This window comes from Pezoporus wallicus, unplaced genomic scaffold (genome assembly GCF_028554395.1).
Source record: "Pezoporus wallicus isolate ANWC-B61680 ecotype Strahan unplaced genomic scaffold, APGP_CSIRO_Pwel_v1 scaffold_6445, whole genome shotgun sequence".
Lineage (NCBI taxonomy): Eukaryota > Metazoa > Chordata > Aves > Psittaciformes > Psittacidae > Pezoporus > Pezoporus wallicus.
The window spans coordinates 14,854-86,942 of record NW_026641753.1 but is presented as its reverse complement, the minus strand read 5'-3'; the positions used below and the strand labels follow the sequence as shown (position 1 = coordinate 86,942).

General features: G+C 39.5%; 1 long non-coding RNA gene across 1 annotated transcript; it reads left to right on the top strand.

Annotated features, from left to right (window-relative positions):
* Positions 1-28,229: 28,229 nt before the first annotated feature.
* Positions 28,230-44,354, top strand: LOC130607772 (uncharacterized). Its single transcript, XR_008974349.1, has 3 exons — positions 28,230-28,423; positions 29,198-29,305; positions 44,197-44,354. It is a non-coding gene; the product is annotated as an uncharacterized LOC130607772 (long non-coding RNA).
* Positions 44,355-72,089: the final 27,735 nt, after the last annotated feature.

Sequence of the window (72,089 nt, the reverse complement as noted above, 5' to 3'; positions counted from 1 at the left end):
TGAAAATGGAAACTATCATTAGCGATGATGTTCTGAGCACGAGGAATTTTTCAATGACAACTTCTACAGAGGGAAGTAATCTGGACTAATGTTGAATACAGGGCTTTTTTTTTAACCATAAATCCCATACAGAAATCCAAAGACTGCTACTCAGTGTTCTACTTGCACACCAGAGAAATACATTATCAAAGAGAGATGTTCACCTCATGGTTTTTTTATGACAGTATTTATCCTGAGGAAGCACTTAGGGGCTCAATCACATGTGTATGCGGATATATGTATTTGTATTACATTTACGGATATATGTATCAGGATTACTTTGCACAAGACTAAACTAAAATCATCCCTGAAACTGAACAAAACAAGGTGGATGTTTCAGAGTAAAATTTCACCAGGGTTTTAGGAACTGAGGAATACTACAGCTAATTTAAGTTGCAGCTTGGCTAAAGGTAATTATCCTGGAGGAGACGCATCCTCTGAAAGCAGTTTCTTTCTCTAAAATAATTTTGTTCTGTAATAGTCTCTAAAATATATGTACCTACAAATACAAAAAGACTGTTTAGTAGAACTTCATGTGCTCTGTTCTGATTCTTCATTTATATTGCAAATGGAAAAAAAACAGGGTGTGTTGTGAATTAAATTCAGAACAAATAACAAACACAAAAGGGCTATTGTCAATTTAGAGAACAGGCTACTGTATGAAAAATTTCTAGTGCTTCTTATCCATCTTATATTTTACCTACTTATTCCAATTATGTCTCTCTAAATATGAGTACGTTGAATATCCCATTTCTACAGATCTTTCATGTCACCAAGTGAAAACCAAAATGTTACTAAAAATGGGTTTAAAACCACAGAAAGATCAGTAGACTTAGCAGCAGCCTTTAAAGAACTTACTGTTAAACTCCTATTAAACTAAACTTCCAGTAACTTAGGCCCTGCTTAGGTAAGTGCAGTTCTATTGGAAATATATGTAATAATGCAAAAATATTCCAAGAACCTATTTGAACAGACACATCTCTAAAAAGAAGTACTGTGGTAAAGAGAGCATTTTTTTTTGTGGCAGTTCTTTTCTCTCTTTCTATTTATACAGTTATTACTGGGGTGCAGCAAAATTACAGCTAATGAATAACAATCCACATTATTTCCAGCAGTGCCCATCTGATGGGTCCTCCTATAGCTGAAATGGGGTGTGTGCCCAGCCAGGATTTGACTTACACATAAAAATATCAACTCTGACATATCCTAGTCACTTGTTGATCAGGGTCTGTTGGTATCTTCTCTTTGCTAACCAAGTACACAAAGCTACTGTCTTCTAATATATATGTTTTTTAACTATAGGCCATTGTACTGGTTAACTCTGAATCTAAATATAAGTTTCTTCAGCAAATCTTGTATATCTATCAGCAGGAATAAAATGCACACATGCTTCACACGTGACTTTCCACTCACTTTCCATTTAGTAAGAATAGAATCCTTAAGCGTTTGAATGTACAGTTCCCACTTTGTTTCTAAATTTGGGACATTACTTTAAATTATTGCTGGAAGCATCTCTCACTAAAGGAGACTAGAAGGAATAAGGACAATATCTAGCTATAAAGTCGTGATTGTGAAAGAGTTTTCTTTTACTCAGTGTTCTGCAAAAAAAGCTGTTTGTGGCATTGCAGAATGCTATAATTTTTTGTGTTACTGCAAGGTGAAAGAAAACCTCTTCATCTGATCACCACTGTATCTTTACAAGCCCTGAAGATAAAGTATGGAAAATCTATAGCTGCAATGTTATGTCTGTTGCTGTTGCACTCTTTACTGATCAATCAATGCTTCTCAACAAAGCTCTTTCAGCCTCCTCCTATAGCAGTCAGACCTACAATCAGCTCTACAAAAACAGTTCAGAGATGCATCTTTTGTGCTTCTCCGTAATTTACATATACTAAAAAAATCACTCAGCATGCTATTCATAACATGATCTGTAGTATGGAATGCACCATACTAGTGTGCCATAATCATAGCCATTATTTAAATAGGCTAAACCATTTCTTACATTGTAAATTTCACTCTGAAGACTAAATGGGTTAGATCATTGTTTCCTCATTTCCTTTGCAAGTAAAACACAATTGTAAAATAACTTGCTGACCTTCCTGTGCATGTACAGTAGGAGTAGTGTTCTGTAACATAAATGACTGTTCTAACAATCTGTAAACATTTGTACCTCATACACAGACACCTTCTGGCTGATTTTTAATAATGAAACAGAACTTTCTGTGTTTTCTGAAACTGAACAACAATCATCAGTGGAGCAAAAAGGCATTTCCTGCTGCATCGATACAAGCTTCAGCTGCTGCCATTATCATGCCATTTCAGACACGATGTTATCCCATGGCACATATTGATTTACTCGCCTTCCCTTCCTCACTGGTCCCCAGGGGCCTGCCTCACCTGCATTTAGCCCAGTCATTTTCACCTCCTACTGTTTTAATAAAAATTCACATTAGGATGAGTTAGCATCGCAGCTAGTGACTGTACACAGGATTTTACTTTGCTCTTTTGTAGGTGAATAGTCTAGAGGGGAAGGGGCAATGAGCCTTCATTTCACCAGCTTGTCCACCTTTTGCATTCAACGCAGTTTAGGAGGATCAACAGATTCGTGGTTATCAGAACTCTGGTCAGCTGCTCAAAGGCTCTGTCGTGGTTTAAACCCAGTCAGGTAACTCGTTCGCTCACTCCCCCCCCCCCCCTTTCTTGCCCTCCCCCTGCTCTCGGAGGGACAGAGAGGAGAATCGAAAAGAATGCAACTCCCACGGGTTGAGATAAGAACAGTTTAGTAACTAAGGTATAACACAAATCACTACTGCTACCACCAATGATAATAATGATAAAGGAAATAACAAGGGAAGAGAATACAACACCTCACCACCAGCCGACCGATAACTTGCCCCCCAGCCCCGACCAAGCACCGACCGATACCTCCTCCAACCCTGCAGTCTCCCAGCCCTTCCGGCTAACTCCCAGTTACATCCTGGGCATGACGTGCTGTGGTATGGAATACCTCTTTGGTCAGTTTGGGTCAGGTGTCCTGTCTCTGCTTCCTCCTGGCTTCGCCTCCTCCCTGGCAGAGCATGAGGCTCACAAAGTCCTTGGCCAAACCAAAACATCGCTATCAGCTCTGTTCCCGAGCTGAAAGTCAAAACACTGCACTGCACCAGCTACCAAGAAGGAGAAAAATGACTGCTACTGCTGAACCCACGACAGGCATCTGCTGCATGTGCTCGAGCAAAGATTCATTTAGAGAGCCTTCTATGGGAGGCCAGTGAGGTGAATAGAAAGGGTAAGAGCACTGCTGAAGAGGTCAAGTCCCAGGTGCCCTGCTTGCTTTCAGGGCAGGAGCAAGGCGTACAGGAAGAGCGGTTGCACAGGGCTCAGGAAAAGAAACAAGTAGAAGCTTGGTTGCAGATACGCTGACTTACAGAAGTACTGGGAACCAATGAAGTTTTCCTGTTAGTCAGTAACACATCTTACACTTTAATAAGCTTTTCTCAAGATGCCAGCACAGTAAAAGATTATTTCTGTCCCATATATAACTCAATCAAACTCAGCCTGTTAGAGAAGTTGACAGTACCTCAGTTACTAAAAGATGTTAACACATTACAAGAGATGTATATTTTACACAAACCAAACTATAATATGAAAATATGCTATGGTCACAACATGCATTATGATCTCTACAGAGAGCTGTTGGTGAAGCATTTTGATAACAAAATAACACAAGGACTTTCTTAAAATTTAGATCCCTCTGCGTAAATATCTGGTTCCTGCTAATCTCTACTTTCAACTCCTTAGAACAAGCCTTGATTTAACAAAAAAAAAATCAAAAGAGCTAGAATAGTTCAAAAGTGATGGCAACAGGAGAGAGAGTTTCTCCCTCTGTATTTTCATATCACATCTATCATTATAGTATCTGAGAATATGAATTTGGCTGGTCAGGGGATGATAATCAGGTATTTACTTTCCCTCCAAGAAATTTATGGCGGCACATAATCTTATCTAGAATATGAATTCTTAGAAACCACCACAGATCACAAATGGAATAATACACTTTCATTTTGTTTTTTCCATCCTGATGGTAATGCTGTTAACTAGCTTAGTTCAAATCCATGTATCCCTTGAGCTGATAGTAAAAGCATGAGTCACAAAGCTAGAATCTATTCCTCCAGACAGTTAACTTCCCTGCATCATTTATTAGCGTATACAATAACAAGAAAAACCCCAAACAACTCCAATTCCAGTTTCTAAATGCTACCAATCATCATTTTGACCTTCAGATACAGACTACTTGAAGGCATACCCCACACAACATTACACCTAAGGAGAACAGTCAGAAATTCAGAAAGTGGGCAAACAAGGACAACATTCTCTACATCATTGTTAAACTTTTCTTTCCTACTATAAATCTGAAATCTGAATCCAACTATTATGCAGTTGAAGTTCATTTTTGCTGATATAAATACAGTATTCAAGTTTGATTCAACTTCATCTATATATCAATGTTATCTTCACAATACATCTTGGGATGTATAAAGGGAAGTGTGGCATAAAGACTGTCCCTGAGGGTGAGCTATATTGGATGTAACATGCTCCATATATTTGCATTCAGTAGCATGGCATGGAACACACAACTGTATTAGCAAATCATATTGGACAAGTCTGAAAACCACAACAGATGCTGGCAATCACAGAGACAGCCTTGAAGTGCAGCCTCACGTATTATCCTCACCCTCTGTACTGTTATGCTGAATTCTGACAGGGAACTGACCTTTTACAAGCTTCTTTGGGTAGAAACAGTCAAAAGATATTTTCTGTTTGTCTGTTATCAAACAAATAGGTCTTCATGCTTGTACAGTATTTCAACAAACATCTTTAACTATATAGATCCAATTTTGTGGGGACCTTTGTTAATTCAGAGCTAATAAGTTGGTAGCAGCTTAAACCACCCACTTTTGAAAAGGGTAATAAACTGTTGAGGTATATGGAGGTTTGAAATACGTCTGTGGACCTTTTGTCTCCCACCAGGCAGAAGCAGAACCTTTTCTGCTTAGGCAAAGGTTCTCAAACACTGGCAAGGTCAATTCTCGATATGTCTAAACCATCTCCCCCCAAAAATAAGGTAGCAGAATTAAATGAAGGCCATGTCTCTCAGTTATGTGAATAAAAAAACTGATACTCCCTTTACTGCAGAAAATAAACAGAATGTGCTGCAGGCCTCTGAAGTCTGTGGTCACACATAAGTTAGCTGGCCTTTTTAGATGAAAATCCGTCTATAATCATCTTCTGCAAACTATCAGTACATTTGTGCAGTCAGTTCAGGAATCAGGCTGACTTGATAATATACCTGAATACAGCACCACAAATGTGCCTCTTCACTGCTTTTATTTACTTACCAATTAAATTGCAGTGCATATATTAGGTGTTTCTAGAATACCTACAGCTGGAGAGAGCTGACTGGCTTGGTAGCTTCTGCTAACACTTATAAAGCTGGTCAGGTCTCTCTTCTTGGCTTGATGTTTTTATGAGCAGCTAACATGCTTCCTTTCTTCTTTCTCCACCCTCTTCCAACTCCCTATTTTTTCTCCACCCCCTCCCCAGCTCTCACCTTTCCTTTTTCTCTCAGGAGCAAATGCTAACAGGATTTATATTCAGCAGCTTGTCACATGACAGACATCTATTTTTCACTTGTCAGACTGGCCAAAATTGAAGCAAAAGCCTATTAGTATGACAGTCAACTAATGCAGATTCTCTGGGTCACATCGCCATCAAAAACGGGCGCAACAAACATGAGTGAAAGTTATTTAATTAAAACTCTTCAGACTCAGATAACAAGCGACAAAATTTCTGCATATCCATTAAAGATATATTTAAAAAAAATAGAACAAGGCACAGGATGGGCACAGCTACAGCACGTTGGAAAAATCAGGAGCCACATAACAAAGTATAACTTTTTAAACAAATCTATCTGTAAAAAGAAAACTGGAAGTGCCTAATCCTTTATCCTCCAATAAACAGAAAAAAAATTTACATGTGCTGCCACTTTAAATAGGATCTACCACATTTAATATATTCTGGGTTATATTTTTTCCTATATAAATCAATAACAGGCAGCCATTTTCTAAGGTGAAAATACATGTTAAGAGGCAAAGACACCCAGCCAAACAACCTTTCACTTAATTTAAGAAGTAGTAGTAGAAGTGGTTTTCCCTTTCTTGCAATGAATGCAGGTGGTTTTTATCTCCAATGAAATAGCAGTATGCAATTTAAAAGTGCTAAAAGAAACCAAATGACACTCCTCCCTGTTTGAGAACACAGTACTTACTTTTCTGTGATTGATTCTTCCACATAAGTTGCCTGTACAGAACATAACATGCTGGTTAGATTATGCTCCACAATGCTTGAGACTGAGTGAACTCAGTAAGCATAAGGTTCCCAGCTGCATAAACAACTACACCTTGCTTACTGCCTGATACAAGAACGAAACGGCTCTATTAGCCTTGGCAGACAATTGTTCAGACACAACTGCACTTGATTTATGTAGGGGATCCATGAACGTAAAGCTAGTCTTGAATCTGAGATGGTCAGAGTCACTTTATCTACTGCTGCTGCTACATGAAACCAAGGTAATAGATGGTAAAACAGCAGCAGCCTGGGACTGGATGCTTTTGCACAGTATCCTACAGTATCATAACTTAATTTAAGAGAAGGTGGTTATTTTTCCCTTTCTACCAAAGGCATGGAATACCTTTTCTCAGTGACAAAGAGATCAGAAGGGTCTTTCATACTTTACAATACACAAATCAAAACTACAACTTCATTTTTAATTAGACTGAACCAGATTTGGGATGAGTTCTGACAACCTGCAGCCCTTTGAGCACCCTGTCCTCTCCATATTCTGCTATACCAGTTCTTTGCAACACCCCTCTGCTGTTCTCCTTTCTGTCCCTACAGCTGTACAATCCTCTCGAAACGACATGGCACTCTAATTTCAGATATGGTCGATAACAGACAAAGCCAAACTTTCCAGCATGTTTAGCCATCTCATCAAGTCTTATGAATGCTGATTTTCAGAGTTGACAGTTCTCTTTGTTATTACTTATGTCTCCAGGAGCACAGCGGAAGAAGTGATTAAATTCAGAAAACGTTCTTTACATATCAAGGCATTTAAGAACACTTCTAATGAAGTGGTATTTATGCTCTTATAAGACTATATACTAAAGCTAAAATGACATAAAGCAGTTTACAGGTTGTAATTTTTGTGATGCTTGTAAAGGCTTTAAAAGCAACAGAGCCAGGGATCTTTTAAAATTTAAAAAAAACTATAAAGAGAAGTGTTACAAAGCTCAAAGATTCTAGCAATACAAAGGGATTCCACTTCCACTGCATGCACAAAACATGTTTATATGTCTGAAAACAAAACGCAATTACAAGAGTTAATAATGGGGGGAGAGGTGGTAGTAGCGGTGGGGGAGGAGAAAGAGAATAATTTCAAGAAGTTATTTAATCCCTGTATTCAGAGGACTAAGATAAAATACAGGAATGAATTAACCCACAGAGTGGGTGAAGTGTTTGGAATTACTACCTGCTCCCAGAGAGAGTGTGCTGAACTCAGAAGATCACTAAACATGTACCAAAACTTCTTTGGTCTCTTACACAAAGCACATTTGAGGGCGTTTTTACGCAAGATTCAGGATTTGGTTCCAGTATTTTAAACTGTGTTTACATGTTTAAACTGTGTTTACATCAAATGCCATCTTGAGGGTCAGAAGTCCTAAGTTCTTTTCCCACATTGCACTCCTGGCTACGATCTGGAGCAGGTCACCCAATCTTTCTGCTTATGGCCTGCAATATGGGTATAATAATATTTGTCTCTGTGAATAAGGTATTTTAAGATGGACCGCTTGCAGCATGGTTTGAGAGTCTCACATTAAAAATATTACACAAATCTAAAGGCTTTGATGTTGAGGAAGATGCAACATGAAGAATCCAGTTCTTTTAAACTACTGACCAAACCAGTTTTTTGAACCCATTTTGTCAAATTTGAACATATATCTAGAAAAAAATCTTTTGGAGTAAAGTTTCTAATTCCTTTTTGCTTGCCTGTTTTCATCACGTTTGCTTCATTTGCAAGAATGGGGCAGCAACAGAAATGAAACTGTAAGCCGACAGAAGTCATAGTATATTGTAGACGTGTGCAAAACCCATCAGTTTACAAGCTGCAAAAGCTTCCATTCAGAAAGCAAGGCAACCTGCCACACGCTGCACAAGCAATCCATTTTGATAAAATGCATGCCTTTGTGAATCGTAAGCAGACTTTCTACAAAACTGTCTCTCCTTTTCTCCCAATTCCCTGCAGACGTGTGTAATTTTCACTGCCTGTCAGTTTATCAAAAAAAAACAGAGCATCAAATTTCAGCTCTGGATTGTCAGGTCTGATTCCTATTTCCTTTCAAATTCCCAAATACTGACACATTGATTGGAGTTCACAGTGTCAGACAACAGCACTTAAGCGACATTTTTGCTAAAATATAGCTTCTGACCTATCTTTTGTGTTGTTTCTCTTTTTTCTTCTTGCAGCCTCAAGAGTATTGATCTGGGACTCATTTAGATAAGATTTTCACGAAGTAGAAGGCAATTTGCTCAAACAAAACAGTTCTTTTGTATAACCTTTTAAAAAGGGGCCCATCAAAAGGGATTGATCAGCTTATTTAGTTTGCCAAGACATCCCCCTAGCACTTCCATGAATTGCCTGTATCTTTAAGCTCCCAAAAGCTAGCAAGATCTAAACCAAGCACTCATAGCTACACAGAGGGCTCCGTGTGTTGTACTTTTGCCATGTTAGCATCATATAAAAGTTGTAACTCCATAGCAACAAACATTTTTATGCACACATATACTCTGATAATACTCTTATCAGTAAAACATCTTTAGTAAATACATTATCACAGCATATCTTCTCTATCAGATATTATCTGAGATTAACGTCATCAGCATAGTGGTGTTGATTCTGACAGAGACCTCCCTCTAAATTATAAACCTCAGAGCTACCATGTCAGTCATCCTGTCTCCTCAACAATTGTCCTGCTTCACTGGAGGTTGTGAGACTGTTTTAAACTGCACATGAATGTATTTCAGAAGCAGTAGCTGCGTTTGGGATACTGGAACAGTTCCACAAATTGCATAACAATAGATTTTGAAGCTCCCTAATTTGTAATTTCATTGTAATTTCATGTAAATGGTTAATTTGATTCTCCCTCCCGTGCGGAAGTCAGAGAATGCTACAATATTTCTCCAATTACACTCTAAAGAAGCTGGCTTCCTTTTCAAAAGTGTAAGGTGGTGGGTTTTTACACACACATGGAGTATATTTAGAATGTGTGTAGACTGCATGGATTTAGCTGTGATGTAAAGTGGAAGGTCTGTTGCTACCAGGGAACATTTCTTTTTTAACCATTCCTATTTAAAGGAAGCACCCCTCAAGGGTACCATTTCTACATACAAATATACACACGTGTTTTTTAAAAGAGTGTGTGTAAACACGTATATATGCACAAACACAAACATTTTGACAGCATAATCACCTGCTTCTTGGATGGCCACAGAGGGAGCAGAAAACAAAATATCTGTCTCACCATATTCTCAACTAGGCCTTTTCCTTTCAGAGACAAAAAATCTCAAGGCTGTTTTTAAACTCTGGTCACATGTGGGAGGAGGATGGACAGGGTAAACACCTCCTGCACTAATTGGATAAAAAGCCTTTAGAAGTTTCTCAATAAAATTCGAAAGGACAGAGGAGTAAGAGTAAATAGGAAATTGTAATGTTTGAATTGGGATCAGAGGTCAATGAATAAGCAATCCTTACAACAGCCAAAGAAGAAATAATAAGTGAAATAATATAAAAAATTCCTGATGTTAAAGCAAAAGCTGGTTTATCTAAACCTCTGTACAAGCTACCCACCCCTCTTCAAGCAAGCTGCATGGAAGTCACATAAATATTACCACGTTCACTCTTAAAACTTCTCATCTGAGCAGTGATATGAGAAGCTTTTGTACTGTCCTTATAGTTCATTCTCTATTAGTATTAACTTCAGAGAGCTTCAAAACATATATGCTATTTTTAGAAGGATACTAGGAAGACATTCATGGTACAGAGATAGAGGGGAGAAAATAACAATACAACAATACATCTGTTTTAACTTGCAAAATCATAAATTTCCAAAAGCAGAAATGCCTCTGCCAAACACCTAAACTAAGAATGGAGAAAGATAAGCTATATGCAACTCAAACACATCATAGAGCTAAGGAAAAGGATACACAATTAGCTAACAAGAAGCCTAAGAAGTTGTTGTGCTGGCAACACCTAGAGTCTGTGGGACCCAGGACTGCACACATGGTGTACTGCAGTTGAAAGCACAAATTTCCTTCTGCAGGAATTGACCTATATTTACAGAAAGAATTGAAGCTGCCATTTGCTTGTCTTACTGAAGGGGATACCTGGTTTTAGGCTTCCATATGACACTGGTTATATCCAGAACAGTCATGCACATAACAATGACACCATGAGAAGTTATTATTTAACTACAAGCATATATGAAACCTTTATTTCTAATACACTGTATTTGTATGTGCATTATAACACACACATATAGAGCTACAGCCACATATACTAGCTAAAAGAGCTGGTTTTCATTTTAGGCATGAGGGAAGTTGTGAAATCTATCAGGGGAGAACAAATCCCTTTTGCTATGTTCTTTGTTTTAAAGGATCTAAAATACTTCACTTCTATTTGAATATGGAATAGAAGGATAAACAGATGAGTGACAACACAGGATATGTGTTGTGATGTTCTCTTGTTACAGAACCCTATTTTTATGTAAGTCAGTCAGTACTTTCCCAAATAGGTAAGAATATGTTTGGCTAAATGAAAGATCAGTTATGAAGTTTTCAGCATGGTTACTTTTGATTTATTAGCATCTGAACCCCAAGCCAAGATGAGGGTAGAAGTCTTGTTTCTGAATCATTTACAATTTAGTTAATTAGTAACAAAAGAAAACCAAGTCACAGAGAAGTTCAGAGACTTGATAAGGGTCATAAAGTAGCTCAACAGCAGAGGCAATAAAAGAGCCCTGATTGACTTTCAGCCCATTTTTCTTCCCACTGTGCCTTTACACTGCAACAGACAGGGCTCAATTTTCTCCACATGTTATTCTGTCAGGTAAAAATATAAAAGGGTAAAAAATGGCATATAATTGTTTTTTATTGGAATTATTTTTTATTGGGATTTCATTTGTGAGAGTATTCCATCATGTTTCTTTCACAAAACCTCTCAGACTATGAGTGCTCCAAAATGCAGAGGAATCCTCTGTCAGCATGGATGAACATACACGGGTTGGGATGTGAGATCTTCACAAAGGCATAAACCATAAATCATATACTGGATGTGAGCTGGTCAAGAAGTCAGATAGTTTTACTTCCAGGGAGAAGGGTCAAAGTAAGATTCAAATATTGTGCAGAAACACAAAAAAAAAACCCAACATTAAGTAAAGCATGTCTTGAACTCCCCTGGAATCACCACAGTAACACTGAACTCTTCCTTGCTTCATCAATTTGAAAGAATTGCTGTTTATGTCCAGGCATCTCTGTCATCTATAAAGCACTTACACAGCAAAGTGTTGGACTCAGTAACAGTTGGCAGACTCATTTTTTTAATGTGTCTTCCCTCCAGTGCAGAGAAGACATATTTCATATCTGTTCCCAGTCAGATCATTGGTAACACTGCCGCAGCTTCAATCAGATTAGGATTTTGCCTGTGCGGCTCTAAATAGACCAGGACCATATACACCTATAACACAGGTTTCTACAGTATCAGAAAGAAAAAAGTTGCAAGCAGAAGAGCAGGCAATAATTCTATGTCAGTTGTCCATCCGAACCAATCCTCATTTGGCAGTAATACCTTACTGAAAATGGCCAGTGATCTGGGGAAGTAGGCACAGTGCCATTCAAACAGATGGGCAGGGGTCTTAGGCGGCCAAGAGACTGTGTATGTGTGTCAAGTGAGGGTACTTAAAGCAGGATTCCCAGCTGGGAATATCCACATGGTTATCCAGTCTAAGCTTGCACTTTGACAAAGAAATGCGCCATTGCTAATCCAGCTCAGGGTTGGATTAAGTGGGAAGGAAAAAGAACAGCTTCCATCACCACTTTGGACTCAGGGTGCCTGAGTGGCTGGAACAGAGAAAGGCCTGTTTCTGCATTCTCTTTTTCTTTTGCTGCAATGCCTGCATGGAAAACAGTATTTTGACTGGATATGATAGGAAATAAAGGACCCAGTGTCTTCAGCTGAGGAAGACCTTTACTTACGCTTTTTAATATAGATACATTTAAGTAACATTACTCTTATCGACCCCCATACTTAACTAACTACATGAAGTGTCTAACTGTTTCTCTCTTTCTGCTGAAACTTTGGTTATGCAATACTGGGAATAACTGCTATGCAAAATGTACTCCAGACATTCCACTTAAAACATTAGGTTTTCTGAGTCCCTGAATGGCATTCATATAGAATCATAGAATAATTAGGGTTGGAAAAGACCTTAAGATCATCAAGTTCCAACCCCCCTGCCATAGGCAGGGACACCTCCCACTAAGCCATGCCACCCAAGGCTCTGTCCAACCTGGCCTTGAACACCACCAGGGATGGAGCATTCACAACTTCTGTGAGCATATGAGGTATCACAAGGCAGAAGGTAAGGAACAAAATCTCCATTGATGTCAAAAGCTAAATTACATCAGAAGAGAACATTTTGGGTCCAACTCTACTCTAAACTATAAGTAAATCACGAAAGAGTCAATAGGACTGCAGAGGGGTAAGTGAGGGCTGAATGTGTACCTTTGGTAACTAAAACAGAGAAAGGATTAACTACATGAAATTTGTTGTTAGTGCATGCTTTACCCACCAAAAAGAATACCATAAACAACCAGATATTTACCATTTTACACACAATGCAAAATCCATAATCAGGACTAGTTATACTTAGATGATAATATTTAGTACTTCTAGGTCATTCAGGATCATGGATTTTAAATAATTTCTATTACAGTTCTAAGAGGCAAGAGGAATCATCACCCAACTACATATAAAGAACTGACACTCAAGCAGCTTTGAGGATTTGCTTACTTCGGGTGAAACAAGTGTCTATGGCTACAGAATTACAAGGAAGTTTTTGGTTCCTAATTTTGTGGTGACACCACTTGACCTTAACTAAGATTTTAGGACCAGAAAAAAAATATGATTGCTAGGATTGTAACTAATGTAATTTATGCTATAAAGAAAAAACAGTCAACCTGGAAGATTTAAAATGGCAGGATTTGATTCACAATGACATTTGTAAGGTTCAGAACAAGAGAGCTTGAGTAAGATAGTGGATGCTGCAGAGAGGGGTAGGAAGCAGAAGAGAAAAAGTAACTGCTCATCATTTGCAAACCATAGCAGTCTTTTGGGTCCATGGAACAGATGCAGCTTTGCGACTAAAGTCATCATGAATAGGTCTGAGCTTGAATGCAAGTATATAAAATACCTTTAATATTGATTATCTTCATGAGATTATGCTATATTTTGTATTAGTCTATAAAGGATTCTATAAGGGGTTAGAAAATACTTCATATATTCTTCAAAATATTTCTGTTCTCACCAGTATGTAAATCATCACATTTGTGTGAAGAGTTCCACAAGATTTTTCTGAGCTTTAGCTGCATGCTCTTAAAAAAGCAGTATACATTTCAGTATCAAATTATATCTTTAATTACTAAAAATCATCCTGAATTTGACATGCTGACCTTTCAACTACATCTCCTTCAGACAGAAAAAAATAGACAGAAATTTGCTGTTATTTAATGAAAAAGGAATCCTCAACCTTACGAAGTGAAGCTCAACAATCAGGCTGTATTTTAGCTACAATCTTTTTTTTGTGAGTGATACCATTAGTCCAGTACATGTAAAGCTACACTCCTGTACCTTTGCTCTTGTATTTTGATAGTCTATACATTCACATCATGATGATTAGTTACTATTTTCAATGATATGCCAAATAAGTATTTTATATTTTTAGCACACCTGAATGTTTTCCATCGCACCATTCAGTTTTCAGAAATAGCATTATGCCAGGAGAAGTAACAGAATGCCAGCATTTAAAGCAAGGACAATCCCATTCTCTTTAAGCATGGATTAATGGTCTGGGGAATATGGAATGCTTTTGGTTTTGCCTGTCTATAACTGGTTCTGCATAGAGAACATAAGCTTCGTGAAGCTCCCAAAAATGAGAAAAGCATGTTGTTCTGTGTCTCATTTCTATGTAAAATTAATGAAAATGAAGCAATGCACTTCCCATGCATAATGAATAACCATGCCAAACTGTATCAACTTTTTCAGACTTTTCCTCTAGAGGGCTTTTAAATGAGGTCAACAGCAAACATATCTTTACATTTGATCTGAGTGAGCAGCACAGAGTAGTAGAACTTGTCCATGCAAAGTGCAGTAACAAGCTCTTCTTGATTTTGATGATGAAAAATACACTACCCTTGTATTTGTACCAGATATGGATTTCACAGGTTTGGTTACAGAGTGAAGACAGGACTGTGAGTAGAGATACCGAGTCCCCATTAACAATGCTGAAAAGACCAACGCTAGCTAAGCACAAGAATGACAACCCCATATGTCAGATTCAGTAGGACCAACAGCACATTCCTCCTGAGGGGGAATATTATTCCACAGAGGAGTTTCAAAGAATCAGGTAAGATGCTCACATTCTGCCTTAGAAACTGAAAATTAACATTCCAATTTAAGAGAACACAGCACCAGCATGGCCACAGTAAGGAAAAAGCAGGTAACATTTGAGGGCACTGATAAGTGAAACTACTGTAACAGCTCATGTTGTGTTTTCTAGTTTGGAAGCAGACCAGATCAGCATAGCTCAATTGAATATTATACATTTTTTTCCTGGTCCATTCAAAGACACTATTTCTTCACTATGGGAGACCACACTCTGGAAGTACAATAATACACAGCAAACACACTGCATAACTCAGAGCTTTTTCTTCCTGTGCTTTAAACAAATCAACTATGGTTTTTCTACTTCTATAAACATACTTTTACTGCAGAAATGAAAAAAAATCTATTAAAGAAATTACTAGCATTCTGGAGATCTCCATGGCATCTCCTGCCTGACTTCTCACTGACTCTGCTAATTCCTATTTATGCTCACAGGCCTCACACTGGTATGTCTCCCAATATACATAGGAGTATCAGGGATCCTTCCCAGACAGTACTAGACTGTTTTCCCTGTATTGCTTTACGCTCATAACAAACACAGGCTGGCCTGTTTCATGACCTGCATTTAGGACATCCTGTGGTATATCTTCTCCTTAGGGGCTGCAGTACAATGACATATCCCTAAACTAGCTCGCCGCTCTACAAGCGGCAGGTTTGCTGTGCATGGGTAAGTTTAGAACACGTTGCAATTCACATCCCCGGAGCAAGACAAAACTGGAGCAGGCACTGCTAGAGTCACAGGCTCGGCAGCCCCCTCTCCTGGAAGGATGCTCTCTCTGGTCAAGAAAGAAAATTGCACACGGCCGCTTTGGAGAGGGCATTTTTTATCTTGGGAGTCTCATATTAAAAAAAAATTGTTGTAGACGTTTTATTAACAGAACTAAGCTAATTAAGAATCCGTTTCTACACCAGAGAGGCTAGAATTAAAAGATGGCATATTTACTTACAATGTGCCTCATTAAGGGTCTATTTTTTATTTGTTTTACTTTACTAATTGTACTACTACTATTGAAATTATCATTAAATAAATTTTCAGTAAAACTTACAATATCCAATTTCAATTTAAACCACACTGTGCTGGGCACTGTAAAATACATTCTAAGTCCCTTGTCCTGGAAACCTTGTCATCTGTATAAATCTTTTATTTATTTATATTAATGTAGGACATACACAAAGTGGTCTTACAGGAAGTAAGACCCACTTCTGGTGATATATGTGGGTGCTAGGGATATAGATAGTAGTAGCCTGGGGAACATAAAGAAGGGCTACAGAGCCCTGGGGGAGGTGGTTAGGGGCTCTGGAGGTCAAATAGTCTTTTCATCAATTCTCCAGGATACAGGGGAGGACCTAAAAAAAGCTAGGAGGATTAGCCAGGTTAATAAATGGTTAAAAGGGTGGTGTCATAGTCAGGGGTTTGGGTGTCTTGAACACAGGACCCAAGTTTGTAGGCCAGGTCTACTAGGGGCTGGTGGAGATGTGCAGCAGTTTTGGTAGGAGGTTTGCCAGACTGGTCAAAGAGGCTTTAAACTAGATGTGTTGGGGGAGGGGAGCATCATTCCACCCCAACACACCCAGTCAGTTGCCAGCACCTATAATAAATGCTCAGAGCAATGCAGAGATATTCCATCCGCTCCAGCCAATGAGCTGGCTTCATTTGGAGCTCAGCTCAGATGCCTCTATACAAATGCCCGTAGCATGGGGAACAAACAAGAGGAATAAGAGATGTTTGCACATCTACGGGAGTATGATATAATGGACATCACAGAAACATGGTGGGGTGGCTCCTATGACTGGAGTGTTGGAATGGAAGGTTATAGGCTCTTTAGGAAAGAAGGCCTGGCAGGCAGGGAGGGGGAGTTGCCCTTTAGGTTAGGGATAGGCTGGAGAGTATGGAACTGTCTGGGAACAGGTGAGCAGTCCACAGAGAGTTTGTGGGTCAGGGTTAAAGGGAATATAGCTATGGGAGACATTACTGTGGGGATCTGTTACAGACCGCCTGATCAAGGAGAACCTGCGGATGAAGCACTCCATAGATAGGAAAAGCCTCACGCTCTCAGGCCCTTGTTCTCATGGGTGACTTCAACCACCCTGACATCAGTTGGAAGGATGGTACGGCCCGGCACAAGCAATCCAGGAGGTTCCTTGATTGTGTAGAAGACAACTTCCTTCTGCAAGTAATAGAGGAGCCGACAAGGAGAGGTGCCATGCTTGACCTCGTGGTCACCAACAGGGAAGGGCTCATTGGAAATGTGACGCTCCAGGGCAGCCTTGGATGCAGCAATCATGAGACGCTCAAATTTGAGATCCTCAGGACAGTGAGAAGAGCGTGCAGAAGCTCACTGCCCTGGACTTCAAGGGAGCAGACTTTGGCTTCTTCAGGAACCTGCTCAGTAAGGTTCCATGGGATACAGCCCTAGAGGGCAGAGAGGCCCAAGACTATTGGTTGATATTCAAGGATCACCTGCTACAAGCTCAGGAGTGTTGCATCCCAACCAGAAGGAAGTGCAGCAGGAGGGCCAGGAGACCTCCTTGGTTGGATAAGGAGCACCTGAGGAAAATTCAAATGAAAAAAGAGGCTTATAATAAGTGGAAGCAAGGACAGGCAGCCTGGGAAGAGTACAGGGATGTTGTCCGGGAAGCTAGGGACGAGGTTAGGAAAGCCAAGGCCCAGTTAGAATTAAACTTGGCTAGGGATACTAAGGATAACAGGAAGGGATTCTACAGGTACATAGCAAATAAAAAACAGACTAGGGAGAATGTAGGCCCCCTCAGGAAGCTCTCGGGAGAACTGGCTACACAGGATTTGGAGAAGGCTGAGGTTCTGAATGACTTCTTTGCCTTGGTCTTCACTGCCAAATGCTCTGACCACACCACCCAAGTCTTGGAATGCAGATGCAGGGACTGTGAGAATGAAGACCTTGCGCCCACTGTAGGAGAGGAACTGGTTCGAGACCATCTTAAAAATCTGAACGTGCACAAGTCCATGGGTCCTGATGAAATCCATCCACAGGTCCTGAAGGAGCTGGCAAATGAAGTTGCTAACCCACTGTCCATCATATTTGAGAAATCATGGCAGTCAGGTGAAGTTCCCAACGACTGGAAAAAGGGAAATATAACCCCCATTTTCAAGAAGGGGAAAATGGATGACCCAGGGAGTTACAGACCAGTCAGTCTCACCTCTGTGCCTGGCAAAATCTTGGAGCAGATTCTCCTGGAAGGCATGCTAAGGCACATGAAAAACAACAAGGTGCTTGGTGACAGCCAGCATGGCTTCACTAAGGGGAAATCCTGCCTAACCGATTTGGTGGCTTTCTATGATGGGGCTACAGAACTGATGGACAGGGGTAGAGCAGTTGATGTCATCTACCTGGACTTGTGTAAAGCGTTTGACACTGTCCCACATGACATCCTTGTCTCTAAATTGGAGAGACATCAATTTGATGGATGGACCACTCAGTGGATAAAGAACTGGCTGGATGGCCACACACAAAGAGTTGTGATCAATGGCTCAATGTCCGGCTGGAGAACAGTAACGAGTGGTGTCCCTCAGGGATCGGTGTTGGGATCAGTCTTGTTCGACATCTTTGTTGGTGACATGGACAGTGGGATTGAGTGCGCCCTCAGCAAGTTTGCCCATGACACCAAGCTGTGTGGTTCGGTTGATACCCTGGACGGAAGGAATGCCATCCAGAGGGACCTTGACACGATTGTGAGGTGGGCTGATGCCAACCTCATGAAGTTTAACCATGCCAAGTGCAAGGTCCTACACCTGGGTCGGAGCAATATCAGGCACAGCTACAGGTTGGGCAGAGAAAAGATTCAGAGCAGCCCTGCGGAGAAGGACTTGGGGATATTGGTTGACAAGAAACTTAACGTTGAGCTGGCTTCAGTGTGCACTTGCAGTCCAGAAAGCCAACCGTATCCTGGGCTGCATCAAAAGGAGAGTGACCAGCAGGTCGAAGAAGGTGATCCTGCCCCTCTACTCTGCTCTTCTGAGATCTCGCCTGGAGTATTGTGTGCAGTTCTGGTGTCATCAACATAAAAAGGACATGGAACTGTTGGAACAAGTCCAGAGGAGGCCACGAGGATGATCAGGGGCTGGAGCACCTCCTGTATGAAGACAGGCTGAGAAAGTTGGGGCTGTTCAGCCTGGAGAAGAGAAGGCTGCGTGGAGACCTCATAGCAGCCTTCCAGTATCTGAAGGGGGCCTACAAGGATGCTGGGCAGGGACTCTTCATTAGGGACTGTAGTGACAGGACAAGGGGTAATGGGTTAAAACTTAAACAGGGGAAGTTTAGATTGAATATAAGGAGGAAATTCTTTCCTGTTAGGGTGGTGAGGCACTGGAATGGGTTGCCCAGGGAGGCTGTGAATGTTCCATCCCTGGCAGTGTTCAAGACCAGGCTGGATGAGGCTTTGGGTGATATTGTTTAGTGTGAGGTGTCCCTGCCCGTGGCAGGGAGGTTGGAACTAGATAATCTTAAGGTCCTTTCCAACCCTAACTATTCTATGATTCTATGATTCTAAGTCTTACAGAAAATGTGAAGAGTCAAATCCACATCTTCAAAGTGCTGCTCTAATATTTTAAAACCAGGGCAATTACTTTTATAAATGTATTTAAGCTTTTTAAACTTTCATTTTTTTTTATTTTAAAATGCTTCCCTTTTCAAAATCTTCCCTACTTCTACTACATTCTAAGTCTGTAGTTGGGATGCTTTTAAATTTAACTGGCAATTAACCATGATTTTACATTAATCAGTACATTTTGCAAAGGTAAAATGTCTACACTTACTCTCATTTAATTTCATTATTTCTTTATACCTTCTAAAGAGAGACATTGTTGGAATGTTTCTCTGCAGCATCCTTTTGAGGTCTTATAGGACCACTCAGACTAGGAATCAGAATTATAGAGCCAGGCCACCAAACCTCTGAAGACATCTTGATTACAAACACAGTTATTGTTGTTTGCCACCCAATGTGAGCAACCATAAATCACTTCACAGTTACCTCCTACCGAAGATTAATCTACACTGAAAATAGTAATAAAAAGAAAGAGGCCGCATTCCTCCTCTGTCATGCCAAATCCTGGCAAAATGGCTTACCATGTTTGAAACTCAGGCACTTATTAAAATTCTAAGTAAAAAAAATAGATACAAATATAAAAGAAAGCTTCTTCCTTTATATCCCAGCTTTTGCCATACTGCGTCTATTCAGCCAGACTATTCACAGCTATGATGGTGTGAACACGAAATTTTTATGTTGCTATTCAAAGTGATCACTGAAAATGGATGTTCCAACTTTCACTTTATCATTGAACTGAAAATCTGGAATGTGTCAAAATTCTTTGTTAATATACAACTTGTTAAATACATTTATTTGTAGAGTAAATTTTAATGTATTTGGGCCTGTCATTAAAAGTAAACTGAATCCACAAAACAATTACTGCTTGGGAATGTGAACTGCAATGCCATACCACCCCCAAGCCCAGATATTCTTCTTATCTGTATGTCCGCATTTCTCCCTTTAATAAGTTAATATAGTTGATTTTGTCATTTTCTTTATGCATGGTAAGACAGAAGTTAGCAAATAATGATACTTCAGCAATCTATCTGTATAAACAGTTGCACTAAACAAGCAGAAAGGGATTTGGAAGGCAAAAAGCATCCCGAAATTCTTGGAGAAGAAGCTGCAACTATGCAAACTGTTCACAATCTCAGCAATTGGGATGGAATTTAGGGAATTTGGGTTAAACTACTAAAGTGAGCAGAACCTACTGGGAAGGAGGAATGGCTAGCCTAAGTGATCACTAATTTGGGCTCTCTAAGGTAATTTACATTATAGTAATTAAAGTTGAGATTCCCTTGCTGTTGTATTTATGAACTCTATTAACCTGTGACCTTTCTCTCAAGTTTACACCCAACTGTTTCCAATTTTTTTCCTGAGCAAAAGGAAAGCAGCTCCTGTGGAAGCTACTGCTCATAATAATTAATTGTATTTGGAGCCTGAGAAGTAGATAGATACTTTAAGACAATCTGGCTGTAGTGTGGTGCTGTGTAATTATACTAGATCTGTCTTTGTGATCCTTCAGCTGAGCCACTGCTAATATCCTTGCTTTTGTTTGTATTGATTTTGCTGTAAGTGCAGCCTGCCATATGTTTTTCATTTAGCTGAATAGAACATGATGGGTAAAATTCTGCTGCGAATCATCGTGATGCAAACAAAGAACATGATTTGCACCTACATTAATATTTGGCTTTTATTAACCCAATTTTAATGACATTTTAATACGAAAATACAGTAACTTTTATGCTATTGTCGTTGTTTAAACCCAGTCAGGTAACTCGTTCACTCACTCCCCCCCCTTCTTTCCCTTCCTCTACTCCCGGAGGGACGGAGAGGAGAATCGAAAAGAATGCAACTCCCACGGGTTGAGATAAGAACAGTTTAGTAACTAAGGTATAACACAGATCACTGCTGCTACCACCAATGATAATAATGATAAAGGGAATAACAAGGTGTCGTGGTTTAAACCCAGTCAGGTAACTTGTTCACTCACTCCCAGTGAGTGGTGCCGAGCTGACAACAATCGAGGTCCGTGTCCGTCTCCCCCCCCCCCCCCCCCCCCGCACCGGGGCTCTCCCCTTCCCCGCTCCCGGAGGAACGGGGAGGAGGATCGAGAGAGTGCAACTCCTACGGGTTGAGACAAGAACAGTCCAGCAACAAATCACCACCGCTACTATCAGCTAAAACAATGATAAGGGAAAATAACAAGGGAAGAGAATACGATACCACCGGCCAAGAAACGAGTTCCACCCGGAAGCCCCTGTCCTTCCGGGTAACTCCCAGTTACCCCCCCACCCCGGGCATGACGTGCTGTGGTATGGAATACCTCCCCGGCTAGCCCGGGTCAGGCGCCCCGTCTCTGCTCCCTCACAGCTTCCCCTCCTCCCTGGCAGAGCATGAGCCTCACAGAGTCCTTGGTCAGGGTAAACATCACTTAGCAACAACCGAAAACATCGGCTTCACCAACACCGCTCTCAAACTAGAAGTCAAAACACAGCACTGCACCAGCTAACACAAAGGAAAAAACATGACTGCTACTGCTGAACCCAGGACACAAGGGAAGAGAGTACAACACCTCAGCACCAGCCGACCGATAACTTGCCCCCCTCAGCCCGACCAAGCACTGACCGATACCTCCTCCAACCCTGCAGTCTCCCAGCCCTTCCGGCTAACTCCCAGTTACATCCTGGGCATGACGTGCTGTGGTATGGAATACCTCTTTGGTCAGTTTGGGTCAGGTGTCCTGTCTCTGCTTCCTCCCGGCTTCCCCTCCTCCCTGGCAGAGCATGAGGCTCACAAAGTCCTTGGCCAAACCAAAACATCCTTGTTATTAGCTCTGTTCCCAGGCTGAAAGTCAAAACACAGCACTGCACCAGCTACCAAGAAGGAGAAACATGACTGCTACTGCTGAACCCAGGACAGCTATGCATAGGCACAGTATAAAAGCAAGCAGAAAAAAAATATCTGAAGCTCTCCTTGGTAGCTGAAACACTGTGATATCTGCTTATCTGAACACAAATTAACATACATCCCCACATTTTCTAGTCAGGGAGTCAAAACCAAGTTCGATCCACAGCTGAATGACTCTGGAATAAACATCACTGTTTCTTACTATGTGTTAATATTTGTATCTCACACTATTACAGCATGGTATGATTCAGAGTGTGCAGCTTTTGGAGGACAGATCTTTAGAGTTGAGAGCAATCATTCATATCCAGGATGCTCATCATGTGTAATACCAGTGTCTTAAGAACATAAAGGAGCATAAGTAGTGTACTCAATAGCACGTGTGTGGGGGGAAATCTTTCCAAAGAAAGAGAAGTGAGTTAATCTGAGAGCTTTATGCTTTGGGGAGCTGAAAATGGGCAACGTGGATACTAATTTCTGGAGAAATGGGCAGGCGCTGGGGTACATAAAGGGCACACTGCTTTTCACAACAGGGGGAAACATTGAACAGAGAGAATTAATGAGTATGGTGGGCACCAGGGAATAAAATAGCATCATAAACTTCAGTAAGCAATAAAGCTCCAGAGTTGGTCTTAATTTGTAATAGCCCAAGCCTCAAGAGTCTATTGCCCTTCTGTAGGACTAACCCTTGAGAGATAGCTGCTTTGCATCAGACATTGATACAGCTACCTCTATAGATTAATACATATACATATGCAATTAACACGAAAAGCAGAGAGTTACGTGCTCATTCTGGAAATGTTGGCTTTCTGCTGTGGGATGTATAACAGAGTATCTTATATTTGGCTCCAGAGTTATATTAATGCTCCAGAATAATATTAATCTCATGGATTTTATTCAGAAATAACTTATCCCAAGGTCTCTATAAAAAATATAAAGATTTAATAAAAATGGATTTCCCAGTATCCTTCAGGTTTATATTTTGAGAAACTGGATATGCTTTTTTGAATTTACATCACTAAAAATGAACAGCACATTCATTTGTACTATTGATACAAAGACATGACCATCTGCCATCCTACACCTACATGAGACTGGTGCTTTTCTAACGAATCTTGGGTATGATACATTCATATCAATTTAATGTCACATGGAAAAAAAAGCAGCTGAGACACCAGAATTTGAGACAAAAAGTAGTGTGCACCTATTCCTTTAATAAATTAGGAATGTTGTCTCCTCCAAATTGCAAGTAAATTTGGAGTTAATGCATTTGATATGTTTATGATTAGCTTGTTGTGCTGTTAGTCCAGTCCTACCAGGAATATTTTAAAGGATGTAATGCAATTCAAAAGCAGAGATAGATACATTTTCAACCAAAACCCTGAGTTAATTGAATTCCAACAAAATTTGTCAATCTGAATCCAGTTTCTATTCACAGTTGCTCACCAATATGTAAGACCAGTATGTATGACTGCAAGAATCTTACATAAACACTAATTAAATAGTAATAACTCCCAATAATTTCCCAGGATGTGGATGCCATTGTTTGGGACTGTCTTAAGATTACGACCAGTGAAAGAGTAAAAGTTTGTTAATTTGAAATAACTTTAATGATTATAGCAATTAATTTTGACTACGGTGGAAATATCATATGGCATAATATACGTGGTCATCTGTTTTTTTATTGTATTAAAGGTCTGTATTCACAGAGTAGAAATTTCTTAAGAGTGAGTGATGCTCAGGAAAGATAAAGATAAGATGCACATCCTGAGGTAAGAAGTTAAAGTGATCTTATGTGACATCTGAAGCAGCAGCCTCTCTTCAGAGGAACACTTATGCTGCATGTTGAGAGGTATGGGGGAGAAAATGTATTTCTGACAAATTCAGGAACAAGCTATATCCTAGGCTAACCTTTTCTCTTGACTAAAGCACAAGGCATTGCTTTTAACAGAACATCTCCAAATATGATTTGAAACAACATAAAACTTCCAATTTTCAAATAATCTCTTGCTATTTTTCTCATGCAAAGTCATGAAAAAATTCATTGGTCTAAGAAAACCACACCTATGTAAGTTTTTAACTCGAGTGTCAGTTTTAGGAACATTCCAGCAAAACCCAGAATGGCATAAAACATGACTTCTAGTCTGTCAGGGTTTTGTAAAAACTAACAAGCTAATTACATATTTTGCTGAAGTTTAGAAAAAATATATTCATATTCTGACAATTCTGACATGCAATAAATTCAATTTTATAGTGTTTCATAAACATTTAACTTTTAAACTTTTAACTTTAGAAAACAGGGACCTACAAAGCGATTAGGTAAAGAAATTAATCTTCAAACTATTGAACTAGCTTAGTTAGGTATCTTCCAAACACCTGCACTGCTGAGATAATTTTACCTGAGAGAAAAAGAACACACCAGATTTTTTTACTCATCTTTTTTCCCTACTTTGACCAAAGGAGTAGTCCACAGAAGAATTTATTTTCCTGGCCAAGCAGATGAGAACATGCTACTTGTCACCAGTCCTTTTTCTCTCACATAGGAGCAGTAACTCATATAATACCTATGTATATACAGAATGTATATATTGTATAAAAGTTTAGCATGTAGTACATATGTGTTATCAAGAAATAAAATGGCTAAACTACCAAAGCTTTTCTTAAGACCATTTCCATTAAAATGTGTCTCCTCCTCACGGGCTGTTACGTCACTTTCTTAATAACATAAAATTCCTCAAACACTTGGGGCTGTAGTTTACAAGTAACCACACTTTCAGCAAGAACTGCCATATCCTAGTGTCAGTACTGGCTGATGCTAAGGAAACATCTACAGGAGATTCTGCTGTATTCTAAAATTATTCCAGCATTTGAATCTATTCTTAAAAATGCTTCAGAAATGTGTATAAATCCCATCAGTTCCCTTGGGCAGCAGGAAAGCTATCTTTTTTCTCTGCTTGATTTCAGACGGTGCATACTGTGTGGTATCATTATTAGGTATCAAGAACAAGTGTGATTTTCTTCCTTGGTGTGAAAAGAACATGCAATCACTTAGTCTCCGCACCTATAATATAGGCTGGAGTTGGAACCTTTCTGTTGGGGAGCTTCAAATCTGTAATTTTTATTCATTCCCTGCTGGCATTGTTATTTCTTATCTCTTCTCTGCTCCCCCCATAGCAAAAAGAAAATACATAAATAGACAGATGAATGGAACATTACTCCCTTTAAAAACACATTAACTAAACCCCAAAATTAAACTTCATAGCCCCCAGTATTTTGGCAACCACTTGCTAACAGCCAATACAACAGGGTTGTTCAGCATACTACGAATGAAAAGTATTTGTAGTAACCATACTGTACCTCTGAACAATGTTTTATAAATGACCATTCCCTCATAAAGACTTCAGACAGAAAGCAAATTCACTAATTTCCCTGTTTCTTCATTTGTAGTCTTGTTACATGCAAGAAGAATAATTGTATAAAACATCAGCCTAAATTAATCTCTGGATTTAGCACCACTTTTTTAGCAGAGCTGCAGCTTGATTTGCATACTTTAAGGACAAATCTTGTCTTAAATACCATGTATGAAAACTTTCCCTGCCTCATTTATCTGCTCTCCTAAGGGAGTAGTCCAGATATTTTTATATTAAAAATGAAAGCTTTTAACTGTATCAAGCGATGTGGTTGTTGATATCAAAACAGTTGATGAATCATGAGCAGTGTACCATGTGTATTAAAATCTGTATTACTATCTGAATCTAAAGTACACTATTAACCACACTGGTTCTAGGATGTTTCCCACCTGGCCAACCCAGGTGCATAGTTTTCACCCAGATCTGCAGAGTACTGTGTGGCACCTGACCACTTCACAGTGATCTAGACAGTAAAGGATAATGAAACAACAGAACTATAAAATGTCTCATTTTGCATTCAAAGTCTGAGAGATGAGCCAGCGCAACCTCCTTCTACTATTTTACTTACCAGTCTGCCCTTGAAAGTGTCTCAAAATTACTTAGTGCAGTAAGATCTTGAAATCTGAAGACCAAGTGCCCCATTTCTCTATAGCTAATTAGTCCACACAACCTGCAATGCAAAAATATAACTGACTCTGTGTGTAAAACTATCTGGGGGGAGACAGCGTATTTGCATGCTAATACCAGACCCCTTCATTATAAACGGGACCTCAAAAAGGTGCCAATTATAAAGTAGTGCACTGCATTATAAACCAACTGCCTTGTGCAACTAATTGCTCCACACGCTGTACAATCCAAAAATATAATTGACCCTGTCTCTAAAGCTATTTTTGGGAACAAGAAATCATTATCATGCCAAAACCAAGTGCCAGTTACAAAGCAGGGAGTATGACCACTGTGACCATCTGCCTCCTAGATAAGAGATCTACACTTTCTGGAAAAAAAACAAAAAAAACAAAACAAAACAAAAACAAACGCACAACCCTCAAAAATCCTCTCTTTCTCACTCCTGTCCAAAATAAAAACAGGGCTCATGGGATTTTATGTATAGGGCATTTGCAGTATTCTATAGAAGAGGAGTATCTTTCAAAGGAGTCTTCTGTTCAGACTGAAATCCTGCCAGTAAGGATCACTATCAATTGGAGCACTGTATCTTTGTACACTGTTTGGGGTTCTCAGTGATCTCTTCTAGGGGCGTTCTGTGTTCCCACCTGGAGAATGGGTCCTACACAAACACGTGCAGAAAAGTCCTTTAGTCAGCCAACATGCTTTTTCCATTACCAAGCAATAAACATTAGTGAATTAAAGACATAGGGTAAGGGCTGATGTGTACTCAAGAACAACAATGGGACAGATGCTGCAGCTTACATGTTCCCAACTCATTGTGAATAATCAGCTGTACCACATAAATACTCAAGATTTTTGTATTATGTTTTTCTCTTCAGCATGTACAGAATGGTTCAAAACCACCCGTATTTTTTTTATGCATATAGCACTTAAGTATTTCCATGATCCAGAAATACTGATGTTTACACCAACTGCCTTTGTCCAAATTTCTTCTGTACTGAGAAAAAGCTCATTCTTCACAACATTATTACCCTTGGGGAAAACTGCAGAGAAGTTTCCATTAGGTTGTACTATTTTAAGCAGCTTCTGCAAATGCTTCTGTTTACTTTTCTGGTACCATGTATTCTGGTGGTAAAATAACCCAGACGTGGTTTTATAAATGAGCATTGTGAATTGCCACTAAAAGACACCTGAACTGTAGATGGAAATGAATCAGATCAAGCACTCTTTTCAGAGATTCAGAAGAGGCCTGGTAAGAACATGGGTCTTCTCCTGCATACATCTTATAATAGAGCACATAAGTGGAAGAAAGTTTATGAAAAGTGCACCATATCTTTTCTGGTTTCAGGGATTTCCCAATACACATTGCTCATGTGAAATAAATTCTACAGTCAGCATTATGGAATTGTGATGCTTGGGCTTTGACCCACAGGCTTGAGTCTGTGTTGGGTACCTGCCAGTAAATTCCTTGGTGAAAAGCAAATGAATAAACTTCTTGTAAATGTGTTTACATGTGAATGCTCTATCCCTGAGAGTGTTCAACGCCAGGCTGGATGGAGTCTTGGGTGACATGTTGTAGTGTGTGGTGTCCTTGCCCGTGGCAGGGAGGTTGGAACTAGGTGATGTTAAGGTCCTTTCCAACACTAACCATTCTATGATTCTGTGATTCCAGGTACACAACTGCAGCAGTAAAGACAACCTCATTGGAAGTACCACACTGACACAGAAACTGTAAGCACTGAAAACAACGAATATGGTCTTCTCATCCTAAAGACTAAGTGAATGTAGTAACAGAACTCTTACTGGTTATTAAGAAACTCTGCTTTTTTCTTTCTTTTCTGGTCACAGCAGAAACATCTTGAAAAACTATCTGGGAAAATCCAGCATTTGAAGGAGCAGAGTAAATGTGAGGTTCCTGATGATGTAAGCATTATTCATCTGAAAACCATGTGGATTCCTTGTAAGCAGCTACTATGTTTAGCTGGAGAGATCACTGAAAAGAGGAAGTGGCTGGAGTGGAATATAGAAAACTGCTGTTTTCACTTCAGTAATGTACTTTTCTGTTTCCCCTAATTGTATCTCTATCAATCTGTATCATTGCCACAGTCAGTATTTGGTGGCGTCATCAGTTTCAGCTTCAGGAGTTCATAATACTTATCAGAGTTCACGTCTCACATAGACACCACATGCACAAAAATTACCTGCTCTGATACAAAACTCACCTTAAAATTTAAGTCTCCTTCCTAAGTATTAAAGCCAGCTTTAGAATTTCAGTTACTGGGTGTCCTGGGTTCAGCAGTAGTAGTCATTTTTCTCCTTCTTAGTAGCTGGTGCAGTGCTGTGTTTTCGATTTTAGCCTGAGAACAACACTGATAACACACCAGTTCTAAAATACAACCACTGTTTTATAATCCCATCTAGAAAAAGTCTGCAGCAACTGTAACATTGTTTAACAAACTTTCAAATCCAAAAAAGTACGTTTATACTAAGTAATTGTACTTCAGACTGAAAAGCTGCTGTGCTTACATTGGTCACAACAGTCTGTCAGCATTAAAGAGCATTCTCAAATCACCTGAAATAATGCCAAACTAACAGAGTCTGCAATACAGAAAACACTTGAACAATTTGAGAAATAATAAAAAATAACTGACAAAAAAAATCCTTTTTTTCCTTGCCTTTAACTCTCTGCCCCACTGAGATGAACACTATTTAACTTTCAACATGCAATTAAAGCGATGTCAAAATTCTTTTCAGTGTTTCTGCAGCATCTGCTTCACTGATTGGTGTCAGTTGAGGTAAAATTTTAGTCTTTATTTTGTAGGATCTTGCAGAGACTAGCAGATGCTTGGCTATTGTTTCAAGCAAGTGGAATCCAAGCAGTAAAGACAAGAATCTCACAAACAAATGTTTGTTAGAATAATCATGTAATGTGAGTATTCAATGCACTTCCTCATTCTGCATTTCTAAGATGTTGTGAACTATAAGGAGTACAAGAACTTTGTGATATAATCTTCCTCTTTTGCTTTTACATAGGTAATGTAATCTGTTAGAGCTATGGAGTGAAAAAAAACAGGATACATTTGAATAAGATGATTCTATAATGAAATGCAATTAGATCAGTTGAAACACATATGGAAACAGGCCCCTCAAATTTATGAAGACTCCTATTTATTCAAGTACCTTCAGTTTCAAAGCTTAAAAGAGAGTATTTTCGATAGTGGGATTCAGTTTGTCACCACTATTTTGTGGTTACATAACAAAATAAAAATCAAACTTTTGGAAAAAGCTGTCACAACTCTCAGCACTTTTCAGCAGCTTTGGCTGAGACAATGGAACAGGCCAACATGCTGGCTTCATCTGTAACTCAGTGAACCCCCCCCCCCCCCCCCCGGAGTGCTGCTGATGCAGCTTAGTCCTGACCTCTCATATCCCCACACCCCACTGACCAGCTACTGAACATCCCCTGAGCAAACCAGTCAGTTATGAAAAAGTGGGCCAGGCTCTGGCTTGGCTTTGTTCCTTGGAAAAATGTTGTCTTGAGTGGACCAAGCTCATTTCACTTGTCCTGAACTGCTTCCAAAGCATGGTCTCCAGAAGTAGAAGGTAATGAATTAATATACTCATTCCAAGACTTGACTTATTCCTTTCTTTCTTTTGCTTCTCTTAAGAGCTATTTATGCTCATTTATCTGAGGAATTCTGGTTTATAAAATGCTTGGTAGCCAAACAGAACAAAAAAAGAATTGAGATGGGTCTCTCAAAATCTTTCTATCTTAGAATTTCAAAGGAAATAAAGCCTAACAAAAAGTATCTTGAATTTATTTTCTCCTTTTCTCCTTATTTCCAAAAACAGATACCTTGAATTTATTCCCTTCTTCCTAGGATATGGAGTATCAATAAAGAAAAGGTTAAATGTCTGTCATACTGTCTCAATGCAAGTCTAAAGAAAATGCAAAGAAAACTCAAACCTGACCTTGATGCAAATGTTCTGACATCCATAGGAGTTTTCTGATTGACAAGACCTAGATTTTGATTAGATACCTACAGAAGGCAGATATCTGATGCTATGAATACATACTGCTGCAGCTGGGCTTTCATTATTTATGCCCCGGTGGACATGTAGTCAGCATACTGCCAAATGTTATCATGATTCAGGGTAGTCATACCAGATGGTGATGAACTTTGTTACTGGTCGGGCTGCCCTATACATTGTAATAAAGTCCTTCTTTGATATCCTTCAGGTACTGATGTTGAAGCCTTTCCCCTCCAAAGGTTTTCTCCAACCATTGAATCACTCGACACAAAATTCTTGTAAAATTACAGATGTATAGATACATAAAATCCTTTCCCTAGCTTCTTCACATTATTCTGCAGAGTTATTCAAGGCTTCTTAATGGGAACTGCTGCTGAATTGTGTGGTAACAAGGTTTGCTTTCATAATCAATTATAAATTCCACTGAAAAAAGCAATCCAATTATTCCCCAGCTCCCAACCATGCCAAGCACAAGAGCTTCTGAGGCCACATATTCAGCCAGATAAAGGAACTGATTCAGGCTAAAACTGACCTACCAAAGAAAATACTTAGCCCTTATTTGGGTGACCACATGGCCGTGCACGAATGGAAATGGCAGGGGAGAACCTTCCTTCAAAAACAAGGATTTACATTGGCATCATCATTAAAATTCACCTATGGATTATTTTCCATTTTCACTTCCTACAATACAGCCACCATTTTCATATAGATTGCACTGCTTGTTCCTAACTACCCAGCTTTATAACCCCACACTTGTCTGTACTAGCTAAAATGAATAGGTGGTTTTGTTTGCATGGGCTGAGGTCACAGAGCAGCCCAAACTCCTCTTCATGGGTACCCTGACCAGGTCATGACCCTAACAATTTTTATGTCATCCTTAGATACTAGCAGTGATTTTATATTTATCATTCACATGTGAAAATGCAGGGAGTCAGGCCTCATACCTCTCCCATACAAACATGGTTAAAACCTAAATGATGATTCCCCAAATAACAACTACTTTTTGAAATCTGCCAGTTAAGTAGCACTTAATTCATTTAAGATGGGCTTTGCTGATATTATAGAATTATTTTTTTATCAGAATAAACATGTCACACAGTAGTAAGTCAAATGCTGTACAAAAGCCTAAGAATATAACATCTACAGACAAAATAAACCCACCATTTTGCCACCATAATTTTACAAACTGGTCGTACAAAGCTGCTAAATTCTGTTCTATTTTTTAGCATTCCATGCCTAAGTTTTCAACCTTGAGCACTAAGTAAAAAAAATGGAAATTAAATAATTTACCAGTTTCAGATTCTAACCAGTAAATTGCTGTGAATTTGTAACTGCACTATCATTTTCATTGTACTACATTGGCCATTTAGGTGAATGATAACCCAGGAGACAGCACCATGCAGGGCTAGCAAACAAGTAAATCATTTAGATTGCACACGGCTTTCAACTGAAAAAGGGGCAGTAAATCTGGCCTGCCATTGCCTTCTCTTTTGTTGAATTTTCTGGATGGTGCAGTCTTCGCATTGAAACAAATAAAAAAAAATCTATAGATTTAATTTATTGTCTGGGTTTTGCACGTAATGACTAAGGGTGACCAGTACAATTCAATGCGCCGGAAGAATAGGTTTAGTCATTTAAGATCGTTCCAGATAGAACATACAGCTGGTTTTAAGCAGATGAAGAGGAAATTCTGGTTACAGCATGGCACCATCTAATGGCTTTGGCTTTAACTGCAAGAACTCTAAATAGCATTAAGCGGTGGCAGTACAAACTGCCCTCACAGAATTCTTTTGCTCACCTGCCTCATTACATACCATAGCAGACAGAAGAGAGGAAACCAAGTAAGTTCCAAATATAAACCTGGACTGGTAACTTACACGGCAGTAGCAGCTGCAACCTACTTTCAAACCATGGCTTAATGTTGTAGTGCCAAGGTAAATACTTCAACATAAACAACTTTTAGGTATACAAACAGTGCAGTGTTGTCAACACACGAGTAACAGAATACTGTATTTTCAGAGCTGAGAACCTACTTTGGGATGATTTTTGCCAAGAAAAAGTATGCCTTGATTTTCTGTTACTCTGGATGGTAAACGTTACATTTCTTTGAAACTTATGCTAAATCAGACAACTTTGTACAGTTCATTGGCAACTTCTGTTTTGATTTTATTACCAAGTTAGAGGTAGGGAAGAGATGATCAAGACTCTTGGATTGCATTCCCACCTGTTGGTGATTTACTGTACCATGCTATGCAGATCACTAGTTTGCCTGCACAAAAATTGTTTTATTACAAGTATGTAAATGCTAATACGAAAATTCCTTGTGAGGATGCCAAAGATTTATTAATCTTTAAAGTATATTAAGAATTGGTGCATTTTCATGAGAAGAATTACTGTTGTAGAAATTTCTTAGTAAGAGATACAATGGCCAACATTCATGCACAGAATAGCCACAAACATAGACATATTAATTTGAATATTAAGTGTAGTTTAAGAACACAATTGCCATTTAGATGTTAACAAAACCCAAGTTGTATGTAAGACACTTAAAAGTCAGAGGCTCCATGATTTTACCATTCCATCAATTCCTTCCAACACTATTACAATGCAAGTTTTAAGCTAACAAAAAGGAGGTTGAACACAGGAATAGGTTGCCCTGAGGCTGCATAGTTGAAAACCCAACTAGACACTGTGCTAGACATCCTGCTGTAGCTACCCTCAGGCTGGACTGTGTACTCCAGGGGTGCTGGCCCACCTCAGCCATGCTGCAGTTCTGTGGTTCCCTCAAATGTTTGCTGCTCCTTTTGAAACAAACCCCAAAATCTTAACACAGAATTACATTGTGTTTATCTCCAAATCTTGTGTTTATCCTTCAAATCTCCCAAGATTTAGGAAAGTTCCCTCTCTTGTAAATATTTAGGATAATATCTGAGGCTAGCCAGGGAGCGAGCTACTGGGAAGACTTAATACTAAATCTGGAACTAACTCAATGGCTCGAGAGACAAAGTAAACATAATGAAAATGCTTCAAGTCACTACAGTGGAATTTGATCACAGCTGGTATAATCCATACTACACAGATATTTTCACCTGCAGAAGCTGCCAAATGAATAAACAGAAAAAAATTAAAGGCAGGTCTATAAAGTAATTCAACCGTAATCACACAATGAAAATACATTTTTACAAAAGTTTCAAAAATCAGAGAACATTTTTGAAAAGAATGAAGTACAATATCAAGTGTTAGGAAATGGATCTGATTATTGCACATACTCCAAACCTTCTCTTTTTTATCGTTTAGAAATATATTCAGGAGACCTCCTTGCTACGTTTTCCACCATACAGACTCACACATGTTCCACTCATGTACAAATATTCAGTTATTTTTATGAGAAGTGCTGGCTTGAAGCATATTCATATCACTAATACAAAAGTGTCTGCTGACTCAGCTATAATTTGGTTGTCCTTTTATGATTACAGCATGAATCTGTTCAGAAGAGCAGCTGATTCTGAATCATGTTCTAAGCAGCAGATGTGCATGAATACATAAGCTTTGGCAAAGCCTAAAGCACCATGATAATGCATTTCTATTAGATCCCTCTTGTAAAGCTGGATTCTGAAGATGGTTTTGAGGCCTGTTTTTCAGGGATGCAGCAATGCATTTGTTCAACTCACAGAAAACTGAGATGTGAACAGGGAGCCACGGTTGCTCCTTTATAACACTCTGAACAGTTGTGATCACAGTCACTTGGACAGCAGTGTAGTAAATACCACAACCTGCACAGAAAATGATCTAGCAAAAGAGAGAGCCTGAAATACAGTTACTGACTATAAAAGTAGATACATTATTTGAACATAAAATAGAAAAAAGAAATTTAGTGTACTAAATAGTACTAAAATACCTCTATGAAAAATGCCCAAACAAAATAATTAAATGCTCCATCACAGAATCATATATTATAACTTTGCATTTATATACTACATTTAGTAGTACCAACTACCTCTTCTTGTAATTGGAAGACAAAACCCTCTAGCAAAATTTAAGTCTACAGGTAGATGTAGTTCTTGTTTACAAGGATAGTTGTAAAAAGCCAGAAACAGAAACAACAGCCTGAGGCATTGACAAGTTCTTTCCAGCTGAAAAGCCCCGTGCACTTGAGGTAAATTGGCAATTCAGACCGCAGAACATCACAAAGAATAAACAGCAGCAGTTTAAGGACCACACTGAAACAAAGGAATATAAGACTAGGAGTACACCATAGTAAGATTTTTGGAGAAATTAATTATGTTATTCAACTGTGTAAAGAAACCCAGTCTTTTTTTTCCCCTCTGTGAAAATAACAGCATTGTGGCCACTTACTGCAGCCTGCTTTTTCAGCTTAAGTCTGCAAAGAACACCACAGTGCTGCAGGTCATGCACAGCTTCCTGGTGGAATACTGTAGGTGGTTCAACACTTCAGCAGGACAGACCTGTTACAGGTCACAGCTCAGGCACGCTAATAAAACTGTGTGAAAAAGTGTATTGTGCTTGTCACTGAGAAGCTGCCTTTTAGTTCTTCTGAGAATAGGAACATTAATATCCACAAGAAAAAAAGAGGTGTAGCTCCCTTTTTTAGCAATCTCTTCGTAAAATGTTCTGTACATGCTCATGGATTCTTTTCAATTCAAGTTTGCAAGAGAAAAACTGTCTCAACTTCTTCTCTTCTCTTCTGTCTGATATCAGTATGTTTAGCCTTTACATACCTTCCCCTTCCCAAATCCCAGGTACATAACACGGTAAAAAAAATGGTGCTATTTAACAACCTGATAGGTGTTTGCTAAAGAAAAGGAAACTGAGCAACTGAAGGTGTTATTACTACACGGTTACATTGATAGGTGGATAGACTCCACAACTCATTAAAGTTGTAAAGTAGGCATGCTTTTTATTCAGTGCTGAGACACACGGGGATAATTCCTCAAAGTCATGCGTACCTCAGTGTTGTTTCCCTTTATTCTCTAAAGTTATATATATTCATAAGGTTGCACGATACGCCTATACATATTCATGTCCTATCCCTGCTTCGTATTATAATGAGTCAGAAGGTCCTTTGCGCCTGCGCAGTACCCCCTCTGGTCATGGGCAGGGGTCTTCAAGATGAAGTAAATGAGTTTTCCTCCTGTGGGTAGGGGTCTTCAAGATGAAGTAAATGAGTTTTCCTCCTGTGGGTAGGGGTCTTCAAGATGAAGTAAAGGAGTCTTCCTCTTCTTGAACTTTTCACCTTTTAGTCTTCAGGTATGGCCTTAGGGTTTGGTCGGTGTCCCAGCCATAAACCATCTGCTTCTCCCCCTTCAGGCATCTGCTTTTCCTTATCAATAGCTGCTTATCAGTATAATCTGTCTGCTTTTCCTTGTCAATAGAACCAGGTAACCAGGTGTCTGCTTTTCCTTATCAATGGTTAGTGCCTTTGTTCTGCTTAGTAGGCATGATAGATACAGGCAATGCTTTTGCTTAAGCAAGTGTATTCCTCTAACCCCCTGTATACCATATCCCCCCCCCCCCCCCCCCCCCCCCCCCCCCCCCCCCCGGTACACTGGTTAACCCTGTATCAACATTATAGAGATATCCTGAAGCTACAAAAAGGTGTTATGGTAGAAATAGGGAATAAAACCTGTGAGACTAGCAACAGAGCCTCTGCATTCTTCCAGATCTGAATTTCTTTCTCTGTACTACATATTACTGATCATTGCCAGCTTTTATTTCTGTCATCGGGTATGGCTGAAAAAGAGCAGGATGGAATGCAGATTGCAAATACAGGGCACAATAGAGGAACAGCATAGAAACAGTAGTGGGTGAAAGGCTGCAGTCACAAAAGAATTTCAGCTATCTTCATTCATCTTAAAGAAAAATGATAGTAAACCACCTACCAGCCCCTAACAAAAATGCTTGAGTAGTAATTCTTTGTATTAGAAGGAAGGACACAGTTCTACTAAAGTCACGCAAGAAAAGCAAGGCTAATGATAAACATGTTTTCAGAATGTTTAGGATTATTATACACAGTAATAAGAGTAAGTGAATAAATGTTTATTTTTTGAATGAGAGGATATAATAGCATTTGGCAATGGGTAGCATGCCACAGAATATATATGGACTCAGTCAGAGATCAATATGATCAGACAAAAAGCCCTTTATTACAAAGCCTTAACCCCTTAAATACTATTTCTTACATGCACTTCCAGTGATTTGGCATATTATGATTGGATGCATGTCTTGAAGACCCTTTGCAACCAGCATATAATTGGTTAAGCACAGGTGTGGGAACTTGACCTCGAAAGCTTGCCAACAGTACACAGTTCTCATTAACTCGGTGAAATCCAGCTGCTTCTTATCTTGCTTGTTTAGGCTTCCTTGGGCCTCTCATGGCCTTGCTGTATCTTTCAGGATTTTCAGAGCTTATGTACCAATTATCCATTCTCCTGTGAGAACACTGTCTCCACATCTCCCCCTTTTTGTTTTATATATGGTTTGGATGACTCTACTTGAGCAGGGGATTTGGCCTAGATCATATCTCCAATATATGCCGACTACAGGCTGCTGGGCCTGCCCCTTTTTTCCGCTGTATGGCTCTCTGACAACAGGGGAGGCCATCCTTCACATCAAGGTCTGGCATGGCATGTGACCCCACCGCTCCACACCTGCTGGGTTGCAGCCAACAGCGGAGCTAAAGGTTTTTCTTGGTGGCAAACACAGAGGCCAACCCAGCCTTGCCCTTGACTGTGATAGCAGGCATTTTGTCAGCCTCAGTCCTTGCACCTTGTTGTCAATGCAGAGTTTCACCTGCTTCATCCAGTAACAAGTCGCTACTACAGCAAGGCACACACAAATTTATATTAGCAGAGTAACTATTACAGGGTGCAGCAGCATGTTGAAGATGCTGATGGCAGCGAGGGACTAGCCAAAGAAATTTCTTCCCAGTGGAATTCTCCCACCCTCTTAATTTGTTCCATCACCTGCTTTGTAACACTACCATTGTATTAAAATCTTTCTAGCTTTTGCCTTAGCATTTTCTAGCAGCTACTGTAGTCAGGTGTACACAAATATACCCCTTCCCCCAGGTTATCAGTTCTTGAGAAGTAGACAAGTTAAACTGCATATCTGCAGCATCATTGCTCTTCCCCCCCCCCCCCCCCCTTTTTTATAAATACCTGCCGGCAGCTGCACTTTTACATTAACCCTTTCATGCCCGAAATGTTAAACAGCTACCCATTAAAAACTTTTACATGAACCCAACAATACACAAAACACCGATTGCCCTCAACACACACACACACACACACACACACGTGTGGGATCCCACAAGCACACTCCACCCAAGTACAATATTTGAAACGCAAGAAGACAATTATTACTCCCACTACACGGTCCCACATACAGAACGTGTCATAAGGACCCTGTGGAGACTAACAGAGAAACAGCTCCGAGAAGCATCATTGCAGTGCGAGGTGGCAGGCTCAACCTTAGCAGGCGTCCCCGCAGAGGCTCTGCCTCCCCCACAGTGCATGAGGCTTGGGCTTTTATACTGACCAAAATGCACACTCATTCCGACGCAGGTGGCCAGCCTATGGGAGAAGTGGCCAGCAATATCGACAAAGGTCTCCAAAGGTTGATAGAAACCTGGACATACTTATTTTTACCAACTTCTAGTTCATGAGTATCACAGAGAGACTGTATTAAATGAGTCACAGTATGCCCAATACCCCTGATAAGAGCATATGAAAGACCTTCCCACCACTGAAAACGCACACAATACGCCTGTATCCCGTGTTTGTCTCGCTGTAGGTTCGGGGGGGTGGGTGGGGGGTGGTGGATGGGTTTTTTGGTTTTTGTGTGTGTGTTTTTGTTCTTTTTTACTTTAACGTAAAAAATATTGCTCTCTTCACTTTAAGAAGGACTGAAAACATCCATAAAATGGAAGTCCTAAGCTGAAATTTCAATTAATTCAACCACTGACAAGGGGGGTTGTCCTGGGGTAGTGCTGACTCTTTCCAGGGTTTCACCCATCCAGCTGGCACCCACCGCAGACCGGAATCTATAATTACACATATATCACCTCGACCAGTTAGTTTTACTTTCACAGAACCTTTCCAAATGCCGGTTTCCAAATCCTTGTACTGGACCAGAATACCCGGAGTTTTAGTCATATAACCTGAACCTAATGCCTGACCATGTATTATTGCAGGGGGGGTCATTAAAGTCTCCTGTCAACTGCACAAAATTCGTAACATATACAGCTTTCTGTATCCTTGCTACCGGTGTACGTCCTTCTTCCCCCGTTTTTTGTTTTTCCAACAACTGTTTCAAAGTTTGATGTGTTCGTTCAGTAATAGCTTGTCCTGTAAGAGAATAGTTTCAATAGTAACATGGACATATTTCAATTTCCCAAAAGCGGGTACATGAGTCACATCCATTTGCCAAAGCTGGAGGCCTCGAGGGTTGACTCCAAGGCCTATACCTACTGCTTGGCCTTGACAATCAGGACAAGATTAATGATTTTTGTCATGATGTGATCTAAGGCGTCATCCTGAGCTTTTGATAGAACTCTTTTTTTTCTGCCTTTGACTCACCCTTTAAAAGGGGCATGAGATCGGTCAGATCATCATTTGAGATTTGAGCTATTTTTGAATTTTCAGGGATGTTGACCGGAGGAGCATGGGTTTGCACCATGGTCCCAATATTTCCAGTATAGTCAGCATCAATTACACCGGGTAATACAAAGATTCCTTTCCTTGATGTTGATGATCGTCCCAGTAGCAAAGCACATAACCCATGACCAAGAGGCCCATTTAATTTAGATGGAATACAATGAACAGAAGTATCAGTTATGGTAAAATCTATTGCTGTTGCCACGTCCACTCCGGCACTCCCTGCTGTGGCAGAGGGGATGCAGTCCAGACACCCTGATTTTGTGTCGTCGCGCGGGGTGGCATCGCACTCATATCCAAGTTTCCCAACGGGGCTCTTTTTTAAACTTTGAACGACATTCAATGGTCTTGTGGCCAAATTTGTCACATTTAATACATTTGTCTGCAAAATCAGTAACACCACACTGAGGGCGGTGGGTTGCTGAACTGATTTTCTTTACAGTACACTGCTTTTTAAAATGCCCCATCCATCCACAATTATAACATCTCATACCTTTAGTACCCCCATGATCACCCTGACCTTGTTGTAGAAGGGGTTTAACAGCAGTGGCGAAGGCAGTAGCCATGTATCCAGACTTTTCCTCTGCTGTGCCCACTTTAGAACATGCATCCATCATTTCTTGAAGACCAGCAGATTTTGGCAAAACCTGCAAAATACGCTTACAAGCTGGGTTAGCATTTTCCATAGCCAGAGACATAAGCATCGATTCTTTAGCATTAGATGCCAGATCAATATTCTTTTCGATAGCCTCTGTCAATCTGTCAATAAATTGCATATAGGGCTCAGCAGGTCCCTGCCTTACTGATGTATATGGAGGATTAGGCTTTCCTGCTTCCGGCACAGCTTTCAGAGCAGCTAAAGCCAATTGGTGTGCTTGCTGTAAAACTTCAATTTTCATATGAGCTTGTACTCCATCAGGGTGAAATTGTCCCTTTCCCAATAACATTTCAGATGAAACACCGTGCAAAGGGTGATGAGGATTACACTCTGAATTCTCATCTGCAGCCCTTGCAGCAAGCTCCTCAAACCCACTTTTAAAATGTAGGAGCTGTGAAGGAGTTAATAAAATTGCAGCCACTCTGAGACAATCATTTGGAGTTAGAACATTACTAGAAAAGAAAGCAGATAACATTTGCTGTGTATATGAGGAAGACAACCCATACTGAGTAATTGCTCCCTTAATTTCTTTCATAGCTTTCCAGTCCATAGGAGTCCAGACAGACTGTCCCTGAGAATTTATAATAACAGGGAATGCAGCAGGAACATCTATTGGTAAAATAGTACCGTCTTTGCATAATTGCATCCTGAATGCAGCCTCGCCATCTCATGGCACTCGGATTAGCTCTATTAGATGTAGGAGTCGGTGGTAACGGCACATCACACGGACTGATCTTATCTGGTTTTTCCGGTTTTTCTGGGGCTTGCTGCCTCTCCTTCCCCAATCTGTCCACACGGTCCCACAAGTCCTGCAATTGTTTATCTAAGGATTTTGTCCATTGTCCCCAGTTCCACTCATTTTGCGGCTCCGGTGGGAGCGATGCAAGCGGTGATATATGTGGCACAGGTGGGTATTTATTTGCAGTTACACTCTCCTCCTCAGGAGTCTCCCACCCCGGCAAAAAATCTTGGGGATTAAGTTTAGGGGCAGTAGCAGCACAAAAAGGGTTAACATCAGTTTGTTTCGGTTGCTCAGTAGCCGCTACTGGCTCCCGAGTATCAGCTGGAGCTACCGCCGGTAAAGGCATTGTCGACACAGGATAGGGGAAAGGCGCAGGGTCCTCAAACTTTCGTACTGTACTGCGCGCCGGTTTTTGGCCAGAATGTTTTATGCCTGAAACAGACGACACTACCATGGCTGTAGCACCGGGTGCTGAAGTAATGTAGGTGCCGAGCCCTGCTGTTGTGAAGGCGAGTCAGAGCTGTAAAAGCGGATTTTGCCGCCTGTTTCTCAGCCTTCATTGGGGCTAGAGTCCCTTTTAGTAGTAACCAGGGGGCAGCAAGAGACTTCGCCTCTTTAAACCCACAAGTAACTTGATCCCACAGGCGTGCCCCAATTTTTTTCCAAGTCCCGAGATCAAAAGCTTCATTAACCCCCTGGATCAGCTCTTTTTCTTTACTCCAGAGCAACAATCTTTTTAACAGATTATCGACATATTCGATCCCTCTCACTGAGGGGATATGCTGGAAGAGTTTAAGGATGACCTTTTTTTTTTTTCCCATCCTAACCCTCTTCCAACCCCCGTCGGCTGTTACCTCATTTGCACTGCGCAGTGTCTTCCGAGGCGACTACCTCCCGATCCTGGTCCTGCTGGATCGAACCCAGCTGACGTCCCTGCGGCTCCGCGTTTTCCACTTTCTTCGGTGCCACGCGCTTTAATTCTTTCAGCTTCAATATGAAAAATATGGGGGGTCCCTGTTCGGGCGCCAATTGCTGCAGAATATATATGGACTCAGTCAGAGATCAATATGCTCAGACAAAAAGCCCGTTATTACAAAGCCTTAACCCCTTAAATACTATTTCTTACATGCACTTCCAGTGATTTGGCATATTATGATTGGATGCATGTCTTGAAGACCCTTTGCAACCAGCATATAATTGGTTAAGCACAGGTGTGGGAACTTGACCTCGAAAGCTTGCCAACAGTACACAGTTCTCATTAACTCGGTGAAATCCAGCTGCTTCTTATCTCGCTTGTTTAGGCTTCCTCGGGCCTCTCATGGCCTTGCTGTATCTTTCAGGATTTTCAGAGTTTATGTACCAATTATCCATTCTCCTGTGAGAACACTGTCTTCACAGTAGCATTAAAACACGGGAAAAAGAATCAGCATCTTTGTACTGTAATTCAGATCCCAAGTCAGTGACATACAGACTGCCTCCTGTTCAGTGGAAATCCTTGTAGAGATGTATCCCTTATGCCAACTTTGAAATGTGCCTTTAATGAAATTCTTCCTTTTCCTTTAATTAATCCATCAAGCTTGATAGCAAAGAATAGACCCTTCAACAAATAGCACACTTTCCTTTCTGCAAAAATTAGGCTCATCTTACTGGACAATCTTCATCCAGGGGTTGAATAAACTGGTTTTGTAAATATTACCCACTCCACTCTTTCAATTATAATGTCTGCTCTTCCCAGTTCTTTAAAAAAATGTCACATCCTTTTGAAGTGTTAAGTAGACAGAAAAATGCAAATTGCTGTTCTCATTGAAAGGAAATCACAGTTTAGAGGTGTATTTGAAGTACACAATTTGAGTTCTTTGACTTGCAAACCAGCTTTTTGATACCTGATTCAGCTTGCCCAGTGTCCCAGTTCACCAGTCATGAGAATGACCAAAACAGTTTGTTCTTCACAAGCCTAGCAATACCCACACAACCGAAGACACAGCCTTTGTTTCCAACAAGCATACTGTGAGACTTAATGGGTGGGAAATATTGTTATTGCTTAGTTTAAAGCCAGTAGCTAAGTGAAAAACTGTTTTGTTTTATTTAACAACAACAACAATCTCTGTGGGCAGACACATAAGCAGAAAAACTGCTTCTCTAAGGAGCTAGCTTCACTTTGGTAGCATAAAAACCATCATACCTTTTAATTAAGCCTGGTTAGCACTCCTCACTCAGGAAAACCGATTTTTTTCATGAAGCTCCTTGAAACTATTGACTTTCCAGATTTAGTTTCCTCTGGTGCCACTGAGCCATGCTCTGGAATAAGGCAGAGATGTGAAAACACTTTGTTCTTCCTCTTGTCACAGATTTAAGACAGTTGTTTTGGCAAGTCAGAAGAGGGGATTCTCTATGCATCACTGAAGTGTGTGACACTCATCTAACCATCAATACAGTGGCATCCTCGTGAGGTTCTAGGAGCTATGAGGGCTGCATGTATCTGTGTAGAGAGAGAAGACCTTGTTCAAAGGACACAGGTTTGCTACTACCCAGCTCTATTTCTTTCAGCCCTCCTAAAACCATGTACTCCTAGCTTGACAGCTTACCTTGAAACCAATATATCTCCTCCAGATCCATACAGCCTCCTGGATTTATCAGATGCTTATAAGCATGAAAGCCTGAGGAGATGGGTCAACAACCAGGCATTAGAAAATGGTAGCAACCTGAGACATGAAAAGACAACCTACCACCAGCTGTTCCTGCTTGACCATACTATACTCAAGAGTAATGAGTGCAGCAGTAGCAGCAACACTTCAAACTAGGCTCTGAAAAACTCTTTGTACAGCAGATTGCTTTAAAGGTCCTGCTGTACAGTTAGTGGCTTGTGTAGCACAATTCAGAAACTCTACAATATTGTACTGCTGGCATGTAAACCCTCTGCTGCTGACTGCCCCAAGTAACTACAGTGACACACAACCCTTCTCAGAAACAAACTTCAGTCAGAATTTGTTACTTGAACCAATTCCTCCCCCCCCCCAGCAGAGTACTTCCACACATTTCCTCCCAGCAAGTTCCTCTAATAAAGCATCTATTTCCCTTTGAATTTTTTGGCTTTTTGTATTTTATAAATACAAATATTATCCTGTGGCTTTAAAATTATTCATTTTATTGCTTAAACAAGGAAAAACACTTTCTTCCTCTTTCATACAAAAAGATGCCTTTCTAATGAATGACTGCACAGAAGTAATAGTCCTCCTAGAAAACACATCACATCTACACAGGGAGAGCAACAGTTTCTCAACAGCCATTATCTGTTGTTTCCCCCTTTCTCTATTTAGCATCACAGTTAACCCCAATACTTATACTGTAATGCTTTCACTAGAGTACTTCTGTGTCACCTTGACTGACTTCCCCTTTTTCTATGTACTCGCTCCCCACAAAGCTCTCCAGAGATCACCTTTTTCTTACTGGTCTCATGACAATGATGCTACAAGTAATTCTATCCCCCTACATTCAATATATTCTCCAGCTTGCATTTGACTATGCCATTTATCTCTCTATTGTACACACTGAACATCTTACATTATAAAGGCAATTCAGTCTAAGTACTTCATATAAGATCCTCTGTATTTTCTCACTGTGATGATTTATCCTGAGACTGATAGACTAAAGATCAGTTCAGACTATGCATGCACTACTAACTGAAAACCTTTTCTCTGAATTTTCCTTTCCAGGAAACAAAGAATGAAAATAAGATTGAGGTTCTGACACTACACTTCAACAAACACGACTGTACCGGTTAGCATCAAATGTAGATGAATGCTTTGGAACTGATGCTGAACTGTAAGTATAAATTATATGCCAGCTTTAAGTTATATGAACTAGTCAAGCATTTTCAGTTATCAGTCTCTTTACAGCAGAACTATCTTTTAGTTCAACTGCTTCAGATAGTCACAGGCCCCCACACCTCCCAAACTCCTACCTTTATATTCCAGCTGAATGGCCTTGAAGAGTAAACAGTCAGATACCAGCACAACCATGCTTTACAGTAAGTCTTCACAGCTCAAGCACTATCTCTTCAGTCTGTCTGCTTTGACTTGGACTAGGCTAATTTAAGTGGAATCAACATAGGTTAATACTACACTGAATATAATAAAGCTCAAAGACTTGGAGAAACTACCAAAGCTCAGCTGCCTATGAATAAAATACAAAATAAGGCACTAAGTGTATTAACTGCTTATCAACTTCAGGTTCTTAAGACTCATTTCTAGTGTCTAATTTTCACACAGTTGATACAGCATTCAAGGAAATGATTAGATGGAATTAAATAGTTTTAGAGCAGTTTTACATTGCAGGAAAAGTATATAAAGTTTTAGCCTGAAGTCTTATTAATGAAAAAAAAATATTTTGGGATAATGGCTGACATATGTATTTGTCATTAAATCAGCTGTTAACTGAAAAAAGGCATTTTATAAGAGGGGAAAAAAAAATCAGTATAAATGCTGGGAAGATCATACTTCTAGACCTTTCTTCAGTAGTGTTCTATGGCATGCAAGACACTGAACAAAACAGAGTTGCTGTAGTTTAGTTTCCACAGTTCTTAGCAGAATCCTAAAGACAGTGTAATAATCTACACACGGGATGGTAATCAATTTTTGTTGAGCAGCCCAAAGCCTCCCCGAAGAGGCAGCTCTGTCATCCTGTATTTTAATCACTCAGGATTGTATGAAGAAGGGTTAATCTTCCATGTCATATATATAAGTAACTTAGATATGTTACAATGGTGTCTGCTTAAGATGATTCCACACTTCTTCACCTCTAAATTTCCCACTAATTCTGCTCTGGCATTATCAGCAAAGCTGAATGGGGCAGATAAAGCAGGGGAGAGAAGCATAAAGAAGGCCATACCATTAACTGAGATATAATGAAAAGTTATTTATGGCACTTTAAACAGTTCTTAAAATTAATGAAAACTTATGCAAAGTTTCTCTCCTGCAGAGTCTTCTCTGAATTATACTTCAGTGTTGTTTTTTTTTTCTGTGATCAGCAGCTCTACTAGACACTACGAAAAGGTTCTGCTCTGCTCGTGCTGGGGTGATTACGTAGATGCCTGACTGACTGTGTATGGATGGCTATATATATATGTAATACTGGAAAGGGGTAGGAGATTATTAATCTATTTTCCACAACCTTTTTGTCTTTCTTCTCCCAGTGGGACAATTTTGCAGTGGCATAATACAAGGTTTGTACACCCCATTAGATGAGTCTGGAAGAAGCTAATGGGCTGTTGGGTACCTAATAAGCTTCTCCCAGAGGCCAACCACAGACTTCAAAGGAGGAACAAAAAAAGGAAGAGCCATGCTTCATTAGTGCTTAGCTAAGAAGAGAAGACTAAGGGGAAGACACAGGGTAACTGTTCCTGTCAGAGTTCCCTGGGAGAGAGGTAGGCCTGGCAAAAGATGCTTGCTTGTTCAGCTGCCAGTGTTCAACTGAAACTTGCCTGAGTCATGGCAGCATGGACATTTTTCATGGATTAGTCATTCACAGAAAAGAACAAAGAACCTGCTATCAGTACAACCCAGAAGCAAACAAAACCAGAACTGTTCTCTATGTTTAGGTCTAATTTTATATACAACAAAAGAAACAGAGGTAGCACATATCTTAAGCAGATGATCACATCTTTCCAGACCTTCCAGTGTCTGAGGGCTGGTGGAGCAGTGGAATGAGCAGGAGGGAACCCAGGCAGAGGTGCAGGGTACTGTACACCAGGGGAACAGGTAAGATCATTGCCCAGCAAGCTCCAAAGAACAGTGACAATTCAGAAGGCTTTTTTATAAATTAACTGTAAGTTGCAAAGGGCTTTTAAACACTAACTTGAAATTTTTGTGCTTTTTATTATAAAAGGCATGAAAAGATTAGGTTTTGTTATGACAGGTATTTTTAGCTGTGGGGTTTTTTTTTTCCTTCGTTGTTCTTTATGTAAGAAATATCATAAACTAAATCTGGCCTCCAGTGACTTCCCTGTGGCAGCTGGACAGTAATTGAGAAAATGATAACATTTTAACACAAATATATGTTCATAATAAGCTTACAAATAGGTAATAAAGGACAAACAAAATCATATTTCACAGAATTGTGAACCACAAAGGCCCCTCATCTGACTCTTCACAGGTTATCACTGTATTATTCAAATCAATAAACTTAAATAGAGAATAATTAAGGAATAATTGAACCAAGATAAGTTTTAATGGATAGAGGAAAATATACTCACATCTGTCTTTAGCAGAGAGAAATGATGAGAAAACACTGTTCCAGAGCAAACTTATAGTAAACAATTTCACTGTCAAACCAGGTATTTTCTGCTTAAATGTTCTACATATACATGTGTATAAATTCATATAAATATAAATATTTTGTCCTTTTTGTTACAATTTTGTTTTTTCTCAATTTCATTTTTCTTTCCAACCATACCTCAGATAAAGGATGGGATAACGAGGTACACTGATATTAACAGAATATACCATTTGAGTACATAGGCCTCCAACATGAATATTTTCTCTTAGAAATCTTTTAATTACTTGCTTGCATTTTGGTGTGTTGGAAACAAAGTAGATGGATTTCTACTAACACCCAGGAGAGTGCAAGGCATCAACAGGTGAGGAAAGGGACATAGAAGCTACAGAGACATTAAAATAGCAGAAACAGAGTTTAAAACCAGCATCTATACAGACTGCTTCACATCCTGTATTATGAAACCTACTTACATCTAGAGGATACCACTTTGCTTTCAAAGACCAAATGAAGTGCACAGATTTATTATATGCTTCAAAAAGAGAGAGATACGGTTTCTGAATAAGGAATCCATGCTGAAATGCACAGCAAAACAAATGTACAATTTGCCTATTTCACATTCTTCATACTGAGTATCACAGAGGTGCACAAGCCCTTCCATGCAAGTTAATTCATAGATGGCAAAATAAATCTCATGTTAATAATCAAAATCTATAAAAGTTCAAGTCCCGAGAACAGAGGCTTTAAAAGCAAGCAGAATTAAGAGTGGCTGTTCACCACAGGCTAAAAAAAAAGTTAAGGATGGATAAACTGTAGTGGCAGTGTCTGTTTATTCTTTATCTTAAGACTAACCAAGTAGGGCATGAGCAAAGTATTATAAAGAAATAAAGAAAGTCATAGACAAGTCTTAAAATGGAAAGATTAACTCTTCTCCCTCCTAATATTTACTATGAGCTTTTGACAGTTAAGGCCCTTCTGTAGGAATACCCAGCACTTAGGTTTTAAACCACAATGGATTAAATCTAATTTAGAAACATCTGGTCTTTGTGTTAAAAAAATCCAGAAGAGAAACAGAAAAGAATCATGATCTATAAAGGCCAAAGGAGAGCCAGCATTTGTGTGTCTGTGTTTCAATTTCCACTGCTGTAAAACTAACAGCACTTATGTGCTGGTTTGGGCTGGGGTAGTATTAATTTTCTCCACAGTAGCTGGCATGGGATGATGGTTTGGATCTGTGCTGAGAACAGTGCTGATAACACACCGATGTGCTGTTACCACTGAGCAGCGCTTACATAGAGTCAAGGCCTTTTCTGCTCCTCACCCGACCCCACAAGCAAGGAGGCTGGGAGTGCACAAGGAGTTGGGAGGGGACACAATGGGACAGCTGACCCCAGTGATATCACAGACCATGTGGCATCGTGCTTGCCATGGGAAGCTGGGAGAAAAGGAGGAAGGGGAGACATTGGCAGTGATGGTATTTGTCTTCCCACACTGTTATGTGCGACAGAGCCCTGCTGTCCTGGGGATGGCTGAACATTTGCCTGACCATGGGAAGTGAAAGAATTCCTTGTTTGGCTTTGCTGCATGCACAGCTTTTGCTGTACCCTTTAAACTATCTCAACCCTGAGACCTTAGATGAAGTCAGGTCGACGGAGCGGTTTGCCTTAGTCGATGAGGAATGGGTTAGAGACCAGTTGAGCAATCTGGACATCCATAAATCCATGGGTCCAGATGGGATGCACCCGCGGGTGCTGAGGGAACTGGCGGAAGTCATTGCTAGACCACTCTCCATCATCTTTACCAAGTCTTGGGAAACGGGAGAGGTGCCTGAGGACTGGAGGAAAGCAAATGTCACTCCAGTCTTCAAAAAGGGCAAGAAGGAGGACCCGGGTTAACTATAGACCCGTCAGCCTCACCTCCATCCCTGGGAAAGTGATGGAACACCTTATCCTTGGTACCATCTTAAGGCATATCAAGGATAAGAAGGTTATGAGGGGCAGTCAACATGGCTTCACCAGGGGGAAATCATGTTTGACCAATCTCTTAGCCTTTTATGAGGAAATAACACGGTGGATGGATGATGGCAGAGCGGTGGATGTGGTCTACCTTGACCTCAGCAAAGCATTTGACACAGTCTCCCACAGCATCCTCGCGGCTAAAATGAGGAAGTGTGGACTGGATGATCAGGTAGTGAGGTGGACTGCGAACTGGCTGAAGGAGAGAAGCCAGAGAGTTGTAGTCTATGGGGCTGAGTCTAGTTGGAGGCCTGTAACTAGTGGAGTGCCTCAAGGGTCAGTACTGGGACCGGTATTATTTAATATATTCATCAATGATTTAGAGGAGGGAATTGAGTGTACTATCAGCAAGTTTGCTGATGACACTAAGCTGGGAGGAGTGGCTGACACGCCAGAAGGCTGTGCTGCCATCCAGCGAGACCTGGATAGGCTGGAGAGTTGGGCAGGGAGTAACTTGATGAAATATAACAAGGGAAAGTGTAGAGTCCTGCATCTGGGCAGGAACAACCCCAGGTTCCAGTATAGGTTGGGGAACGACCTGTTAGAGAGCAGTGTAGGGGAGAGGGACCTGGGGGTACTAGTGGACAACAGGATGACCATGAGCCAACACTGTGCCCTTGTGGCTAAGAAGGCCAATGGCATCCTGGGGTGTATTAGAAGGGGGTGGTTAGTAGGTCGAGAGAGGTCCTCCTTCCCCTCTACTCTGCCCTGGTGAGACCCCATCTGGAGTATTGTGTCCAGTTCTGGGCCCCTCAGTTCAAGAAGGACAGGGAGCTGCTGGAGAGAGTCCAGCGCAGGGCAACAAAGATGATTAAGGGAGTGGAACATCTCCCTTATGAGGAAAGACTGAGGGAGCTGGGTCTCTATAGTTTGGAGAAGAGGAGACTGAGGGGTGACCTTATCAGTGTCTATAAATATATAAAGGGGGAATGTCACGAGGATGGAGCCAGGCTCTACTCAGTGGCAAACAATGATAGGACAAGGGGTAATGGGTACAAACTGGAACACAAGAGGTTCCACTTAAACTTGAGAAGAAACTTCTTCTCAGTGAGGGTGACGGAACACTGGAACAGGCTGCCCAGGGAGGTTGTGGAGTCTCCTTCCCTGGAGACATTCAAAACCCGCCTGGACACATTCCTGTGTAACATTATCTAGGTGTTCCTGCTCCGGCAGGGGGATTGGACTAGATGATCTTTCGAGGTCCCTTCCAATCTCTAACATACTGTGATACTGTGATACTGTGAACCCACATGTTTTCTCACTTTTACCCTTCTGATTCTCTCCCCATCCCACCACTGGGGAGCGAGAAGCTGTGTGGGGCTCAATTGCCAGCTGGGGTTAAACCACAACAACTTACAGACTTACTTCATAGAAATTCCTGAGAATTTAGTGGTAAGTAATATCCTTAAACAACAATAGTACAGACACTAGATGTATCATTCTGTGAAAGTTAATATTTACTTAAGAAGCACTGTATGGTACACATAGATCAATAAGCAAGGATATGAAATATTACTATAATACTTCCACATTATATGCCAAAAGCTATCACCCCTCCACTTTCAAAGTAACCCGTATTGCCCAGGGATAACCATAACTCTTAACTATGAAATGATGACTTAACACACCTGCCCTTTAAGCAAAAAATACATTCTTCCCAAAGGACATGTCTCTCTTGTGATTTCTAAGAAGTTGTAAATGTAGAAGAGTGTGAAGATCAGCAGTCAGCAAACAGTCAAAAAATTCTCTCATGATGAATAACCACCTCTGAAGTGGTCTACTTCAATATTGTTATTTCTAAATTTCAAGCATGAACTCTGCAAGCAGCCAGACTACACATTTCTATTCAGTGGCAATAAATGTCAGCTCATTTGGTACCAAGTACAACAGGATATTACTGTTTATGTATGGTCTTTATCTGCCAAATTCCACAAGTTAATTTCCTTATTGAAGGGAATTTCAGAAATAGAGGGAGGCACAGTTCTAATGTGCAGTTCTCTGATTTTTTCCATCGAAATGAAAATGTCATCCCTGGAAAATACACTTCAGTACTGAATGTATTCATTAGCCTTTTGCATTTGATCTTAATTTGATGATAAAGACATTAAATGGATGTCATATTATACTGAATGCAGTTTTGACAATGAGTTAATTCATCCACTGTGGTAAGAAAAGATCCTTGTATTAAAATGGCATAAAATTTTCAAAGAATCATCTCAGAAGGTGATTAATTTATGTGTTAGCTTAAAAAAAAAATAAATCCTGTCACATTAAGATTTTTTCCTTAAAAAGTAATCAAACCATATTTACACTTTGCAGCTCTATTGGGTGCCCCTTGCAAAATCACAGTGCATAAATTATAAAGCAAGCTTTTCCACAGCAAACACAAAGCTGTGCACAAATTATGAAGTCCTCTTAATCCCTAATACACAGCAGAGCTAAATGCATCTGCAAAATGTTCTACAGCTATAACTTTTTTTTTTTTTAAACCATACTGCAGTGCTATGAGCTTAAATTTCTGTCACTGCATTGATCCAAGCAGTGCATCTCTGACCATACATGCTTTTATCCTGTGCATAGAGGTGAGAGGATGCCTGCTTTACAGTCTTCAAAACAATGGCATTTGTAGTTTGGTTCTAACTGCAGTTACACAAAAGCAGATGAGATTAAACAGACTAATGAAACCTGACTGCTCTGCAAGGGACAGGCTGAGAGCCTGGCATTCCTGTGCTAGATGAACATTTGAAGTTATCTACTGCAAATGTTTACACGCTTGGGGTCCAATAGTAACTGTCTTGGTATAACACTAATATTTCAAGTAGCGCCATAATGCATTGTATGTTAACTGACTTACAGTATTTAACTGTCACAGCTACATTAATATTGATTTCTGAAACTTTTAGGCACGGATTATATAAGCCTCTATAAATCTAACAGAAAAATGTAGGAAAGATAAAGTGTCTGAATAAAATTCCCTAACAGTTGTTTCCATTTCCTACCATACAGTTTAACTATAAACTGATTACTATCAATAAGAAATATCTTTTATCCTGTATAGTATATAGGAAATATCTTTTATCCTGTATAGTATAACAGCTATCTAGGTGTGAAAATTGAGATGGATTGTAAAATAGTAAAATAATGAAGTGATATAAATGAGAAAAATACTGATTAAAATTATTTTTTTTTAAGAAAGAAGTGTTGAATATACCCACATCCATTGGTTTAACTGAATTAGTCTCAGTGTGTCTGAACAGTAATGCTACAGAGCAGTAGGCACCAGATTCATTTTGAATACTTTGAGCTAGAGTTATGCTTTTGCAGCCCACCTTATAGCTAAAGAACATGATCATCAAAATGGTTTTGATTAAATTCGATTTGAGTGAAATGATCTGTCATCACTTTTCAAATTAATATGTTAATAATTTGTGATATCTGTAATAAATATTCCTGTATTACTTCAGGGAAAAGATTTCTAAAAATGTCCAGTTGCTTAATAGCATTTAAACTGGCACACAGCAGCACTCCTGTCCTATGCTGCAGCCACCCCATGACACATCATGCATGCAAATTCAAAATACTTTTAGTTATTATTATTTATTTTATATTGTTATTTTTGCAGGTAAGGCACTTTTTCACCAACACAGGGAATTATTTGATCACAAAGATTAAAGAGCAAAAAAGATCTGGGAATAAATACCCTGATATGATGAGAAAATGTCATGGGTCTGCCTCACCCTTTGTTACAGAAAAACAGGAACTTATGTACTGTGGAGGCATTATTAATGTGTTCATAACTTGCAGTTACAGCCCCTGAAGTAAGGTAAAGTTTGGATTCCATTCTAGCCAAACCAAAATTCAAGGTAAGACTGCCCTGCAATCTACAGTTCGCCTCTTTCAGAAAACATTAACATTCCTTGCTCTATTTATATGGCAGTCAGCTCCCAAATAGATGGCACCATTAAGGTCAAAATAGTTGCTTGTCCCAGTATACAAAGGAAAGGGAATTTTCTTACCTGCACATACAGTACTTTAAGGCTGTCCTATAAGAAGTATCTCTCAAATATCACTATTTCCCCCTTTTCAGCCCCCACAAGGTTGCAAGCCTTGTCTGTGATTTTTACTGTGCCTGGAGGAATGGACAAAAAATTACAAACTCTGCCAAATGTGTAACTAGAAAAACTGCCCGCAAGTTTGTGTGGGAGTTTAGATCTTGGCAGCTGCTGGGTAATCAAAAGCTTTTACAAAAGCTAAAATAAATTAAGTCTTGTTACAGTCTTGCTGATTCTGGGAGTTATTTTCCTGCAGATATTATCAGATACTCGGCGCTTTTCAGACAGTGTTCACTGGGGTAGCTCTCCAGAACAAGTGTGTTTCCCCTGAACAGCAATAACTCACAGAAGCACAAGATCTCTGAAACAATGCAGAACCCGTGGTTTTGGGTGCATGAAATGTAGCTAAGAACAGATACTCTGTGGATTATGTTTGCTAATTTCTTCAAACTTCGGTCCCATTAACCAAAGAAATCAGTAGGGTCTAGAAAGCTAACTTCCATGGCTGACATGATTCTTCATTCCACCTTTACTGATATTTATAATACAAACCATAGGCAAGGAACTAAATCTAAATATAATTTTAAATGAAATTAATTTTGCTTAAGATACTGTTGATACCTGAAGTAAACATAAGGTAAAAAACTTGCTAGAAAGAAAAAGAGGATTAAATTATGTCTAATCGCGTGTGGTTAAGAACACAGGATTGAAAATGTACCAAGTAGATGAGGCCCTCAGGTCTTGGCAGTCTTGAGTTAATGGCTGGATTTGATGATCTTAAAGGTCTTTTCCAAATTACTTGATTCTGTGATTGGAAGACAACCATAATACTTTACTTACTACTGTCAGTTTCACTTATGTCAGTAAGGAGAGAAAGTTGAACTTTCATCTAAGCTACTGTCTCTCAAATATCCTTCCTCACTTTTGAGAAACTACAGCTCCATAGATAGGGTCCTTGCTATTAGGCATCAGACAATACATTAATGAAGAGCTACTTCTTCAGACATACTGGCACCTGAATAGATTGGGAAAAGCCCCCAAACCTCCTAATAGCTTTAGCACCTGCTTGTAGCAGAAGTGAGGCTTCGTGGTAGAATGGGATTTTGAAATTTTCTGTTTTCCACCTATAGTTGAATACAACTACAGAACCTGGAAGTCCAGGGCAATTGGACAGAATCTGGAGAGAACACTTGCATAGACAGCCTGTGAAGAACTGCTCAACATCAGGCAGATCCAAGGTTCTTGTTTCTGCTCTGGGATTAAAGCCAAACAGCAAATACAAATAACTTGAGCACAATCAACTACAAGTGCTTTTTAGAAAACAGAAAATTATTATTTTCCTCAATAATGTATTGTAATTTCATATTAATAAATCAGATAATTAATTTTCAGGTGTTTCTTGAGGTTCGTCTTGAGTCACATCCCAACACACATTCAAATCAAGTTTAAAAAAACATCTTATTTTTAAATTATATGAAATGCATAACAACTCCCAAGGAGAATTCCACAATATAACACCCACATAACTTCTTTTTCTCCATGTAAATAGAGACCTATGATTAAAGTCTGAGCTCCCACGGTTTTGATGCATACAAGTATGCATTACACACACAGTCTCAGCAAGCACTCATTATGCAGTCACAGCAAAGGAAAAGTAAATGCCCACTGAACAGGAAGGAGGAGGAGATTTTTCACTATGTCTGTCAAAAGGCAACAACAATTTAGCAAAAAGAGGAATACCGCACACTTTTTTTATCTGGGATTTGGGATAAAATTATTTACTGATAACAAATAGCTAAAACAGTACTTCAGCTAAAAATTGTTTCTGGAAGCTGTAAGTCTCTAGAACTCCTTACCATTCAAAGAGTAACTACATAAGTATAGAGATTAACCACATAATGTAAAACCTGAGTAAATTATTAATTCAAAGTTGAGACAGAAATTACAGCCTGCCCTTTAATATTTTTGGGGTAAATGATATATGTTCAATTACTCAGACACGCAGTCACTGAAAGCTATAATTAATCCAGGAGACATGGTCTAGTTCTTTATAGTACTTTTGTTCTACGGAGGATGTAAATTAACCCATTGGTTTCAGATACCATAAACAATACAGATTATGTCAATATGAATTATGCCAAGCTTAAAAAGTTGCTTTTACATTATGTCCTCCATTCTTTCTCCAAACCCCACTAAATACATTGTCTTTAAGATGTTGCCCCAGTGAGTAGAATTATACAGGCTATATGCATCATATATACTGCTGCATTCAGCTTCAAGGTAACTGCATTTGCCTCATTCACCTTATCAGAGCAGACACAGAAAACTAATCGGTTTGCCAACAGCTATCAAAATACCTGAGCTAAACATGGCACTTGTGTAGTCATGGCTTTTCTGAAAGCTTCTACTTGCATTACCCCATTATCTGAACATCAGTTTGGGAAAGACAGAAATAAATGTGGCAGTATTCTTAAGCCTCCCAGCATTTTTGCCTGACTTCCTCTTTGTCAGGATGCATTGTCCCTCCAACTGATACTGGTGTGGTTGAAGTCCCCCATGAGGACCAGAGCTTGTGAACAGGAGGTTGCTCTATCTGTCTACAGAGGGCCTCATCCCTCTGATGTTCCTTCCCTTCTCTGACAGACGGACCCCATCAGATTGCAAAATCAAGAAATCATCAAGATTTCATTTATTTTCCCACTTTACACTATAATGATTTCCATCCTCCCTCCAAAATCACAGATTAAGCCAGCCTCCTTGCAGTGTACCTAGTGATAGATTGGCAACAGATGAGGAAATTTGTTTGATGTGAGAAATAAATTCAAACCCCTAATTCAAATGCTGTATCTGTAATTTATAAAACCAACATAATTTACAGCAGTGGAAATTTGGAAATCTGCTGCCAGAGCAAACAGAACACAGCCACAGCATACACTTGAGTTGCATCACAGGACTGAATCTGGAGTTTCTGCATTCCTCCTATGCAACTAACTCTTCTTGTGCATGTTTTCTAGTCCTGTAAATAAACAAATATTGACTAGTTGCTACTGAAGGTGAAAACATTACTCCCTTTTATAATGCCATTCAGTCCATCACCTCAACTTAGTGGATTTCCTACTTCAATTACATTTTGAGGGTGCATTTTCAAAGAGTTGTACCTCTCATTTAAATCAGAAATCTCATTCTTGATGAAAATGCCTCTTACCAGCCTACAAAGAATTCTGATTTGAAGAAATATGGACAATAAATTATAGAGTTAGATAACTCCTGATCAATACAACTAGAACTATTTAGCAATTTGAGGGTTTGCATCATTTGAAAGCAGAACAATTAGGAAGAATATTTTAAAAGGCTTATTTTTTTTGCAAGGAACTGAGGTAAAAAGAAACCCAACATTTGACATCTTCAGGGAAGTAGTTTAAAAAAGACATTATAGTGACTTACTACAGTAAAGATTGCACATCACACTTCGGCACATACAGGCAATCCCTACTGATATAGAAGAATGCAGTTTATCTATACTTGAGGGAAGAATTTACTTTTAAGAACGCAGACACAGATTACATATTTAAATTGATAAAGCATGTGATGTATGCCAAGGATGAATTATACAGATTTTTTTTTCTACTAGTTTTAATCCTATCTGTAGCAGTTTTCACAGATTCTTTAAGTTGACCTGAAGGCATGTTGAAGGTTAAAGAACAGTGAACTTGGAGAATGTAATTATGAAGTTCAATGTGAGGAACAACATAAATCGTATACTGGAAGGGCGACATTTCAATTTTGCCACAGGCAAGGCAAAAAAGCATAAAAACAACTGTGTTAAATGGAAATCTGTTATGTTAAAAGTAAAGGTAAGAAAGAAATAGCAAGACCAAGGTTCAGACTGAAAACTACACATTTATCATACTTGTTTCCTGCAATGGTTCTCCTATTCAAGTTTTGCAACAGAAGGAATCAAAGACAAAGGGTAAAGTGACTGTGTAAGTTAAAGAAGCATTTAGCAATAAGACAACTATAAACTTTGGAGGGGTGTTCTGAAAGTATATATCTGGAAGAACAAATGCAGCCCAGCACACCACAGTGTCCTCTACACTTCTTATATACTGATTATTTCACAAATTCTTCCACTTCCATCTTAACACTACTACAGCCTCTTGGATGGAACTAAGACAAATATTAAGAAAAATAGCATCTGGAATTGCACTAGTGTGTCACTGAGATGAATTCTGTTACGTAACTCCAACTATTAAGCTTACACTGGTATGTGGCCAGGCTGCATCCCATCCATGTGACAGAGGCCCTGTATTCAGTGTACAGCCAATCTGATACCACAGGTGCCAAAACTTATACAAAGTATGTACTCTAAATATGGGCATGTAGTCAAACATTTAAATAACTTCACTATCAGTTTTAGAATAATATTTTTAAGAGATGCAGTGAGTTAGAAAATAGCTAACACATCTCTTTCCCCTCTAGACTTTACATCCTTATAGTAGTTGAAATTTTACCACATCTGTTGCTAACAGTATTTGCATGGCCAACTGTTGAATGCAAGGAGTAAGGCCCCCCTACCCCCATCAGAACTACAGGCTTTTTGCTGACTGCTGTGGATGGCTTTAATTTTCTCTTGAATAGCAAACCCAAGTCTTTCTCTTACTGACAACGTAATTGCAGAATTATTTCTGTCTGCTACTGCTCCCTCTTGCTAAATGCATTCCCTTCTGCACCTTTACCTCTCCTAGTGCAGTAGTAACTGTGCTACAACTGTGGAACACACGGAGTTGGAAAGAACCTCTGGAGGTCATTCAGTCTGAACACCTTGCTTCAAACAGGCCTAAACTGGGTTACTCAGGACCTGTCCAGGGAACCTTTGAAAGAGAAGAGAATCCACAACCTCTCTGGACAACTTGTTCAGTTGTTGTGTGGAGTTTCCTGTTGTGGAGTTTTCTTAACCCACTCATCCCTCCATCCCTCCCCTGCTGTTCCCCCCCTGCCTTCTTCCCCCAAAGTTTAATAAGAATGTTCCTTGTCGCAACTTGCAATATTTGGGGTTGTTTTTTTTTTGTTCTTATCCTTAACAACCAGAATAATTTTCCACCTTCCTTGATTCTTCCATGTGTTAGAAGTCAGTGAAGAGCTCATTATTTACAGCTGCTAATAGATGAAACTCACCCTCCTGGAAGTATGTAGTTGAACAGTTGTGTCTAGTGCAAGAATACTGTTATAAAACACAGATGAGAAGTCCATATGTTTGAATTTTTACCAGATAAAAGCATCAGATCAACTGTTGAAATGTACCATATGTTAAAACTATAGCATGTTTCATCACGTCCTTGCAGAAACTTTTGCCACAACCTAGCAAAGTACTGCTGCATGTGAATGGTCTTAAGCCTTGAGTAGTTTCACTGATCTTCAAAGGGATTATTCACATAATTAAGCACTTCATTAAACAGTTTGATGGATCACAGACTCAGCCTAAGTCACAGTTTCAGTATAAACTTGGGCCACATAACTTGGGAAGATATTTCTTTCAGACTATACAACACCTACAGCTGAATGTTGGCGTTTACATGCATAAGGACAAGGAATGGGCTTCAGAACATGGATTTGTTCTACTAGTTCTTCACCATTATGTATATGTATTCTATATTTTTATCATATTGTAACTGTAGTAATTTGATTATTATGGATATAGAGACATACAAAATAAATTCACCTATCATTGGACTAAACAGTGTAGAACTCACTCCTTCAGACTATTTGCAAGAATAAGTCAAGGAAGACTTGTCTTACGTGTAAACATATTCTGTATCTACTGTAGACTGATACCATAGATACAGAATATTCTAAAGCAAATCTATCCTAACTCTGCAATGAAATTTTAAATTTCTGAGCATCTAAGGACTGTCAAATGGAAAGAACATAATTATTAGTTTGTTGCAAGGTGTTTAAATTTACGTAAACATTGTGGCTTTGATTAAATGCTGTGGGGAAGGAAGCATCCTGAGAAATACAGCATCTCCTTTGTCAGTTTTATACTTCATGCTTACGGATTCAGTTATAATAGTAGTAAAACCTAGGTCTTTTTCATCACTGAAAATACAGAATAGCTGTAAATCAAATATATTTGGATTCTGACTGTATACCTTAAGTTTAATTCTGAAAATTAGATTTATGAAAAAATGTAAATAGAAGCAGTAGCTTTAGAAGCACATTTTTTGTCTATTCTTTTGTATGTGGTTTAATCAAATAACATCAACAATATCAACACACAAAATTCCCAGAACGGAAAGCTTTTTTCCATCATCCACATACTCTTCATTAAAATGGTGTAGGATTTCTTATTAAATATGTTTCTTGTAGAATTTCAGTTTACAGATTACAGGAGAACTCCTGAATTCAGGAGAAGTCCTGAATTTAGCTTAGTAAAAAAAAGGGTGTGGAACACAACATATTAAGAAAAATATACCAACAATATGTGGAATACATAATACTATGAAATCAAGACAATAGCAGTTTCCATCTTGCGCTACTAAACATATTTTTGTTCATGTATGCAGTTTTCCTGCAATAAGGTTGTCATATTTCATGAAATCGTTTGCAAGTACTACCCTTGGAAACAGAGGACACTGCAGTTTCAAATACAAATATGTGCTCTTAGTTGTAAATATCACAAGTGAAGTCATTATCAGAACAAGGAATCTGAAAATCTTCATTGGATGAAACATAGCAAAAATTTCTGAATTATTTCACTCAAGTAGAAGAAAAATGCTTAAAAGAATTTAAGTGCCTTAGAAAGTACTAAGAAAATCTATTCTTACCACTTTGAAGTGAAACTGGAAGAGAAGGGAATGCAGCATCAGTATATTATCCACTCAGCCTAGGTTGCTTTATTCACTGTAAAAGGACTAATTTCACTGCCATATTTGAAGAGTGCTTTACTATATGTATTTTTACAAAGATGCAGCCTTGCACACATTCCCACCAAAATATGAGCCCTGTTAATGCTCTGCAGGTTTTGCAAGGTAACATCGCATCCATTTGTCTTCCCTAAGATGTCCTACTGGTCAGCTTCCGACATTCAGAATTTACTGCTAGTCAGTTACAGAGATCAAAGGTAGCTGCATCATGCCAAAAGCGCTCTATTTTCACATTAAGGAAAACCTCTTACCAGAAGTTGTGTCTGGTAGATAAATGATCTACTGAAAGTACCTTATTAGTCAGTTATAAACACTTGCCTACTTGTAATCCAGTAACTACTTTAGGTAATTTATTAAGATAATACCAAATAGATTCTGCTTCTCTTTCCATTGAAACATCTAAGTTTCTCATTTTGAATTTATATGCTAAGACTTACCAATTTATGATCTGCAAATCACAGAGATGCTTTAAAATTATTTTATTGAAGTACATTTTACAAGATAGTCTGGTTCAGTTTGTGAGGGAGCCAACATCAAAGTCATTTCATGTTTCCAAAGGAAGTAAAACAATTTTCATTCTTGGATGCTGCTACAAAGGATGTAAAGCAAATGCTAGCAAGATACTACAATTAAACAAATGTGAGCATGTAAATCTCAACAGGGACTTGTAGAAAACTGACAGTATTTCCTTGTTGCTGCAGCTACAGCTTCTAGAAATTCATCAACTGAAGGCCACAATTCATCAACTGAAGGCCTCTTCAACAGAAATCTCAGCCAATAAATCTATTCAAACAGTGTACCTTGTTTTCATACAGCATGAGACTAATGAGAGCAGTACCAGTCACTTTTCCTTTTTCCCCCCTGACAGACAGAAACAGCATTGGAAGCACCACTCAGACCACATGTTGGTTCCACAACTATCACCAATAAGCACTGTCTTCTAAATCCCCTGGTACTAACTTGCTGGTATGAGCAGTTCCAGATCCTCAACTGGGGGCCATATGTGCAAGATGTGTTAATACTAAACAAACCACATAGTCTGTTGAACCAGAAGTTTTGATTACTATTGCAGCTGGATTCTTATGTGCTAATTAGTTTCACAAATTCACATTTCAACAGATTCCTACATAGAGCAAACAACAAAAGTCATAGAGCAATCAATCACTTTCTGTTTTCTTCACTTTTCACTACTGGACTCCTCACAGTCTCTTTTTCTTGCTTCCAGAGCAGTCTACTGTCTTTGAACAGGTTGGTTCTAATAATTTGGTAATTAATTTTAACAATTCAATACACTTTAATAATTTGACAAAGCATTTCATGTTACAAATGCTGCACAAAACTATATTGGTAGATGGCTACACATCTCTGCTTAATGAGATGCATATACAAGAAGCCAAACCACTGATGGCATCACAAGGGTGTGTCACTTGAGGCAGTCAGCTCAGGCCCCATGTGCCTGACTAAGGTGGTTCACACCTAGGTATGTTATTGTCACATCTCAGTTCCAAACTCCTTAGTTGGCTAGGCACAAGGCAGAAGCCTAAAACTCTATAGGTGTATTTCCAAGCAAGCAAAACTAACTGTCAAATCTTGCTAAAAATAACTCAAACCAAACAAAACCAACAACAAAAAAACCCAAACCAAACCAAAACTTATTTGACTGAGGCACTGCATTAGGAATAAGCACCACAAGACCTCATTTTCCAAAGCCCCACGCATTCATACTTCCTTTGGTATAAAAGGCACATACAGGTCATCCTCATTTCTGGGATAAAACCACTTGTCTTATAGTGACCCCCTTCATCTGTATCTTACAAAAGGCCACCTCAGACAAACAGGAGGGTTGAAAATATGGTCATTAATGCTTATATGACAGTTTCATAATTAAGTGTTGGAGGATATCTAAGGGCTGTGAAAGACATCGCTATCATTTTTAGTTATATCTAATTTCTATTATCTTTTTTCTTCTAGTTAGTCACCAGGTTCTAGCCCCAAAACTGTTCTGCTGAGCACTGCTATCTACTGTCTTGTTCTGTGTTTTAAATTAATCCATTTCAGCTCAAGTCTAGACTCTGCCACCATCAGCACTGCTACATATCCCATTAGGCAATTACTCCAATGATTTACTATTTAATGACAGCAGTGTGGCAGAAGTGCTGGTGCTACATTTCTTAATATCTATTAAGAGTTCAATAAAACAATCTGCTGAAGGTCTTTTTGTATTTCTTTGACGTACATTTTCTACAGCTAATACTGCAGATCACACAGTAGTAAGTATGAACCTCAGTAGGAAACTTGTATGCTTTATTTCAAATCTGTCAGCATTTTTATGTATCTCCAAAGAAACTATTCATTGCACTTCTCTCCCCACAAATCCTTCAAATTAAATATGCTCAATACAGAAAATAATACATTCTAAAACACATAGAAAAACATGTGAGTATTAATAATCAGAAAAACATGTTAAGTTTTTTATGTATCTCACCACATCACCTTTCACTCTGCATAAAACAGCATGCTTAGCTAAGGACATAATTCTGATGGAGATACACAGATGTTTGCATATTACTTTGCATTCCATATGCAGCTCATGTACCTGTAAATGGGCCTGGGAGGCCTCTACCCTCAGTACCCTGATTCATAGTTTGCAACAGCAGAAAACATATATTAATCAGGTAATACAGACATCATACTCCAGTCTAGAAGCCACAGAACTAACCAATAGGAAGCACACATTTCTGTCATCCAGGCAGTAACTACAAAAGATGAAATTCTCATTCAGCAATAGGAAAATCCATGATCACAAAACTTAGGACCTCACAGGAATAAAACCTAAACTCTTGAACACATTGCCAGAAGAATGAAAGCTGTCAGCTTTACTACACTCAGAACAAAATGCAAGTAATGCAAGAAAACCATTGAAAAATCAAATACTTAAGCTCAAATTCTACCCCTTTTAGGTGCAACTATAATTTTCAAGCATTCCAGTCAGCCAAATGAAAAGAACCCACAACAATTCCAGAGACAGGAATTTTTCTTTTAATAGTCATCTGATGTTTGTCATCATTGCAAGTGTCTCTGCTTTCTCTTTAAAGGAAGATCTTTACAGATACCTCTTCAAAATGAAGGGAAGTTTCCAGACACAAGTGACATGCAATACAGTGCTGCTACTGTGTTTTGGGACTTGCAGAGTCACCAGTTTTCTCTAGCTCAATTTTCCCATCTGTAAAATGAAACCAATAAAAGATACTCTGCTCAGATAGCATAGGTGTTATTTTGCAAATAACCTGTCATTTAGAACTCTCATAGTCGGAATTCTAAACACAGTTTGAGTTCTTGGACAAAGACTGCCATCTAAAAAAACAGCCAAACCCCCCCCCCCCCAGAAGAGCACTAGAATATTCTAATTTTTAGCAATAGTCAACCCACAAGTATGCAAGTTTTGCTTAGAAAGTAAGAGTAAAAATCCCCCTTCAGATATGGCAGCATCATTAAATACTACCAGCATTTTATGGGGAATCATGCACAATACAAATGCAGTTGTAACAACTGTTTTAATTCACTAAGCAAATCTTCAAGATTTGTAGTCCATCTGCCATAGTATTTTCTTTATTCTTTGGCTATTTTAACAAACAAATTTTTAAAACATTTTAGTAACATGTTTTCTTTGATCTCTTCTGACTGCTCTATCCATTACTTCATGCGTCTTTCAAGAGGGGTACGCACTGCTCTGTATTTATATTTTACAAATTAAACTGTACAGTGACAGTTGAAAGATGTTGGGAACTGAGAGATTCTCCCTTTCACGCAGGCAAGACACTGTTGATCCCCAGAATCTTGCTTATGTGCAAGACAGGAGCGTCCAGCTTTGAGTGAGATCAGACCTCACTGGAAGCTGGCAGCAACTGCTTCTCAGAGATGCCTCAAGAGCCACAGCTCCTGGCTATAAACTCCTGGCCCTCTGCCGGCTCTGCTCTGTGCCTCTTAAACATCTTTCATACCTCAGTGGTCCGTTGTTAATCCTGGCTGTACTGCTTTGCAGTGTAATTTTGATTTTAAACTTCATTTCCTTGCGACAAAGCAATTATGATTAAAAGTCTAAAGACAAGCAGAATTATCAGGTGCACTCACTCTTTTACTATAGGATTTAGCAACCCAGGTTGCTCAAGCCATGACAGCTCCCTCTCCTACAACCTTCTTGCCTTTTTCAGTAGGATACCTTTAATATAGTGAAGACCACCCTGAAGAAAACACTTCATTCTCTTCCTATTTCTGTCCCAGTAATCACAATGCATTTTTTTTTTTTTTTTTAGGTACCTACAGCTCTATAGGCAACACACAGAGGATTTCTGAAGCTCCCACAGCCAGGAATTTTCAGCCAAGGAGATCATGGATAAAGTCCAAGTTGCCAACAGCTAAGCCATTTTTCTTTATTTGATCACCACTTTTAACAGCCAGTATGTCACTAAACAAATCAAATTACCCATGCATTGAGTTGCGCAGTGACTGAAGTGATGCTCCTAATCCAGAAACGGGAAGTCCTTTGACTACAGTTCCAGTTGAAACCCTTATCTGCATGCATTTTGTTAATTATTTTCTTTCATTTGGCTTGAGTTCAGTCACGTAAGGAAGAGCTCAGTGTGGCTGCTGAATTGTTTCACATAATACACTGACTTGACATATTTCTATCCCTTTCATATATATATATATATATATATAAAATAAATGAGAAGACTTAAGAATGATAATTGGGTGGAATAAAAACATTTGAAAATGGCTCAATCTTTGATTGCCTTAATTTGCACACTTTCATAGAGAGAGTAGTGTATCAGGATCCTAAAAAAAGAGCATCCATCATTGCTACACAGTTTAGAGGATTCCTGATGTGAAATGAAACTAAACAGTTCACACTAAAGCTGACTCAGATGGCTCAGACATACTGAGCACAGTATTTCACAGTTTTACAGACTGAGATAAAAGCATATGTAGATATACACAAGATGTGCTTTCAAAACCTTCTGTTGGCAGCTTTCTTTCAATGGTCACCAGGTTTCTCATTCTTTCCATTTTAAATACAACCCCTTAACTATCCAAGGCCAGTTATGTTGTGCCAAATAGTTATCCATATGAGTACAAAAGCAGAATGACAACTTTGCACAAAGAATGTAACAGGGAAGCTCCAATCACAGTGGAGCTAATATGTATGTAAATTACTGAAAATTATGGCTTCTAACTTAGCTTTGTTAAGACAGATATTCACAAAATACAGGTAGTGTTAGGATTCTTTTATTTATTTATTTAGAAATTGGTCTAAATAGTTCAAGATTTGTTCAGAGCTGTCAGACAGAAAGCTGACACACTGATCACTCCATAAAGTCTTCCATCTTCAGCTTACAGAACAAATTCAGTTCAGGTTCCTGGAATCAGATGCTTGACAACTACATTTAGCAAAATGCATTTTTCATACTTCTCTATTTCATGTTGATGAATAATCCATGCAAAAAGTAAGGCAAAGGCCTGCAATAGGAACAAAATGACTGGGATTTCCTAGAGCAGAGTAGGTATTTATCAAGATGGATGTCGCTATGACAAAAATTTTAAAAGGTCACCTCAACAAGGTTTCAGAGGGAATAGAAGATGAAGAACAAATCTTATTCTGAAGTCATGTTGGCATCATTGACTCATAGTGCTGTGCAGAATAAGTACAGCCTAAGGCCAAATACACCAATGGCATTAAAGAGGGGAAGAAATGGTGCATGTCAAAAGGCAAAGAGCAAAATAAAGTTAGAAAGAAATTGGGTTTAGAAATGTTACACTGGGAGCTTAAAAAAATGTTAAGAAACTTGGGAGCTTCCCTCCAAGAAATAGCAAACCTTGTGGCAAAGTTAGATGTTTCTTGTAATGCAATCCATAATTTTTACTAACAGCCTTCTGCAAAGAATTGAAATAAATTTTGCTGAAGTCTTCTAAGATACGTTCATAAGAAGTACAACAACTCTCCATTTGTCTAGATGATAATTCATTGCACTGACTCAGTTTCTAAATACACTATCAAAGGAGATTGTCTAAAAAAAGTACAGAATTCTTATCTTTAAAACGTGTCTTGACTTTAGCAGTCTGGTCTCTTAGCAAAGTATCTTTGACAAAAAAGGCACACCAAAACTTTAGAAACACCAATATTTTCAAAGAAGCAGAAGGCAATCATAGAATCATAGAATAGTTAGGGTTGGAAAGGACCTTAAGATCACCTAGTTCCAATCCCCCTGCCACAGGCAGGGACACTTCACACTAAACCATGTCACCCGAGACTTTGTCCAACCCAACCCTGAACACCGCCAGGGATGGAACATTCACAACACCTTTGGGCAACCCATTCCAGTGCCTCACCACCCTTACAATGAAAGAACTTCTTCCTTATATCTAACCTAAACTACCCCTGTTTAAGTTTTAACCCGTTACCCCTTGTCCTGTCACTACAGTCCCTAATAAAGAGTCCCTGCCCAGCATCCCTATAGGCCCCCTCCAAGTACTGGAAGGCTGCTATGAGGTCTCCATGCAGCCTTGCCTTCTCCAGGCTGAACAGCCTCAACTTTCTCAGCCTGTCTTCATACAGGAGGTGCTCCAGTCCCCTGATCGTCCTCGAGTCCCTCCCCTGGACTTGTTCCAACAGTTCCATGTCCTTTTTATGTTGAGGACACCAGAACTGCACACAGTACTCCAACTGAGGTCTCAGAAGAGCAGAGTAGAGGGGCAGGATCACCTCCTTCAAGCTCCTGGTCACGTTCCTTTTGATGCGGCCCAGGATATGGTTGGCTTTCTGAGCTGCAAGTGCACACTGAAGCCGGTGCATGTTAAGTTTCTTATAGACCAAAATCCCCAATTCCTTCTCCGCATAATGCTCTGAACAACTGTTAGATGTAGTGTAATGTTGTTTGAATGAGATCTATCTGAGGCCAACTCTGCTCACTTATCTGGTTGTACAAGGCATTATTCACTCCTTGAATGCAAGCAAGGTCTATAAATGAGAGAATGAAGTTGTGTAACTCTACTATTTTTTGGATAACCAGAGCAGGAAAGCCAGTAAGGAGGAGGATAGGTCAGATGCTATAGAAAGGGACTGTAATGACGCTTCAAGTATTAATAATTTAGTTTAGCGTTCAGTTTTTTGTAACATTTCATGAGGATTCATCATAACATCATCTACCAAGGATGGAAGATGCAAGGTAAGAAGATACAATGCAAAACGAATTAGAAGGGGAAGACAGAAAATGGAAAAAATCTTTTTATTGTTCCACAATTATTTAATTGCTGAAGTCAATCTATTTTAATTTTGCTCTTTATGGATCACTTAGCTGAACTTGTAACTAAGAGAGCACACTTTAGAAAGACAGTCCCACAACATGTCTGGAAACCACTTTCTGTTATACAGATTGTGGATTATACAAACCACTACCCTCTTTGTATGTGCAGATGCTTCTTTAAGTAAGACACCTTTCCAGCTTCCATCTGCTTTTATGAACATATATATATATACATAGATAAATATACACATAGATGAACAGCCAAGGAGCACCTACATTGCTCATTAAAAGCAACCAGTCCATACACATATATGTACTGTGCCAAAGTACAACCCTGAATGTTTCATTCTGTTGACTGAAATCAGCCTCATTGCATGTAACAGCACACTCCACCCAGCCTGCAGGATAAATTCTTATGTTTCTCCAGAAAATTTCCTTATACATACCTAGTTCCTCCAGCAATGTATGAGAACTTGAAGAGTGGCACATGAAACGACAGAAAGTGGTAACTAAACTTCACTAAGGAAGTCCGCTCAGCTAGTAAAGGCCACACCACACCCCATTTTGCCTCATTTATTGTGATGTGGAAGGGCCAAACAGTATCCATGAGACAAAAATTAATACAAACTAGACTCTCTGCATGACAAATGTCATTATGGATCAATCCCTTTGTAAGTAATATACCACTGAGCTCTAATAACACTTTGCACAATTAAGTCTAGACAGATAAAATCTAGTTTTAGTGACTATAAAGCTGTATTTCAGACGTACCTGTATGTAGATAGTTTTGAAAATTCGAATACACAAAATTGTGTCTGCATCTACATTAGAATTTGGCGGGATGCAAAGCTGGAGCAGAAAGATCATCTTTTGATCTTGAGCTTTGGGTTCTTTTGACTTGATGCAATAGCAGAAAGAAGTGGAACCACTTATTCATGTGAAAAAACTACACAGGATTCAGCTGTTCTCATTTCTACTGCTAAGTATTATTTTCAGACAAACGCAACCATGGTACAGGTTGAAAAACTACCAGCAAGCAAGATATAGCTTAATAAAGATGTTAAGACTGCTCAGATGAAGAACTGAGGAACGCCCTAGCATAAAGATATACAAAGGTGTATGATCCTACAACAATGAAGTAAAATAATTTTCCCAGTGATTTTCAAAAAGGGCTCATTGTAAAAGATGAATATTATTTATTAATAATTTTCCTTGCAGAGAAGGTTGTAAAACTTACATCTACATTCCTATGTAGCACAATTAAACCGTGTTCCAACAAATCAATGGTGTGGTGTTCTTAGAGACTGCCTAAGAACTGTAGTGTTGCAAAATTACAGTTTGGAGTGGGGAAGCATCTGCCAAGTAAAACCACACCAGTACTTAGCAACTATATGTTTATCCTCTTGTTCCTGAAGCTGCAAAGGAAATTACCACCTGCCTGCATGAACTGGCAATTACAAGTAACAGAAAAATAAATAAAGTAAATGTTACCTTACTCAATTGAAAGTAGGCATTTAACAAAACAAACAGAACACAAGAACAGCAAGCAAGTTACTAAGGATGTTCAGTTTCTTTTAGCAGAACATACACTTAGAGGTGACAATGTTCCTGGTAGCTAGTGAAATAGGCTAGAACCGCTTTAAACAGCAATAGAGTATGTAATAGATGATATATAGGCAACTACTGAAATAGCTTCAGACTCCTGCTCTTTCACATCAACATGAATCCGTAAGTCTCAAGGTTTAAAAAGGTTATGGTTTTAGACTGTAAGTACTGGGAATAGAAATAATTTACATGTGGGAATCTAAAAGCTGCAAACTTTGTTACACTGCCTTTGCCCTGTGCCGTTTTCACAGGCCCTAACCATGCTGGAAGTTCTCCTGTCTTCAACACTGCCAAAACTGATAAATCAGACTTCAAGTAAGCTTCAAGAACTGCTATTTTCAGGCTCTGCACAGACTTAAGTGCATTTACTTTTAATGCTGGTAATTCCTCCTCAGACTTTAACTCAAGCATGCCAAATGTTGAAATGCCACAGAGGATTATTATTACTTTAGTTATACAGATCCATTTCTCATGTGCACAGAAGAAAGAAGACACCTTCCAGGGAGGGTAACAGCTCTTTCGAGGGTAACGGCTCTTTCACATAGTGAAAGACTTGCCAACTGTAAAGTTGCCTTTTCAGCAAACTTCTGTCTGCATTCTGTGAAGATATAAATTTAGGATTTTCAGGTTTTCAGAGATTAAATTTACGTAACCATGGTCTAAAATAGTGTCCTTTCTTCACATTTACCTTAGTGCCCTGTCTTCTAAACTATGTTTGCAAAAGGAATGAAAATATTTAAGCAAACTGTAAGGTAAAATATTGGGTAAAGGTGAAAATACAGAACTATTGGCACCTCTGTCCCTCAAGAAAGCAATAAAACTAAAAAAAAACATACCAAACTCATGGCGTGGCAAATTGCCAAATGAACAATTGCACAGATTCACCTTCCAGGTGCTGGAGCAGCTCCAGAGAAGGGCAATGGCGCTGATGAAGGGTATGGAGCACAAGTATGATGAGGAATGGCTGAGAGAACAGGGGGGGTTTAGTCTGGAGAAGAGAAGGCTCAGGGGGGAACTTATCTGTCCAGAGCAACGATGGAGTCACCATCCCTGGAAGAGTTCACACGCCAAGTAGACAAGGCCCTCAGTGACATGGGTTAGCGATGGCATTGGCAGTGCTGGGAAGGCACTGGATTTGATGATCTGAAAGGTCTTTTCCAACCTGGTTGACTATGATTGCCCAGAGCAGCCATGGTGTGTCCATGGCCACTGGGCACAATGGTGCCAACATGACAAAGCCTCACTAGTCACTATGGAGATGCCAGTCACCGTTTGGGACAGATTGGGAACAGTCACGGGGCTGGGCATCTCCATGGCGACAGCTGGGACTTTGTGATGTAGGGGGGGGGGCTCCCCGTGCCCAGACACCATTGTGACAGGGGTGTGACAGGAGGGAGAGCCTTGGAGTACCTCAGTCCAGAGGAGCAGCCTCCCTCAGGAGGCAGCAATTTCCCTGGAAGTCTATGGCAGTTCAGCATCCCAGGACGTGGAAGATGCCCATGGGTAAAGAGGCAAATGACCATGTGGCATTTCACGACATGGACTCAATTTGGTGCAGAGATTCAAATCCTCATTTATTATTACCAAGCCCTTTTTATCCCCTTTTTCGGTACTTTCCCAGGCTGCACATACAGTGTTCAATCTCACTGGCCCCTGTAAAACTCTCCAGGTAAACAATCCAATTACAGTGTTGCAGACCCTCTCATAACCCCCACATCCTCTGGCCTCCAGCTGAGATTCCTGCCACAACTACATCCTGGCCCATTCTCCCAAGGCTTGCTTGTTTACTTTCCCTGTCCTTCAACGTTCCAACTCATCACCCCAGGGCTTGTCAAGCACCAAGGCCTCAGAGCTCATTCCCAAACTCTTCTTCATGCAAATCTTACCAACTTCACTCCCCACATCTCCCCCCTTCTTTGTTTTGTCTATTCACTATCAACACCTGCTTAAGGGCTCGATTAATAAGAAACTGTATAAGGTAATAAAAACTAACAAAACAAAAACTCCTAATACAATTTTTTCACTCGTGCTCCTAGCCTAGCAAATAAACAGTTAAAGAACAGCTAATTTTCTGCACTAACAATTGGTTTCAAGCTATATAATGAAAATACAGATATATATCCATTTTTACAGATCTTAACCGATCAATTTCTTGTGGCTGCGTTGTTATGCCATCAAGCCACCCCACGTGTCCACAGGATTTGAGGCTGCCATTGCTTCCAAGAGCAGTCTGAAAGGACTCATAGGTGAGGCAACTGACAGGCACAGGGTGTCTTGAACTGGCCCATTGGCTAATGTTCTCTCTTTTGGCTGGGCGAGAAACCACGGTAGGGTCAGTCCTCTTGTGATGAAGGGATAGAAGACAAGGCACGATGAATCCATCGTGCAGGGACCCAATGAGGTCCTTTATCTGTAGAAACACAAGCATACCCTCATCCCCAGGTTACTAGAGGGAAAGGACCTTTCCATTCATGAGTTTCAAGATTATATACTTTAACATGAGTTTTCCCTTGTTCAAAATTCTTAGAATCCCTGAAATAGCACTGTATAGGAGGTCCATCCTCCCTCCAGCGATTTAAAAATTCAAAACATAACAAAATTTCACTATATGTTCTTGTGGAGTCAACCCTGAACTCCCCCTTTTTTGTTTCATATATCTACTATCAATGCCTACTTCATAACACTACCGTCATATCAGAATCTCTCTAGCTTTTGCCTTAGCATTTTCTGGCAGCTGCTGCAAATTTGCATGCTCTAGCATCTCTTTTACAAGTGACAAATCCATACAACACAAGGTACAGTTTCTTACTAGCAAGTGACTAGTAAATACAGGTGGTTTTATATACAAAATCACAGCCTCTAATAATAGCCACTTTATAAGCATACATATTCAAGTTGTTACTTTTCAGTTGCCCCCCCAAGTGAAGTTTTGCAATCATTTGTTTTTCTCTTCCTCTGTCTCATTCTGCTTGGGGTATTCATGGTTAGCTCCTGTAGCTGAGGCATCGGGTTTTTCCACCAGTCTACCCAGCTCATGGTAAGGCATGACAAACTTCGCAGGTAGCTGCCATAAACCTCTAGGGAGGAGGACACAAATATAGCCCCTCCCCCAGGCTATCAGCTTTTGAGAAGAAGACAGTTTAAAGTGTTTCCTTAAAGCAGAGGCATTCTGATGCAAAAGGAAAGTGAAGCAGCTGCAGAAGTAAACTGCACAGTGTTAACAATCAAGGAGCTTGCTGTGTCATTACACGCAGTTAAAGGGCCAGGCAGGTTGGAAACACAGGAAGTGCGCTGGCTCCTTCCTTTTTCAGGTCTGCCTCGGCTCGTTTTTTTTTTTCCGTCTGCCACCCTGAAGCTGCTTGGGTGGCGCCTGATAAAGCTTGTGCCTGTGCTGCCCTTCTCGCTTTTTCAGTTAGCAGTTCTTGTTTCAACCGATCTGT